Raw genomic sequence first — 56,154 nt, 5'->3', positions numbered from 1 at the left:
TGATTACTAGTATTAAGGTTGTCAATCTTAGATGTAACTCATAGACAAATAAACTAAACCCATAGTTCGTAGGAAAAACCCAAGGGAAGAATCTTGTATGTCTTGATCTTCTATTGAATTCCAAGCTTCAAACTTCAACTATGGTGGTACTGATATATCATGGACTTTTAAATTGCAAAAGATGGACTTTTAAATTGCAAAAGACTTTCGCCTTGTCTACTATGAATATGTAGCTGTGACTGAGGCAAGTAACGATGTGATGTGATTGCGGATTTTCTTGGATGAACATGGGAAATGAGAACAAAAATAACACACTTTACAATGATAGTCAGAATGTCAATTTCTTATCGAAGAATCTAGCATTTCAACATAGGGAAAAAAGCTTGTGGTGTTGAAGTATCAACACTTATTGAAGATGAAGATCTTGCAACTTAAGGAGATACTTGGAAACGAGAATCTAACTGACATATTTACTAAGGTGGTGACCTTAGAGAAGTTTAAGTCATGCATAGCTTCAATTGACTATGAAACTTGAAGAGAAGGTTAGGCAGTTCTAAGTGAATAGAAGGAGAAGATTAAGAAGATAAAATTGTTTGGGAGTTATTAGTCTTCAAGTGAGAGATTGTATTATGGATCCTGAAAAGAAGTAAATTAAACCAAATATGTTTCCTACCATATTTTTCGTTATGATGTACTCACTCCGTTCCATAGTAGTAGAGTTATTTTCTATTTTGGCATGTCATAATAGTAGAGTCATTACCCTTTTTAGTAAAAAGTAACATATTTTTCCACTCTTACTTTTCACCATCTCTTACTTTATTATCTCTACTTTTTCCTCTATTCTATTTTATTATCTTTTTATTTAATACATTACACACTTTTTTCTTAATCTCCGTGCTGGAAAGAAATGCTTCCACTATTATGAAATGGATTGAGTATTTTCTTAGGGATATATGTTTCCTAGTGTGACAAGAATTTGGGCTGCTTGGATTCGAAAATTATATAGTGCTCTAGTATTTTAATCGCCCCCAGACGTAGAGATACGTAGAAATACGTAAACAATTCTTGGCTCATCTATTTTATATTTGTGATCATGTGTATTTATTTCTCAATGTAGAAGCTTATGTCTATTTTATGTGGACATTTTTTCGATATTGTCTATTCCTCTGGGAGTTGTACGGCATCGATTTTAGTTTAATGAATGTCAGATTCAGAATGTGAATTTTTCAACGATATATATATATATATATATATATATATATATATATATATATATATATATATATATATATATATATATATATATAGGATTGTGATCAAGATAGAACCATTCTTAAACGTAGAACAAATGCCAAACGGAGGTCGTTAGATCTTTTAATCCAATGGTGTTGATTTGCACAACAACTTCCCATTACAACCAAAACTATTATTAATGGGTGAATGCAGATAAGTGAAAAAATAAAGCATGCATGGACTCTTCTTCGTTTCATTCATTCTTCCATCAACATGTGAGTTTTTTCACATGTTGAGTCCGGAATGTCGTGAAAACATAGTCTAATATGTATGATTTTTAATCTTGACCGTCATTTTTTCCTCATCCAATGAATAAAATATGTAGAGTTCTAGGTTCTACACTTAAGAATGGTTCTATCTTTAACGCAACCATATATATATATATATATAGGGGAGCACTATTCTCCTTTTCCACTCTAAGATCCTTTTCTCTTCTTAATAATAACCGTTAGATCCTTCCAGTCAACGGACCACGTTAATCCTTATTAATTATTTCCGCGTTGCATTATAGCTCCTTTCGTGGTGCATTACGGGGGTAATATAGTAAACTTGATAAATTGGAACCGCCATTTTTTTGGGAATTGCGAATGTCACGCCATTTGCAATCTTCCACTCTTCAGTTTTCTCCTATTTACTCCAGGCGACTCCTCGACTCCCCCACTCCTTCCCCTCTCTAAACCCTAATTACATCCGCCAAATTTCGATTTCCACAGCCTCCGCCACCGATTTGCGTCGATTCCACTCCACCGCGGTTACAGCTGCCACAAAATCGACCGGCGTTGACGTGTTTGCACGCCATATTCAACAAATCTCGCAGGTATGTAAAGGGAAAACATTCAACTGAGCGTATGCCTAGGCTTTAGGATATCGGAATTACCTAGGTAATCGTTTAGGGTTGTCTCTGATTATGATTGCTCGACATTGTGTTGGGTTTACCACGTCTCGATTCAGGTATCTTATTTCTTTCGGTTTATTCCAGATCAAATATGCCAAAAAGAGGTCGTCCGCGCTCGCAAGCATCACAGGAAGCAGGTAAATTGCACTCGTTGGTTGTGCTTTTCAGTATTATTTTTGTTGAGGATTGCTACTTGCATGTTTCTTTGATGCTCACTATACAGTGTAAAAATGTCTTACAGGACCATTTTAGGTAATTGTTTTGAGGTCAATTGGTTCGAAATAATCTTGTATGTGCTTTCACATTTTATGAATATGAATAGCCTTATTTAGATGTCTAGTTTCATTACTTGCTGTAAAACTAGCATTTTAGGGGTATTTTAATGTGCAGTGCTCAAGAGTATATACATTTATTGTTTGTTCGGATTAGTGCATTATGTATATGTTTGGAGATTCATTGAGGGTTTTGAATTGTGCATTATGTAGAGTATAGGTAGTGTGCTGCAGAATGCATTATGTAAGAATTCCGTGTGCATTTTTTTGGCCAGACAGTGCATTATAGGTAGGTTTGTATTCATTATTTGTTCATTTTGGGTAGGCCAGACGATACACCTCCACAATGTTCATTATTTTCTTTATCTTCTGCATTATGGGTAGGTTTGTATTCATTATTTGTTCCTTATGCATCATGATGTACTCTTATTTAATATGTAGTGCATTATCTAAAAGAATAATAGCATACCTGGCAGTATATGATGCATTTTAGAGGTGGGTGCAGTGTATTGTGTGTTATGCAATGTATTTTGAAGACTTATAGTTATATGCATTATTGAACTTAGCCTGTGCATTATTTACCAAGATGTATGCATTATTGTATTAATATTAAGCATTATTGTATTAATATTAAGCATTATTGTATTAATATTAAGCATTATGTATGTGTTTGGAGATTAGTGCATTATTTAAGTGCTTGGAGATTCATTGTGTGTGTTACATTGTGCATAATGTAGTATAGTGTGCTCCAGAATACAGTATGTAAGAATTCAGTATGCATTTTTTATGCCAGACAGTGCATTATGTATCATTATGTATGCATTATGTTGCTTTTAACATTGGTCATTGGTTGTATTGGTTTGTTGCCACAGATTTTTACAGAGGAATCTGATTGATGATTTGATATAAATTGATTAAACGTGCATCAACAGTGTTCATTTTTTTCTTTATCTTCTACATTATGGGTGGGGTTTTATTCATTATTTGTTCATAGTGCATCAAGTTTGTGTGTTATACAATTTATTTTTAAGACATATAGTTATATGCATTATTGAACTTAGCATGTGCATTATATACAAAGATCTATGCATTATAGTATTAATATTCAGCATTGCTATTGTATTAGCCATGGTGGTTAAGAAAAACACTTAAGTCATTTCTTTTGTGTTAATGCACTGTGTTTGCTATAGGTAGGGTTTTATTCATTCATTATTTAGATGGTGTTGTTTTACTAGCTATAAAGTGCATTATGTAAATTAAAATTGCATATGTTGAAGTATATGGTGCATTTTATAGGTGTATGTAGTGTATCCCGTGTGTTATACACACTGGCTTCAAGAAAAAGTTTAGGGTGCATTATTGAACTTAAATTATGCATTATGTACCATCATGTATGCATTATAGTTGGCATATTAAGCATTAGTAATGGTAATTGTTGTGGTTGTTAAGAAACATACTTAAGTCATTATTTGTTATGACTTAAGCATAATATGTTGTTAAATATGCAGTACTCAGTCTATATAATCTGTTCATGATGTGTTGTTTGTGTCATTTCAGATAAGCTGCTTAGAGTAGACATAGAAGATGCGGTAGATGACATTATTCCAGTTGCGCTTGCAACAAAACTCAGACAAAGATTAGCCGAGATAGCTCCTGGGACTTCTGGTTGTCAGGATGAGCCTAGACCAATTACAGGGCGAAAACATGATCGACTCTACTCCCGTCGAACTCCGTCCGAATTCATAGACAGCCTGAAACGGCTGAATCCCCGACAAAAAAAGGCTGTCACTGATATAGGATTTGGGGCGGTCCTTGATTTTGACGTTAAGGAAATCCCGCCGTATCTTGCTTATTGGGTTCTGAGCGCCTTAAATCTGCCCCGCTGCCAAATTCAACTCACCGGCGGTGAACACCTTACTTTAGACGAGGAGGATGTGCACCTCACGTTGGGGTTCCCTCGAGGGCCAAAATTGATATCAAGGCCGGAGGATAAGCAGTCAAACTTCGGCTTCAACGACCAAGTGGCAGAGAGATGCCAGAAGGGTCGCTTTAAAATGACACCAAAAGACATTGCACATCTTATGATGGCCGAGGTTGATGGTGGAGACGACTTCAAGAAGCTGTTCATGTTCCTCCTTGAAAATGCGTTGATAGAAACTCCTAGTGATGGCCACTGCAAGCCGAAGATTCTCCATTTCATCGACCATGTTGCTGATATCAACAATCTGAATTGGTGTGGCTACGTGTTGTCTGTCCTGGAGGCCACACACCCGAGCTGGTCTAGCGGACAATCTGTGGTTTATCTATACAGTGCATTATGTATACAAACAAAGACATTATTTACAATATATTATGCATCATGAGAGTTCTACTGATTATACGCGTAAGTTGGTTTTCTGTTTTTATGCGTACTTTTGAATTTGGTACATTACTTTAGTGAAGCATCACCGTCCACATCAGCCAAATAAAATTTGAAATTACTTGAAGGATCCTTAATGTATTCCATGTTATGGAAAATAACACAGTATATAATGCACGGTGTAACACAAATAATGCACTTATTCAGACATGTATTATGTGCAGTACGTTTGTTTATGTAGTGCATTACAATTACTTATTACACCATTATTTACAATATATTATGCATTATGAGAGTTATGATGTTTATATGCGTAAGTTGTTTTGTGAAGTCCTTTACAATCGTGTAATTGTTTAGTGTCTTACATACTTTTGTATTTGGTATATTACATTTTTCCTGTTTATATGTGCATTACTTAACTAAAATTGTGCATTATTCATCAACAAATGGTCATTATTTTGCATGCAGTAGGAAACACAAGTATCCATGGCATCATTGAGTTACCTACACACATATACTAGCCGTGCAACTACACCGCTTAGATAACTTCCTACGCTTTATAGTGAAATCAGAACGGGCATTCAACTGGTCATCTTCATCACCCTTCTTCCTTCCTTCCCTATTGCATACAACACGATACCACGTCGGGACATCGTCAACCTTCCTCATAGCTTGTTTGCGCGTATCAAAGCCAACAGCGCGGGCATATACCTCGTAGCAAGCGAAAGCGAAATCCAAGGATTGGAATTTATGACCTACAACAGGCTTCAGATCGGGAGAACATTCATGTACAAGGACCACTGTACATAATTAAAAGAGGGGTTAGCATAAAAGTACAACTTTGCGATGTAGTAAGCAAACAATTAATGCACAAACATATATAAATTGGAGAAGTACGTATTTTATGTATACATAAAATGAACGCTAAAATTAAACGTTGTTTGTAATGTGTACGTACTATACCCTAGCCCCTATGCGTATTAACCCTTAGGGAAAAACAAGAAACGTGTACCAAAGATCAAAAGTATTTGCCGATAACTAATCCCAAGACAAACGAGACCTACTAGTTGTTCTATCTTAATTGGCACAACATAGACATTGGACATAAGATTTTATGCATTATACAGACGATATAATCCATTACGCATATTCAGTTAGTGCATTATTTGTACGACCATTATTCAGCATACAATGTGCATTGGAGACTTACGTGATGAATTTATAGATCAAACACGAACTACTCTAACACGTTGTTAGTAATGTGTACGTACTATACACTAGCCCCCGGGCTTATTAAACCCTTAGGGAAAACAAGTAAGGTGCGACAAATATCAAAACAAGGACACAAAAATAAATGCATTACATAGGTATTATGCATTGCTGGTCAAGAAGTATGCATTATATAGGCAGAAATATTCATTATACGTGATCAATTTGTGCATTACATGCATCGTTTTAACCTACTGCTGTAGCTATACCGCGAGCAAAACCTGGAAGAAGTCGTCAAATTCGTCGCTGATTAATTACTCTATCCTGAACATTGCTGTTCTTAAAAAATCACATCGAGCAATCAAATAATCACAGCAAGCGATCATATAATACCATGAAAACGAACTACACGAAATACTTGGTGATTAACTATCTCATAATCAGCCTGCTGCAACTAGAACCTTGACATCCGAACCAAAAAATAAAAAAACCAAATCAGATTACCTTCTTCCATTATTATTGCTCGAAATCGATTGCTACGACACCAATTAGACAAGCTTGAAAGACCACGTATTGATACACGCCAAAATTGAGAAATGTGAAACTTGAAACCTTGCTGCTAGAAATCAAAATACAAAAAAAGTGCGCTTGACTTCAAGCCCTGCTTCTTCACCGTGAAATATGAAAAAAAGAACGTGAATATCTTCAAGGAGGGAATCATGGATTTTCCATAACCGCAACATAATATTTTACCAAATTTGCCCTTTTTAGATATTAAATTGATTATAATTAAATGTGATCTGCGAATTTTAGCATCCATCGGATTGATGTAATTGACGGTATAGATTAAGAAGGAAAAATGAGGAAATATAGAAAAAGAAAATGAATACATCCCTATCCCTATATATATATATATATATATATATATATATATATATATATATATAGGTGTGATCAAATACAAACTCTTTAAAATACAAACTATACAAACTATGTCACCGGAGTGTACAAATTCTGTCACCGGAGTGTACAAATTATGTCAACGGACTGTACAAATTCTGTCACCGGGGGTCGATGTCAACGGAATGTACAAATTATGTCACCGGGGGATGTACGGAGTGTACAAATTCTGTCGACGGGGGTGTCCAAATTCTGATTTTTCGATGTCAAAATGTTGACATTAGAAAAATCTCTTATATTAACCGTTGATTAATTGTATTAAGTGAGTATGATTAAAGTTTGTATAGTTTGTATTTTAGAGAGTTTGTATTTTATCACACCCCATATAGATATATATATATATATATATAAAGAATTATATTCGAGCCATTTTATTACTATCCCTCTAAGGTTGGTCTAAAATATTTATAAATTATTTTCTCAAAATAAATTTTATTCGAAGACAAAGGCGACCTTTTCGCCTTAGGCAACAACAGACTCCAACAACCTTGTAATCCCACTATTACCAAAACTGATCAACTTTCCCATATATTCAATGTTGATATTTCAAAGACAAATTTCGTCTCTCATATTTCGTATCCCTACTTCTTTATTGTTTTCTTTTGAAACATCGAATAAGGAAGAAACATTAGAAATTAGTTGTTTAAAAATTGAATGAAAAAATAATGGCGGCGGGTTCCCCACGTAAGGAATCTTCGATGCAGGAACATTCTTCATCTTCGGTGGTGGGGCCTACAGATATGGGGATGGATAAAATGTTAGGACTAGTTCGGATTCGTATCAAGAGAGGTCTTAATCTCGCCGTGCGCGATGTCCGAAGCAGCGATCCTTATGTCGTTGTCAGAATGGGCACCCAGGTTCTCATTCTCTTCATAATTTATTCATGCCATTTAATTATACCTTTTTTCTCAATGTTTTAGTTTATGTTTTCATGTATAAAATGTTTGTTGATGGTCTTAATTTATTTAATTTGTTTTTTGGTTTGAGGGATGGTATACACTTATTTTATTTATTTAGTGTTGAGTTTGGATTGACTAATTACTTTGCAAGATTGAAAGGATTGTTTTTGTTGTAAATCTAAAATGTAAAAACCGAATTTTTTTCATTTATTTGTGCAAAAATCTAAAAATTCGGGACAGACAAAATCAATATAGAGGATTTTGATTGAATTATGTGCATGTAAATCAAATGTATGAAAAAATTATATTATTTTTTCAATCATGCAATTCGAATCTATCCAAACACCTCCTAAGTCTGATAAAATTATGGTTCTTTTGCATATTTTAAAATTTGTGTGAAAATTGAAGTGGACGATTATTAAGGAAGTATTTAACAAATTTAATAACATCCGAGGTGGTCAAATCGGATGATGTTTTGTTTCCAAAGGTTATCGTCTTAATTGCATGTGATTAACTCAAACCGATTTAGATAAGTGTTCAGATTTGGTCGTAATCTGACATTTTTGGAGAAATGAAATCAACTCAAATCAAAAGTTCAATCGTTGTACTCCCTCCATCTCATAATAGATGACACACTTGGGAATTATCATGAGATTTTAGGTGATATTGTTTTTTGTGTTAGGTGGAAAGAGAAAACAATATATTTGTACTAATGTGAGAGAAAACTTTTTCCAAAAAAAAAATTATGACATCTTTTGTGGGACAAACTAAAAAGAAGAGTGTGACATCTATCATGGGACGTAGGGAGTATTATTTTTCAATCGACTTCAAAATTAGAATTTTTGGTCAAATTTCCGGAATTTATAATACTCCTTCCGTCCCAAGTTACTTGAGTCGTATTCCTTTTTGGGTTGTCCCAAGTTACTTGAGTCATTTCTCTATTTAGCTAAAAACAAAACATCTAATCACACCTACTTTATTCTTTCTTTTACTTTACTCTCTCTTCGTTCTCTTACTTTATTTCATCCTCTACTTTATTTAACTCAATAAACACAATTTTCTTAAATCATGTGCCGAAAAGAAACGCTTCAAGTAACATGGGACGGATGGAGTATATTATCAATATATTTCTTCCGTTCCACTTAAAATGTCCATCTTTCATTCTTAGTTAGTCCCTCAAGAGTCAAGATATTTACTTTCTTTATTTAGAAATAAATCTCTCTCTTATTAAAATATTCAACTAACTTTTTACCTCTTTAATTACTCCACCTACTCCTAAAATCTCGTGCCACTCAAGAATATGGATATCTTGAGTGGTACCGAGGGATATGGATCCTCTGCTGTGCAATTTTGCACAGCAGCTCCTGCTGTTTCTAATACACAAATAAAATAATATATATTTATTTTATTTATTTATTTAATTTATTTAATTTTTTTATTGCTTTGTGAGCAACAGCAGGAGCTGCTGTGCAAAATTGCACAGCAGAGGATCCATATCCGGTACCGAGGAAGTATTATTTAGTTTCTTATATTGGATGCCTTGTAAATTTGTGAACAGCTGTTTGTGCTACTAGAAAGGATCTAGTGCCTGATATATTCGTACATTACATGTGTTTTTTTATCCTTTTTATTACAAAATTGTAGTTTAACGTGTTGTAGTGCTAAAAGATAGTGCATCAGTGTTGCAAGTGTCTTTTTTTTATCTGTTTTATTACAAAATGTTAGTTTAATGTGTTGTTTACATATTATATAGAGGATGAAGACTCGAGTTATCAGAAAGGATGTAAATCCTGAATGGAATGAGGACTTGACACTTTCTGTTACTAATCCTGAGGAGCCAGTTTTCATCGAAGTATACGACCACGACACGTTCAGCATGGACGACTCGATGGGAAACGCGGAGCTTGACATACAACCATTCGTGGAGGCGTTGAAGATACAACCGAGAGGGCTGCCGAACGGGACAAGAATCAAGACAATACAGCCTTCCCGGAGCAACTGCTTGGTGGAAGAGAGCAGTGTTGTTTGGAGGGATGGAAAGATTATGCAAGACATGTGCCTCAGGCTTAAAAATGTTGAATGTGGAGAGCTCCAAGTTCAACTCCAATGGGTTGATCTTCCTGGCTCTAGAGCTTTGTAGGCATCTTCATGAGTGCTGAAGCTACATTGGTTTATGATTTTTTGTGTCATCTTCCATTCATTATTGTTGTTGTTGCTACTTCAAAAATAAAAATGTCATGTTTTAGTTATTAGAAGAACATTGTGTACGTTATTATTTTGAAACATATCTTGATGATGATTCATTGAAATTTACCACTCTGTCCATATGATTTTGAGTTTGCTCATTTGAGGTCTAGTCCATTTTAACTTTTAAAATATGTTTCCAAACCAAATCACTCAATCAATAGAGGATATTCTGGTATCACTTTGTGGCTATGACACCATACGAATGATCTCCCTTGTCTTTTGCACTTTCATTTATTGCTCTCTTTCTATGTTTTTCATCTATTTTTCTTTCTTTCTTGCTTTTCCTTCATTTTTCTTCGACTTAAGTCATTGTTGTCATCTGATTCTCATACAATATGGATGGGCATGTACTAGGATATTTGTACTCGACCTCTCTTAATTAACTTATAACTTAATTAAATTGAACCCAATGCATTTAAAGTCCATGAACATATTACTATAACATTGATCTACCCATCTCCCACTTATACTCAAAAACATATTCCTAGTCTATTTCTCTCATTTATACTCAAAGAAGGTCTTGATGCATCTAACTCTCATATCTTTCACATGACCATTAAACATCCCACCAGGAAAGCTCTTTATGAAAGTATCAGCAAGAATATCTTTTATTGCAATCTTGATAACCTTAATGTCTTCTGTCGCACTATATCTATAATAATGCGGTACTTCTTCGCTATGTGTTTTCTATCCTTACTAGCTTTTGGTTCCTTGGATCGAGTTAGGCACTAGACTAGATTTATCACAAGAAATCGTAATACCTTTAGGATAACTTGAAATTATGTTCGAATTGATTAAAAAGTTATTGAGCCTCACAACTTCCTTTGCATTTTTTGAAGCAACCAAATATTAAGCTTACATGGTGGAGTCTGCAAGACATTTTTACTTCACACTACTCTATGTCACGGTTTCACCTTCTAAGGTAAATATCTACTCCTTAGTCCTTTTCAAGTCTTAAGGATGTTATATATGATGGTCTATTGTGTTGGACTTGATTGATATCTATATATCATAGTTACAACAAATCAAATATCGGTTCTAGCCGGTGGCAGACGCAGGATTTTGATAGTGGGGGTCCGAACCAGTGTTCTACTACGGTATTTTTTTGTGCCGATGAATTAGAGAATCATTTACAAAAGATAGAGATATGTGTTAGGTGATTGTTGATAGATGCAACGTCAACGTAAAAAAAATAACTTTGTCAAAAAAGAGAGTTTTAAAAAATAAATAAAATAAAACATAAATTATTGAAAGAAAGAAAGACCTGAATTGAATTCTAAATTGTAGCAATGTAAAAATGTTAGAACAAAAAAGTGATAGTACTATAAATAAGAACACATAAAATAAAAAAAATAGAGAAATCAATGTAAATTGTAAGAAAAAATTTAGTAATTGCTCGCTCTTATATTAAATTATAATTTGGTTAGCTGGGAAGTGATCTCTTGCCAATCACTTGGCATGGCTAAGAAGAAGCCAAATGCACTACTGAGTTAATCATCACTATTGTTAGTATAGATAATTATATATCGCTATTTGTAAAATGGTTGGCGGTTCCATGGGTCCCCTATGACCCTCTTTAGGTCCTCCATTGGTTCTAGTATTCATTAAGGTATACATAAGATTTCCAGGAGATGTAGCATATTGTTTAAACTTATGATTCTTGAAGTACAACATTATTTTATTTAGATTGCAGATAACATTAATCTTAAATATGTTCCCTACTTCTATTATATCCTTCACTGCCAAGTTTATTTTATAGACTCAAGGTGTTAATTGATGACTCACGAGGGACATGTGCAAATATGATTCACAAGTATGATTCGTGCGTCTGCCGCCTAAATCGCATGACCCTCTTATGTTTAATTAATTGATGACTCACGAGGGACATGTGTCGCTCCATTAGCAGGAAGCTAAAAAAAAGCTCTATTTTTAAGGAATTTCATTGCTATCCTAGAACAAAAATAGAAAAATCTTCCAAATCACTCAATCACTGTAGGATATTATGGTTTATTTGTAATACTCCCTCCATCCCAAGGTTGTCGAGACATTTCTTTTGAGCACGAGATTCAAGAAATTGATATGCTAAAGATTGAAGTGGAGAGAGTAAAGTAAGAGAGAGAATAAAGGAAGAGAGATGAAGAAAAAGTTAAGTATGAGATAAAAAAAATGATTCTACTACCATGAGACAACTTAAAAAAGAATACGATTCAACTACCTTTGGACAGATGGAGTCTCACTTTTCTCACTATGACACCTGATACGAGTATATCTACAGAATATCCCCATATCTCTATTATTCTGTATATTATTGATTTCCATATCTTTCCTATTTCTTGATCACTAAGTTAGGTTATTAGGGAGTATTATAAATATGAGTCTTTGTTATCTTTTGAAGGAATCATGAAAGAAATATAATTATCTTTATCGTTCCGTCTTTTATTTTTCTGCAATTTACTTTTCCGTCTTTGTTCATCGGTTGCTCGACGGAGACTCCTCCGCGAACGGACCTTCAATATCCGGTGAATTCTCGCCAATTATCATTGATACGGGTTTCTCTGTATCATCTAGTGCTTTCATTGAGATCTCATCCTCCGTATTTCCGCCATCATGTCATACACCTACACTGACTACGTCCATCACCAATTCGACAGACAGTTCACCTTACCACTGTCCATGCCGAGCCCTACATCGTGTTGGTACCCCCAGAGACAAGACGTGCAATTTGGATACCCCTATCCAGATCCGGCGTGCCCAATTCCAGCGCTATCCTTTAGCACGCCAAGGCCCTCTTCGGTGTTCTATCCGTGCCCCGAACCTGACCCTCCTGATGGGAACCCGCTGTACACCCCTGCACAACCACCTTACCAGCTCTTCCAGCCGCCATCGTCTCCATATCAACCGCCTTACAACGGTGTAGGCCATATGGAGCCTCTCGGCATGGCACGTGACCCGGTGACGCCGAATTTGGAACCGAACCTACAGTTGGCTGCCTTGGTTTCACAGCTTGAGCACTTGACCGCAACTGTTAAGCAATTGGCGTCTCAGATGGATGCAAACAAACGCTGCCTGGGCGATCCACACGCCGCAATGAGGCCGACGAGCCATCTCCGCACAGCCGCCCCACTGGCCGCTACAGCTGCTGTCTCCTCCATGAATCTGCCCCCGCCAGCTCCTCCGTGCTGCCCCGATATCAATGGAGATGAGGGCGAATTGTTAGAAGATGACCCACTCCCACTAACCGTGATCTCAGTCGGGCGACTCCAATACCATTCCAACATCGGTCCCTCATTTTGTACTTGTTGTTTTCCCTGGTTCTATAAAATTGGGATTTCAGAGGGTGTGAAACGCGACTGCTTTAGTTCTTCTCTCGGCAAGAGTAGAGTTACAGAGAAATTTCACAATTTCGATGATATAGGTTTTAATGATGACGCGAATCCAATTGATGGTGATGTTGCAAGAATGAATCATCGACCAACATCGCTTGACGGTGATAAACGGTGGATTCCTCCGCGCAAGGACATGTCGTGTTTGACCATTCTGGGACGCGTGGACAAGCTTCCCATTTTAACGATGAATTTTGGCAACCACAATAGTCATCCTTTGATGATTTTTTATGGAGGTGATGAAGGGAGATGCTCTACTGTTCAGTGTGCATTTGATCCGGGAGGAGATACCTCGCCAAAGCTTCGGCTTTTAACTCTCGTTGTAGCTTCATGGTTTCCACCTTGAGGACAAGGTGAATTTTAACCGTGGGGGAGTTGATACGAGTATATCTACAGAATATCCCCATATCTCTATTATTCTGTATATTATTGATTTCCATATCTTTCCTATTTCTTGATCACTAAGTTAGGTTATTAGGGAGTATTATAAATATGAGTCTTTGTTATCTTTTGAAGGAATCATGAAAGAAATATAATTATCTTTATCGTTCCGTCTTTTATTTTTCTACAATTTACTTTTCCGTCTTTGTTCATTGGTTGCTCGACGGAGACTCCTCCGCGAACGGACCTTCTATATCCGGCGAATTCTCGCCAATTATCATTGATACGGGTTTCTCCGTATCATCTACAATTGTTAAGGATGAAGTTCCTTAACTCGTAGATTTTGCGTCGAACGTCGCGGGAGCTTTTGCCCGTCGATCAATCCGACGTCAAAATTAGGGTTTTGTGCATTTTGCACGTTTAAAAGGAAAGAGAGTAAGAGAAAATAAAATAGAAGGATAATTGATATTTCTTGAATGATCAAAATGACTAACAATGTCCACTATTTATAATAGTGGATACTAACTTAATGAGCAAGACAAAAGATATGAAAAAGATATGCAAATCCATAATTAACTAACTAAATAATAATAATAATAATAATAATAATAATAATCGTATCAACTCCCCCACGGTTGAAATCCACATTGTCCTCAAGGTGGGCACCATGAAGCAACAATGAGTGTCGAGGAATCCTCATGGGTCAAACATACACCGAATAGTTGAGCGTCTCCCTGCATCAATGCGTCCATGAATGCTCAAGCATAGAGTGTCATTTTGCGGAGGAATCAACCGGGCATCGGCGTCGAGCGATGTTGATCGATGATTCATACTTGCGACAACCCTGACATGAGATGAATCACTCAATAATTTCAGCGATGCGTTGTCCACAATGGAACTACCCTAACCAATCTGGACTTGGAGAATCTTGAATCGAGAAGCATTCAATTGTCGCGTGCACTGAATCTCGATGCAACCGTGAACCGGTTTCTCTTTACGTGCGGAATCCAGACTGGACTTCTCTATCTTCTCAACCTTTTCAACTCCACCAAAATGAGAAGAAGAATATTGAATCTTCTCTGAAGAATCATCAAATCCTTCCTCGACTCGATCACAGTCAAGAATCACAATCTCTTTCTTATTGCACTCCAAAACATTCCCAACTGAAGTCTTGGACAGAGCATAAGCCAACAAGCGATATTCCACTTGCCAAGGAAGAAGTTCTGGCGGCGGCGGTGGCTCTAGGGCGGTATCGGGAAGCAGCGCAAAGGGTGGTGGTGTTGTACTCGACTGTTGCGGCGGAGCCAATGAGTCGTAGGGGACTAAACCCGACGGCCCCGGCGAAGCCTTGCTATTTCCTGATGGAAGAAGGTGCTGAACGAGGTCCCCAAACCCGAAAATTTGGGAACCGTAGGGCTGCACAGGTTCAGGCAGCTCGGGAGAAAGCATGTTGTCGATTCGTCGATCGGCAGCAACAAGGCGAGACTCCATCTTGTAGCACGCTTCCAACAATTGTTGAAGTTGTGCGAGAGTCGAATGTGCCGTGGTGGTGGCTGGACAAGGTGGCTGTGGCGCGGGTTGATTCCATCCTGAGTTATGGTTGGGGGGCAGCGGATGATCGTATGTCGAGACCTCATGGAAGGGGTGTTGTCCCGTTGTCTCCCAGTAAGCAGGTGGATCCCAGCTAGTGTATTGGAGCGCGGTGTGGTGTGGCTGCTGAGGCGGTTAATAAGGCTGAGAGTATCCCTGCTGCGTGCACAACCTTGGCGGGTCCCAACAAGAGGGCGGTGGTGGCGAGTACAAATCTATCTCGTACGACGATGGTTGCTGACACGCAGTTTCCTGGCGCAGCCATGGCGGGTCCCAGGAAGTGAGTTGACGAGCTTGGTAGGGATGGTGTTGTGGGTGAAGTCTCCCATCCTGTGGATATGGATATGATTGTTGTTGATCTAACGCTCTGATCGGATGGAGCAGGGGTTGAGGTACGGGCTGCCATGGGTGGTAATCCGCCTGCCGGAGTTGATATCCGGTGTAGCCGTACGACATGTAGACATCGATTCGGAGGAAGAGCTCTCAATGAAAGCACCAATTGTTAAGGATGAAGTTCCTTAACTCGTAGATTTTGCATCGAACGTCGCGGGAGCTTTTGCTCGTCGATCAATCCGGCGTCAAAATTAGGGTTTTGTGCGTTTTGCACGTTTAAAAGGAAAGAGAGTAAGTGAAAATAAAATAGAAGGATAATTGATATTTCTTGAATGATCAAAATGACTAACAATATCCACTATTTATAATAGTGGATACTAACTTAAAGAGCAAGACAAAAGATATGAAAAATATATGCAAATCCATAATTAACTAAATAATAATAATAATAATCATTGTATCAACACCGTACAAATGTCTCTCTTTCTCTTTTGCACTCTCATTATTGATATCTCTTTCTAGGTTTTCCATCCATTTTTTTTCTTGCTTCCCCCTTCGTTTTTCTTCGACTTAAGCCATTGTTGTGATGTGATTTTCATTCAGCTACTTCATTTTACCAATTTTACATTAATTCTTTTTCTTTTTGACCATAAAATAAAAACTAAATATACTACTTCGATTATAAATACTCCATTCGTCAGCCATTTATAGTCTCATTTTAACTCGACACGAGTTTTAAAAATTATTCGAGTTTGCGAAGAAAAATGGAGAAATGAGTTAGTGGAATATGAACCCTATTTTTTTATATTGATTTTATTTATAATATGTTGAATTGTACTATGTTAATTTTTTAAAAATGTTGAATTGTACTATGTTAAAAATGGCGAGTTTTATTTTGAATTGAGCTATGTTAATTATTTTTATTTAATAAAATTATTATTGCACTTACTCTTCCGTATTCGTGTTGAATTTTTAATTCCGTATTTATGAATTTGTTTTATTGGCTAGGGCGTCGGCTAGTGCTCGTGCTGTGGTTAGTTCTGATGATGTGGTAGGCTGTGTTGGTTAGTCCTAGTGATGTGGTAGCAGGTGTTTGTGGTTAGTGCTAGTGCTAGGCTATTGGTTAATCCGGCTTATTGTAAGTGTGATAAAGAAGGTTGATTAGATGATGATCCACTTGTATTGTTTGACTACGTACTTTTCCTAGATCCAAAACGCAGCTCTCAGCGGTCATCATAAAAATGTGAAATTTATCTGTGCTAACGTGAGCTTCTCTGAAGGATCTGTGGATGTGATATTCTCAAATTGACTACTGATGTATGTATCTCTCGGATGAAGAGGTAATATTTTTAACCTCTGTTTCCTTGATTCTATTCTACTTGTCACTGTCTGTTGAGCATTTGTCCTGTTTCGTTTCAGGTTCTGGATCTCTCTTCAAGCGAATAGGAAAATGGTAGAACATTTTGGGTATATCTTCTTTAGAGAGTCGTGTTTCCATCAGTCGGGTGATCACAAGCGAAAGTTGAATCCCTCTCATTACCATGAACAGGGCAGTCCCGACAAAATCAGAGGCCCTGTGCAAAAATCTAAAATGAGGCCTACCACTATAGAAAAAAAGACAATACATTTTAAAGTTATATGATAATTAAAGAAATATACCATTTCGAACCTCGATTGCATAGTCTTTACTTGAACAACATCATTCTTTTGGTGTTCTTTGAAATGAAATCTTCGACGATGTTCTCATATGCAATCTTCTCCATCATCTCACTCTCGAGTGCGATTATGGCCAAATCATTCAGTCTATCTTGTGTCATTGTAGAACGCAAATATGACTTCAAAAAATAGTCACGGTGCTAGAAAAAGGCCTGGGCGTTGCTATACAAGAGAAATAGCTTTGTTGGGCTGAAAAAATAGGAATACATGTATATGGGCTGAAATATTTCAGAGGCCCCTGAAAATTGGGGGCCCTGTGCGGTCGCACAGGCCGCACGGGCCAAGGGACGGGCCTGACCATGAACATACCAAGGTTCGACTTATTTTGGTAATTGCAACCTTAGATTTTAAGACTCTACCTCGGGGACTCGAACATGAGAATGAAACGGGGGAATGGAATGACATTCCTACCTCCATTCCATTCCTTTGCTTGATAATTTTTTTTCTTAAGAATCACCATTACATTCCACATGAGAATACTCATTCCATCTATTTAGCTAAGGAATGTCATTCTATTCCATTTCATTTTCCTTTCCTTTTATTTTAACAAAATTATATAAACATTATTTTATATTATATTAAAATTTAATATCATCACAATTTTATAATAAAACTAAAATTTTAAAATTTTTAATAATTGAAAAATCCACACACACACTTCACACACAACACACACTTCACACATTTCACACACTACACACACTACATATACTGCACACATTTCGCACACTACACACATTTCGCACACTACACGGAATTCACACACTACACACACTTTACACAATACACACACTACTTACATTTCACACACTACACACATTTCACACACACACCACACACACTATACGCACTTCACACATTACATACACTATACACAAAATATACACACTACACACACTTACAAATTTTACACGAAATAAACACACTACACACACACTTCACACAAACTAAAATTTCAAATTTAGTTCAGTTCTTCGGTTTGATTCAGTTTAAACTTTTGAAAAATTTTAGTTTTTCGATTCGGTTCTGTTTGAATCGGAAAAAAAAATCTAAAAGCCGAAAAAAAAATTCAAAAATAGGATGCTTGAAATGGGTGAAATGTGAGTAGTGTTCGTGTGTGAATTGTGTGTAGTGTTTAAAGTGCGTAGTGTGTGAAATGTGTAGTGTGTGTAGTGTGTGAAATGTGTGAAGCATGTGTAGTGTATGAACTGTGTGTAGTGTTTGTAATATGTGTAGTGTGTGAAGTGTGTGTAGTGTGTGAAGTGTGTGTAGTGTGTGAAATGTGTGTAGTGTGAACTGGGTGTAGTATGTGAAGTGTGTGAAATGTGTGTAGTGTTTGAAATGTGTGAAGTGTGTGTTGTGTGTGAAATGTGTGTAGTGTGTGAAATATGTGTAGTGTCTGTAGTGTGTGAAATGTGTGAAATGTGTGAAGTGTGTGAATTGTGAGTAGTGTGTGAAGTGTGTGAAGTGTGTATATATTGAAATTTTATGACTATTTGGATTTTGGAATTACAATTTTCTACTTTTGATATAGAATTCAAAATGTGGAATTGGAAGATTTGGAATTGCAAAACAATTCCAAATCCAAATATTTTTTTGATACGAACAACGGATTTGGAATTGGAGGCTCCAATTCCAATTCCAAGCCCTCAATTCCATGGTACCGAACGCATCCTTAAATATTTTTTTTTGTAGAATCAACATATTAATTATTCATATTTCATTCCATTTCATTTCTATATTAATTTGCAGTTATCAAACATAGGAATTGAATCAATCAATGAATAACAATTCCATTCATTTTGCATTCATTGTCATTCTATTCTCATCTCCATTCCATTCCATTCCATTCCATTCCATTCCATTCCCTCCCATTCTATTCCATCGTACCAAGATGCCCTTTAGCCTGAGACGCTAACTACTACTCTATAGCTTCTAGCTGTTCATGTTATTTTCTTGTCATTGTTTCCAAAACTGATAACAGCTTGTTAGTAGACTTTCTCACTGTGAAATGGTCAATGTCAAATATAGCTGATGTTGATTAATTGGGATTAATTTATACTCTATCCTTCTTCAAAAAATAGACAAACTTGTAAATGACACGGATTTTAATGTGCAATTGGTAAAGTAAGAGAGATATGAGAAAAAGTAAGAGAGAGACAGAAAAGGTAGTGGAAGTTACGTTAGTAGATTGTGGGGTTCACGTTATTAGTGGTATGTAATTGGTTAAAAACTTTCCATATTTAGAGTTGGTCTAATTTTTTAGAATGGTAAAAAATGGTAAAATTAGTCTATTTTTTGAGGACGGAAGGAGTACTATAAACTGCTATCAGATTAAAATTTAGTTTTTCTCTGGACATAAAAATAATTAATGCTCCATCTGTACTAACAAAGTTAGACTAGTTTTACCATTTTAGACCGTCTACCAAAATTACACAAAGTCTAAATATAGAAAGTTTTCAACAAATATTAATCCTACACATAATATGCACCCCACAATCCACTAACACTTATTCTACGGACCTTTTCCCCTCTCTCTTACTTTTTCTTATCTCTCTCTTACTTTACTAATTGCACGTTAAGCCCGTGCCATTTACAAATTTGTCTATCTTTTGAGGCTGGTGGGAGTAAAAGTTTTAGACTTTGACTCAATTACTTTGGCAAATGCCCCTTCATCTGCAACTGTTGCAGGTGTTTATAGAGTGTGATTCAGCTGATAATTCTGGGAATTCTTTTGAACTTTATCTCATCGGTTGCAAGTGCATTGGAGCTTATGTGAAAAACAAGAAGAATCAGAATCAGGTGACGATGTTCGACTTTAATCAATATGTTTTACATCTCAAACGAAAAAGTTATGAAACTTAAGATATGAAACCACTTATGTAAGGGTGTGTGTGTTTCAATTTTTTAGTTGTTGAATCTTTATCAGTTTATCCTCAAACTCATGAAATAACGAGTAGAATATGCTGTAATAATTTTTAATCTGTGCAGATTTGCTGGCTTTGGCAAAAAGGTTACTTTAGATAATGACAGGAAATTCCAGAAGTTCTTGGACACTGTCCAATACAAATGCAGTGGAATATTACAGGGATACGTGAGCACTGGAGGACTAGGTATTATCGGAGAAGTAAGTATATGTCATCGACAGACTTTGTTGCACTCATCTTCTGATTATGAACAGAAACAACTAGTGAATTCGGGTGCGGCCTTGGTGGAGGCGATTTCTACATGGCAGAGAAGTACGACGTGTTCACGTTGTTGGCATAGACCTCTCTATAAACATGATTTCTTTTTCTCTAGAGCGCGCCATTGGTCTCAACTGTGCTGTTGAATTTGAAGTCGCCGACTGCACCAAGAAAGAATATTTCATTTGATGTGATCTAGGATTGAGGTTGTCGTCTGATTTGCAAACTGTGGTGTTATTTACAGGACAAGCCTGCGTTGTTCAAATCGTTCTACAAGTTGCTGAAGCCAGAAGGCAAAGTTCTCATCAGCGATTATTGCAGAAACTCTGCTGAATTTGCAGAGTATATTAAGCAAAGGGGATACGATCTACACGATGTCAAGGCTTATGGCCATGTAACCTCTGGCATTAATGAAATATAATGAGTAATGAGCATAGCATAGAAACAAGTATACCCAAAATGAGAGTAGCGCCGATCCAACCAGCAACACCACCTTTCACCTAGAAGAAACCTTTTAAGTCTTTTTTTTTAAATCAAAAGCACCCGGTGTGGGTGAGTGGTTTAGGCAGCCCCCAACTACCCGTGAATAAGATCAAAATGTATCATTCCAACACATGCTCCAAGCCCAAAAGTAACTTGGATTCTACAACATAGCAAGAACTAATAAATTGGAAACCTCACAAGTCAGGTACAACCGTGATATTGAACCTAATCAAAGCAAGAGTGCGTTTATACCTCTCCCCACAAGCACAAGCCGGTGGAGAAGACGCCGGTGTAGAGAGCTGGAATCCATGGAAACTCAAGCATCAAATCCCATGACAAAGATAAGCCATCATCCGATGATCTAATCAAACACCAAAGCGTCGAAAGAATAGCTACCACACCCACCTACATCAAAAGACACATATACAATGTGTGATAGTATGGAAATGTCTAAGGTCAAAAGTCAAATTTACGTTCATTTGCCTATTAAAAGAAGACCGATGCAGAGCTTGCGGTTGAGCTACACGTCTGGCAACCATTTACCTCGTATCCAAGAAGCGCGAAGATATTCTCCTTTCTTGTTGTCCTCGATATCTGCTCTGTTCGGAGCGCATGAATGCCAAAGAATATGGCGCTTACAAAGTTGAACAGATTTCCAATCTAACCACACATACATATTAATAAGATAACAATATGCTCATTTCACAACTACTAATAAGATTATTCATGTTTAATTAGTTGCTTACATAGTTACATTAGGGGGAGATCCACTGCATTCCAGCATAGAGATTCCAACTACAGACATCAGAATCCCAAACTGATACGGTTTGGAGGGTCTACAAACGGGGGAACTAGGTGTGCACAAACCGAACCGGCCCGGCGGTTAACCGCCAGTTCGTGCCCGCCGGTTCATAAACCGGAACCGGGACCGGAACCGGCGGTTTGAACCGTCCGGTGGGTTGCCGGTTCCAACGGGCCGGTTCAGGGTCGAAGGATATTTAAACCGTGAACCGGCAGTTCAACGTGTTGGAATAAGATCGCATAATATCGGGAGAATATTATGTGATTGATTTGGGAATATATCATGCCTAAATTAGAGTAGTAATTATTGTAAATTTACCATATATATAGAATACCTAGTCTATAAAACATGTAACCAATGTACCGTATTATTCATTCAATACAAGAAGTAATCTTCTCCCATCAATCTTAACATGGCCTCAGAGCAGAAAAGATCCCGGCTCAGAAAAATTTCAACATAGCCGATATACCTTTACCCGACCTGTTATCAGCCAAAACCAGCCCAGAAAAACACCAAAAAAATGTCAGATTCAGAGGACGAGAAGAAACCCAACCAAGAACAGACGAAAAGCTTAAGGAATAGCAAGAGCATCACTATAGCATTCAAGTTGAATGGAAAGAACTACCCTTTATGGTCGAGACTGATCAAAGTAAAGATCTGCGGCCGAGGGGCGTATTCTTACATCAAAAACGATCCCCCAGAACCGGGGAGCAAGGGATTCGACGAGTGGGAGGAGAACGACCTAGTGGTGTTCTCATGGATCGTGGACAACATCGAGAATGACATCATCTCGGATTTTGCCCATCACCAAACATCGAAGGCGCTGTGGGAGAGCCTCGCTGTGACTTTCGAAAACATGGCGGATAAATACCTTATCTACGATCTGGAAGAAAAGGTAATCGCAATTAAACAGGGAAATCTCGATTTAGAAACGTATTACCGAAAGCTCCACGGATTGTGGGTGGACATTGATCGTTCCCAAAAGCAGCCCGTGACTTGCTGCGACAAAGGAGTCGGCCAATACAGAGTGCACTCAAATGAGAAGCGATTAATCAAGTTCCTTACGGGACTGAACCAAGAGTACGACTCTGTCCGGAGAGAGATCTTGAAAGAAGACCCATACCCATCAGTAGCGGCAGCCTATTGGTGGGTGAAGACGGAGGCGGCTCGACGTCGAATCATGCCACCGACATCGCCGACACCCACTGGAGAAGCCAACGGCAGCGCCGATTCGTCATTTGGGGGAGAAATCGGACATGGATTCGCGGCCATCGGACAGAACTCAATCGGACAGAGTCAGCGACCACCAAACCGCGGCGCACCACCGAATCGCGGCGCACCACCGCGTTCCCCTGCCACCAACCGATCGGGAGGCCAACGACCCGACACTTCAAAATTGTGGTGCTCCCACTGTGGGAAACAGAAGCATACATGGGAGAATTGCTTCAAAAGATTGGGATACCCGGAGTGGTGGGAAGAGCGACAAAAGGCGAGGGCCGCTCAGGCCAAGCTCGCCGTCGCAATAAACAGAGATGGAGCACAGTGGCGGAATGACACCGGAAATCATGGGGATCGGACTAGAATCGGGATGGGTACGCATCAGGAGAACCCCCTGAACGGTGGCAACGTGAGGGAAGCGGGCAATTTCGCCGGAAGAGTGAAATCGCCAGAGGAGACGGCGGGAGGAGGTAACGGGTTTGGCACAATGCCAAACCCTAACTCACTTTCCTTTTTTAATTCTGTGATGATACCCCCAAAATTAAGAAATATCAACACAAACCCCACCCCATTATTTTTCGAACCCCTGATCCCCTGAAAATTGAGATTCGGCCCCCTGATCCTCTGGAAATTAAAATTAGACCCCATACAGTTCAGAAATTTCCCAATTACCCCAATTTTGTGTCAAATAATCGGTTTGCACCCCTACTAGAAACTTCCGCTGCATTTCACATATATGATATATTTGATAAACACTCAAAGGGCTGGATATTTGATTGTGGGGCAACTGATACCATGACTCCGGATAGACGTGATTTTATTATTTTTGATGGGAGCACTAAATCCTTTATTAGAACTGCCAATGGGGAATTAATTACGGTTGAAGGATCGGGCACAATTGAAATATCTCCTACACTCAGACTTAGGAATTGTTTATATGTTCCTACTTTATCTCAACGATTGATGTCTATTAGCCATGTGACCAAGGAATTGAACTGCACACTTATGATGAATCCCGACTTTTGTATTTTACAGGATATTCAGACGAGGAGGATTCTTGGGCGTGGCACTGAAAAACAAGGGCTTTACTATGTGGACGAGATAGCTCAACATGGCAGTGCGATGCTGGCTCACGGATCCACAAAACAGGAAACTTGGCTCTGGCACCGAAGACTAGGACACCCTTCTCCTGGTTACTTTAAACTACTTTACCCAAAACTTTCAATTTCTTCTGATTTTTCGTGTGACACTTGTGTTTTGGCCAAGAGCCGTAGACAGTCTTTTAAGCCTACAAATACTCGTGTGAAATCTATGTTTTCTTTAGTACACTCTGATGTTTGGGGTCCTACACCCACTGTTGGCAATGGATTTCGATATTTTGTGCTTTTTATTGATGATTGCACGAGAATGACGTGGATTTATTTTTTAAAACACAAGTCTGAAGTCTTTGATAGATTTACCTCTTTCTTTAAACTAGTACAAACACAATTCCGAACCACCATCCAAACCCTTAGGTCAGACAATGGGAGGGAATTCGTAAATAGTGCTATGACCCAATTCTGTAAAGATAAGGGCGTGATCCACCAAACTTCCTGTGCATATACACCCGAGCAAAATGGGGTAGCTGAAAGAAAGAATCGAACAATCCTAGAAATGACCCGAGCCCTCATGATTGAATCCAAAGTCCCTAACTTTTTTGGCCCGAGGCAATTGCTACGTCTGTTTACCTGATCAATCGCCTCCCGACTAAAATCCTGAACATGAAAACCCCGCTTGATACTCTCTCCAAACAAGCCAAAATACCCGTACACCTAAATCTTCAGCCAAAGATCTTTGGATGTACTGTATACACTCATGTCCCAAAACACGAGCGGAACAAACTATCTCCTTGCGCAACCAAATGTGTTTTTGTGGGGTATGGGGTGAATCAAAAGGGCTACCGTTGCTATGACCCTTCCACTAGAAAAATCACCACCACCATGAACTGCAATTTCCTGGAAACCGAATTCTTTTACCATACCCACCTTAGTAGTCAGGGGGAGAGTGGTCCAACTACACATGAGGACTATCTAAGTTGGGTTGTGCCATTGCCAAGCTCCTCGACTGAGGAACCACCAGAACCAGCGATGGTCACTGCCGCCGAGCAAATCTCACCACAAGAACCCTCTCATCCGCCCCCGAGTAATCCTCCTCCGACGATATCCGAGGTAACTCCTGAACCAAATATTGTTGAACCTTCAGTTACTACTGACCCCGCTGATACATAACCCCAAGAGGAGAATAACACCGTGGATGGAGATACAGGGAAATACGTGCTTCCTCACCGAAGTACAAGGGGAATCCCGGCCAAACGATACTCCCCTGAGAGAATAGGGAAGAAAACCCGCTATGGAGTGGCAAACTTCGTACAAGGAAACCTAACAAAGATGGCCCGGGCATTTGAGGCTGCGCTATACGAAGAAGAAGAAATCCCACAGACAGCCGAAGAGGCAATGAAGCATAAGAAGTGGAGGGAAGCAATGCTTGTTGAAATGAAAGCCCTAATGAAGAATAGTACGTGGATAAAATCGAAACTACCTGAAGAAGCTAGAACTGTTGGGTGTAGATGGGTATTTACGATAAAGAGAAGACCAGACGGGACGATAGAGAGATACAAGGCACGACTCGTGGTGAAAGGATACACCTAGACGTATGGGGTGGACTATGCAGAAACATTCTCCCCAGTGGCTAAGATTAATACCGTGTGGGTGTTGTTCTCGATTGCTGCTCATAAAGACTGGCCACTCCACCAGTTTGATGTAACAAATGCATTTCTGCACGGAGAATTATCTAAGCCAGTATTCATGGAACCACCACCTGGTTTCACGGGAGAATTTGCAGATGGGGAGGTGTGTCAGCTGAAGAAGACACTATACGGGTTGAAGCAGTCACCACGTGCATGGTTTGGGAGATTTACAGAAGTGATGAAGAAGTACGAGTATGAACAGAGTAATTCAGATCATACCTTATTTATCAAGAAAAAAGGGGGAAAGATCACATGCTTAATCATATATGTAGACGACATGATCATTACTGGAGATGATGAGGAGGAGATAGCCGAACTAAGGAAGAATTTATTCCATGAGTTTGAGATGAAGGATCTCGGTCCTCTTAAGTACTTCTTAGGGATAGAGGTGCTAAGGTCAAAGAAGGGAATCTTCATAAATCAGAGAAAGTATATACTTGACTTGTTGGCCGAAATAGGGATGATTGACTGCAAACCCGCGGATACGCCGATGGTGCAGAACCATGGGTTACAGATGAAGGAAGGTGCGAAGCTGACCGATAAGGGAAGATATCAGAGGCTAGTTGGTAAGCTTATCTATCTATCCCGTACACGACCTGATATTGCATATGCAGTTGGAGTAGTGAGTCAGTTTATGCATTCACCACAAGAAGAACATTGGGAAGCTGTGCTAAGACTTGTCAGATACTTGAAGGGAACAGCCGAGCATGGGCTTGTATTCGAGAAACATGGTCACATGGAAATACACGGCTTTACTGATGCAGATTGGGCGGGAAATCCGAATGATCGAAGGTCTACCGCTGGCTATTTTACCTTTGTAGGAGGTAACCTTGTAACATGGAGAAGTAAGAAGCAGAAGGTAGTTGCACTCTCTAGTGCAGAGGCAGAATTCCGGGGAATCAAGAGTGGACTGACGGAGATACTATGGCTACGGAGACTTATGACCGAATTGGATCTTCGGTCTGCGCTACCTTGTAGATTGTTCTGTGACAACAAGGCGGCAATCAGTATTTCAGAAAACCCGGTACAACACGATAGAACAAAACATGTGTAAGTAGATAGGCACTTTATAAAAGAGAATCTCGATGCAAAGGTGGTGGAGATGCCTTATGTCAAGACCGAAGATCAATTGGCAGACATCTTGACAAAGGCACTGAGTTCGAAGTCGTTCCGTGAAGTACTGGGCAAGCTAAGGATTGGGAACCCCATCACTTAGCTTGAGGGGGAGTGTTGGAATAAGATCGCATAATATCGGGAGAATATTATGTGATTGATTTGGGAATATATCATGCCTAAATTAGAGTAGTAATTATTGTAAATTTACCATATATATAGAATACCTAGTCTATAAAACATGTAACCAATGTACCGTGTTATTCATTCAATACAAGAAGTAATCTTCTCCCATCAATCTTAACACAACGGTTCAAACCGCCGGTTCAACCGAATTTAAAAAAAAATTATTTATAAAAATTGATTTTATTATTTAAAATCAATTTTTACAAACATATGAATACAAGAAATTCGTAATAGCCCATATATATTTGATGTGCTTGCGAATTTATGAAACCATTCTTGGTTGTTTCTCTTTTATAGAGACATCCTTGAATGTTTTATGTTCCACTTTCGATGTGGGACAAACTCATTCTTGGTTGTTTCTCTTTTATAGAGACATCCTTGAATTTTTTATGTTTCAATTTCGATGTGGGACAAAATCATTCTTGGTTGTTTCTCTTTTATAGAGACATCCTTGAATGTTTTTGTCCCACATCGAAAGTGAAACATAAAACATTCAAGGATGTCTCTATAAAAGAGAAACAACCAAGAATGATTTTGTTCCACATCGAAAGTGAAACATAAAACATTCAAGGATGTCTCTATAAAAGAGAAACAACTAAGAATGATTTTGTCCCACATCGAAAGTGAAACATAAAACATTCAACGATGTTTCTATAAAAGAGAAACAACCAAGAATGGTTTCATAAATTCACAAGCCCATCAAATATCTATGGGCTATTATGAATTTCTTGTATTCATTTATTTGTAAAAATTGTTTTTAAGTATAAAAATAAATTTTTATAAAGAAAAAGTATTTTTTTTTAAATTTTTGGTTGAACCGGCGGTTCATGCCAAAAACCGGCGGTTTTGAACCGCCTCGTGAACCGGCGGTTTTTTGAATCGGAACCGCCGGGACCCTTGGCGGGCCGGTTCCGGTTCATGCATATGATGAACCGTGAACCGCCGGTTCATGAACCGGAACCGGCGGTTCGGAACCGTTGTGCATGCCTAGGGGGAACCGCAAAGTCACATGGCCAGCGAATTCGGAGGAAACAGAGGAGGAGTAGGCGCGGTCAAAAGGGAGGCGCAGATATCTCGGCTAGTAGTTAGTTTGTTGCAGCTTCTTTAGTTATAATTTGAATTTGAATTTAGTTTGTTAGTTGTTGCTGAATTCTCTCATTGTAAGTCTATATATTGAATCTCCACAATGATGAAAATCATCTTGGGAAATCAGTATTTTGGGCGCTTAGTCGCAGGCTTCCTTGGTGAGGATTGTTCTCTCAATTCATCTCAATTCCAGTATTTAATCAATAAAGCCGAGTTCTTATTTCCCGTACTCATTAGTTCTATCTGTGTTCAACATTTAGTGTGTCTCTTAAACCGATAATCTTGAGCACTCCTTGTGCTCGCGTACTCCGGTGGCCTTAACTCTATCACAAACCATGTTCTTGCAGGCACCATCTCTGCTTCTTGCTGTCGTCTGCTGGTTTTTTAAGCAACTGAGTGAGGGGTGCCGCGATCTTGCCATAGTCGCGAATGAACCGACGGTAGTAACCCGTTAAGCCAAGGAAACCACGGACAGTTTTGAGAGACGTCGGCGTTGGCCAACGCAGCACGGCCGAGACCTTGGAGGGGTCCATGCTTACTCCTGCACTGGACACCACGTTCCTCAGGTACTCCACCTGGCGACGAGCAAGGAGACACTTCTTCGGGTTCACGACGAGCGAGTGAGCTTCTAGGACCCTGAAAACCTGCCGAAGATGCTCCAAATGTGCATCCCAAGAGGCACTGTAGACTAATATGTTGTCGAAGAAAACTAGGACAAACTTACGAAGGGAGGGTCGGAATATGTCGTTCATGAGGCTTTGAAATGTGGCGGGTGCATTGGTCAACCCGAACGGCATAACGAGGAACTCGTAATGGCCGGAATGTGTGCGAAAAGCAGTTTTGTGCACATCCGGGGCTGCCACTCTGATCTGATGGTACCCGTCTTTGAGATCCAACTTGCTGAACCAAATAGAGCCATGGAGCTCATCAAGCAGCTCCTGAATTACCGGAATTGGGTATTTGTCCGGCACGGTGCGCTTATTCAGGTCACGATAATCCACGCAAAATCGCCATGAGCCGTCTTTCTTGCGGACCAGGAGCACCTGGCTGGAGTAGGGACTAGTACTTGGCTGTATGACCCCAGAAGCGAGCATTTCCTCCACTAAACGCTCCATCTCGTCCTTCTGCATATGATTATATCGGTATGGCCGGACCGATACTGGTTGGGAGTTGGGTTTAAGTGTGATCCGGTGGTCAGTGTGGCGAGCAGGGGGCAGCATCGTCGACTACTGGATGACCAAGGGGAATCCCTCCACCAACGCCTGTAGCTGGGACCGTGCGGCTGGTGGCAAGGAGGGATCAAACCCGAATTCCGTGGGCGTGTCGCCACCCATCATCGAATGCAGCACCCAACAATAATCGCCGTTGTCAAGTGTGTTGATGTCGTGGGAGGAACAAGCCCTGCGAGTAAGAGTAGGATCGCCCTCAATAGTCACCAAGCGATCTTGGACCGAAAATATCATGGAGGATCGCTGCCAGTTGGCTGTAACATCGCCGAGGGAGGCTAGCTATGTGACTCCCAAAATGATGTCTATGTTTCGTAGGGGAAACACATAGCAAGATATGGAAAATAACTCCGAAGCGAGCTGGAGGGGCACCGCGTGACAGATTCCCAAGGTGCGGACCCTGGATCCGTCCCCCAGCATGACTGCATAAGAAGCGGTGAAGGTGCACATAACACGTTGTGTGTTTGTGTATTACGGAGTAAGCAAGTGTGCACAGAGAAAACTAATGCAAGTGTTTGGTCAAGACACCACGCTCCTTAAATCCACTAGATCACCAGGTCCAGGAACTCAAGAGAACACGGAGTATTTTTGTCGTTGGACACACTCGACTCCCCTTCAACAAAATATTAAATCCCTCAACCCGATTACTATAAATTAGTATAGGGAAGCGGGGTCGATCCCACGAAGATGGATTCGTGAAGAAGTGCTTAGAGACTCTGGAAACAAGCGGCTGCTGCCACGCAAAAGGGTTGAGAATTTTAACTACTTCTAGACCTAGACACGAAATATAAATGCTAGACCTAGGACACAGAACATGTAATAGAATCAGACTTCAATACTTAGAGTCACATTTTGCTTCCTGGATGGAGTAGACGACTAACTAATTAAGACTAGACAGGGAGAATAAAACAGCGGGGACCATGACTCCAATTATAGCAAGTACGGCTAAAGCTGCAAATAACAAACTCATGCTCCAACTAACAACGACATGCAATTTCCTTACCGATTCAAGCACGCAAATGGAGAAAACAGAGCATATATCTAGATTCGAACATAATATAAAGATTTGGATGCCGGAAACTTGCTATGAACCGGAAATACATCAGATCTACGTAAACTAGGTGAAATGAAATGAAAACACGTAAACTAGGCATGAAATTAAATCAATCTTGCTCAGATTCACGTCGGATGCTTAATCTTCTCCGGATCTAAGCGATCCGAACCCAACAACAGACACAACCGACTCCATAACTCCGGTTTTCACAGATCTGCTCCGATCAACTCCGAATTCAAACAACCACAAACAACTCCACAACTCCAGCGAACTCAACCCTCCAATTTATCCACAAACAGACTCCGATCACCCAGATCCAACTACAAACCTGCATAAATTCAGAAAACAACTGCGAAACGCATCCAACTCGAACAATCTAACTCCAAAATTCCAAAAATCAATGTAACAGAAAATCAAACTTGCATTAAAATTAGAGAATATTCGGCAAAACAAACAAATAGAGCTCCGAGCTTCGAACAGCGAAGCTCGGCGAAATCAGGAAGAATGAAAGTAGAAATTAAATAGTTTCTTCGCCCCACAGAAGGACGGTGTTACCACTCACAATAGCTTCAAAGAAAACAAAACATGAACTCCGGTGCGAACCCTGAATCTCCCCACGAAAAGAACCCAAGTGTGTGAAAAGTGAACCAAGCTACATGCTGTTAGCGAGGCCTCCAACCGAGAAGATCCCTCTAGCGTGCATGCTTCTCCCTTTTATAGATGCGGACATAGCCTTCTAGAGTCTTCGTAGAAATCTCTATTCTACCCTTCAACTCCGAGGTTTTCTCCGTCAAGCAATTTTCCGCATAATGTCCACTCATGCGCCTATTTCCTAGGTCCACGCAACTGTCCTCCTCCTTTCCCGGACTTGGCGAAAAATCTTCACACACCTGGCTTAAAACGTGCGTTAGACCCAGAAATTTCACGAATTAAAGCCCTAGACCTATGCATGAAATTAGCCTTATAAACTGCTCACACTGAAACCATGCTTGTCCTCAAGGATGAAAGACAAGAAAAAGAAATAATGCAAATTTCAGTGCACGGTTCCCAAGAACAACTCTACAAACAAGACACTAACACAGAAACAGACTCCTAAACCTAGACACATACAGACTCAGAAAAGAAAATAACACAAAAAGAACACAAAACACAACAAATAAGCATGCACTAGTTTCAATTTTAGGCGACTGTCCCCACAAGCTTAAGTACTCTCTGATCGTCTACAGTCTTCAAATCCTCCCTCTTCCTTTGTTCGACCTAAACGGTCCGTCAGTTTGTCAAGATAGCCTATTGATTCCCAGCCATTAGGTTCGCTCGATCACTCATTCCTCACCAGGGATGTTAGGATCAAAACGCTCCAAAGTTAAAGTTACACCACTGATGCGTTGGGTTATAAGAGTTTCTCCTTTCTATCATCTCCTCCCCCTTTTTTTTCCTGGGTCAGGTAATTTTTTTTTCTTCCTGCCCTTAGGTAATTAATCTTCTTTTTCCTCTTTTTATTTTCCCCCTGGACTTCGTCCAGCTTATACCTCCGTTTTTTTCTTTTTTCCTTTCAATATATATATTTTTTAATTTACTCATCCCTTGGACTTCGTCCAGCTTATACCTCCATAACCCATTTTTTCTCCTTTATACTCTACCCCTTAAGCATCAAATGGTTGCCCATTTTTTACATGTTAGCTCAAAGTGTTTAGGCTTATAACTCACTTTATAGTAGGGCTGCACGGCTAGGTTATCTAAGGCATTTTCCATCGTCCTTACTTCATTCAGACCGCTTTTAGTTTATTAAGGAAAAGGGCATCAAAGTTGACGTGTATCCTTTTTTCAATTGCTCTTACTAAGGAAATTTTTGCCTTATTGTATCCACTAGCTCATGCAACACGCAACACACAAACAAAACTGAAAACTCTAAGACTCTTATTCACAGAAAAAGAAAAACAAAGCAAAAACTTGCACCTATTCCCTCCCCCTCCCACTTCACTCAAGCTTGTCCCCAAGCTATCCTAGTGAAAGGGGGAAATAAGGAAGTATAAAAGACATAAAACAGACCATAAACAAACAAACAACATGCTAGAAATAAAATAAACTTCTCACACTTAGACCGTACACCGGGCTAAGTGGGAGAATGCTCAACAAACAAAACCAAACATGCAAAATGAACGCAACCCCTTCTCACACTTAGACCAAAGATTGGGCTAAGTGTGGGAAGTTGCAACACATATGTACAAAACAAAGCATGCTGGCACGGATAAACATAATGGAAAGCAAAATAAAAAAAGGATGAAAAGCAAAAGTTACTTGGGTTAGGGGGGTTCAATTCGGGGTCTGGCCCCCTCGGGAGCCAGACTTGGGCAGCACGACCTGTTGGGTCACTTTAGCTTTCTTTCTCGCCGGCGATTCCGGCTTCTCTGTTGTCTCTGCTGTCTGTATGGGTACGGTCGTCTTCAGGGTCACAGATTTGGGGATTGATTTCACAGTTACGGGCTTGCTGGCAGACGGGGCGGTTAGAGGTTTTGTCGGTTGGGAAAGCTTTTGAAGAGATAAACTTCCCTGCCCCGGTGATTCCGAAGTGCTCCCAGGCCCAGGAAGCAACTCTGGTGCGTCTGGGAACTTCCTTCAAAACCATTTTGCCATCGTCATCATCAGGGCGACGGCCTCCGTCATCTTCTCAGTAGACTTGGCTGATGTAGCCACTAGATCGGAAACACGCCCTTTAAGGGCCACGATCTCTTTCCTAACTTGCCCAACTTCCATTCGCATGTTGCGTGCTTCCGTTCTTACTCTCGTGACCTCCTTCCGTACTCTCTCACTTTCAGCACTGTCCTTTCCTTTGCCCTGTAGGGCCACGATCTCTTCTCTCACCATTTTTATTTCAGATCTCATCCATCCGACTTCTTTCCTCATTTCTTCAACTTCCACGACTGATCTTCTGGCTTCATCCACATCAGTAATTTCCTTCACACCCGCCACCTCTTGCTCCTGTTTGATCTGGGCTTCCGACTTACCAACTTCATAGAAATAGACGTCATTCCCGTGCGTGATTAGCTACCCCTTGTTGAAAAAGTAATCCATGTTGAAAACCTCTGGGGGTAGACACATCTTCACTTCGCGGCAGGACTTGTGGATCTTCATAATCACGTTCTGCTGTAGATACGCCCCAAGAAGATGGCATGTGCATAGATGTCGGGAAGGGTTGGCAGTTACTTGGTGGCAGGCTTGAGCTAACCAGTAACCCAAGTGGACACGTACACCCGTGGCCATGCACCAGGTAAAGTATAAGTCGGGAGTCGTCAATGCGTTGTTGGCTGTGCCCATCAGATTGTAGCTAATGAAGGTTTGGGCGAACCTCAGGATCCTGTTCTCGATATGGTGGGCCTTCGAAAAACTAGTTTTAAATTGACCCACCCTCTGGTGAGTCAAGAACTCCCATGCACTCTGCGCTTTGAAACCTGGTGTGAACTTCGGTGGGCCGACCATTCTCTCGTTCCATAATCCTTCCTCATCTTCTGTACACGTCAGCAGACCCATCCGTAAAGTCCACTCACGGATGCTCATCACACGCTCTTCATTGAAGAGCCGGAAGCTAACGGAATCGGCCTCCAAGTCTGTGGTGGATTTAAACCGAAAAGTCAAGAAAAATTCCCGTTCCAAGTCTATCGGAACCTCAAGGGTGCTATGCTTTAGCAACCAGTCAAAGCCGATTGCATCTATATACCCCCGAAACTCGTCATTAGACGCTATCTCCTTGAGTTCCGCTGAGTCATACATCTTCCCGGACTTAGCAACCTTTCCCAAACGACTCTTATCTTTGTGTATGGCGGCGCATTTTGGGTCCGCAAACTTCCTCATCTCGTTCAGCAGTTCTTTGGTGATCCAGATTTCTTTGGCTCGAAGTTGAGCTCCTCTTCTTGTTCTTCTTCGGAGTCGCCGGACCCATCAGGGCTTTCGGACTCAGCAGCGTACGGAACCTTAGTAGGTGAAGAGAGAGAGGGTTCAACGGACTTCCCTTTTACTTTCTTGGTCGAGGAAGGAGCAATCTGTTTTCCTTTTCTCTTCCTTTCGATCGTGTGGCGGCGCTCCTCCTCGTCGTTCTCCCCATCGCTAGGTCTAGGAGAGATACCTGCTCAGGTGCTGCGGTCTCTAGACCCAACGACCTTTCTTCTGTTTGTGGAACGTGTTCCTCGATTTCATCACGTAAACTCCGACGAGCTAGCCTTATTGCGTCCCTTGAGTCGATCGGTAAATTCGTCCCCTCTGGGACATCCGTCAGATCCACAATCAATTTAACCCTGTCCTCAACAGGGTCTTGTTCAGCATCAGTAACGAGGGCTTCTCCCTCTTCAGACATAAAAGGGGCCGTCCCCTTGAGATAAACAGGGGATTCTACCCCAACCAACTCTTGTTCAACGTGGGCTTCAATACCCACAAACTTCTCAGGGGTTTCCCCCTCTTTGACATCTTCCTCAACAATTTGGGATTCGGTGCCCCCAACGACTTCTGGGGTTTCCCCCGCTAAGTTTCTTTCAGAATTTAGGGCTTCGTCGCCCTCTGGATCATCATTACCAACAACAGGGGTTTCCCCCTCAACAAACTCCTCCAAAACACCAGGGGTTTCCCCCTCAACAAAATCCACAGCGGCGATAATAGGACCTACCCCCTCGGAAACACCAGGGGTTTCTTCCTCAGTGGCAGAATCTAACCTGGGTTCACTCACAGCCAACAACTCCAACCCTGCTGCCAGATCTGCTTCTTCTTCATGAGTTTCTGCGGCGGTCGTTTCTGGAACAGTAGTGTCGGGCTCTGTGACGGCTTCTGGTATATCGGGTACTGGCTCCGCGACGGCCTCCGGTTGGGATGTTGAAACCCCCGAAAGATCCGGTGGTGGTACGGCAGATGTTGAAACTGCCGGTACAGATTTCCCCATCACAGCCGCGAACATAGCAAACGCCTCCATCGCCTTTTCTGGTCCCCCAAATTTTTGTAGTATGTCGGCCATAAACACTGCCGCGCTTGAATCGGCGGTTCCCGACGTGTTTCCGGTCCCCTGTTTGTTATACATGAGGAATTCTGTAGAAAGATTTGGAGAAACTTGGGCGAAACTTGTATATTGATTAGGGTTAGAGAAAGAAAACACGAGAGAGAATTTGGGAATTTTTTTTTTGAATGTAGAGAGAGAATGAGTAAAAAAAACAAACACGGTTATAGCGTAGGTATGGGAAAGGACGTTTTGCAGGCTGTTGCAGGTATGACGCTAGCTACCGTACGCTTCCCCATAAAAGTGCCTTTTGAAATCCGAACAGGTGCCAACTCTCTCCAAATTTTGTACACCGCAACTCCCTGCCCCAGTAGATACTCTCTGCAAAACTGCACATAAAAAGATATCAAACTAAAAAATGAAACGCCAGACCCCCCAGGTCCAGGATATGACAATAAAAAAACATCCCTCAGGAGTCTGGTATTTCGAAATTATTTTTGGAAGATTATTTTTTTTTGTTTTTTTTTTATTTAAAGAAAGCAATTAAATATTTACAAATTTTGTTTCCAAGTGTTCTCAAGATTCCCTGGGTCAAGGTATATATAAAGAAATCTAAGTCACCTGACCCAGGAATTTTCTAAGAACACTTCCTTCCCAGACCAGTCAGGCGATCTCAAGGAGTGTGCGTAGCGGCACTTCGTCCACTACACATATCTCCGAGTTATCCCTAAATATCTTCACTCTATGACCATTAACCAGAAAAGGAGTAGAGTTTGAAGCACTTCCCAGGATCTCTACTGCCCCATTTGCACGAAGACTCACAACAGTGTATGGTCCAATCCATTTGGACTTAAGCTTACCAGGCATCAACTTGAGCCGGGATTGGAACAGGAGAACTTTCTGCCCTACTTGCAGTTCCTTGGTCAGGAGATTCTTATCATGCCAAAGCTTGGTCTTTTCCTTGTACCACATCGCTGATTAGTAAGACTCAAGCCTCAATTCTTCCAACTCCTGGAGCTGCAGTTTCCTCTCTCCCGCACAAGCTTGAGGATTCATATTAATCTCCTTGATCGCCCAGTACGCCCTATGCTCAATTCCCACCGGCAAGTGACACATCTTGCCGAATACTAACCTGTAAGGGGACATTCCAATAGGTGTTTTATACGCTGTTCTGTATGCCCACAATGCGTCATCAAGTCTCTTACTCCAGTCCTTCCTTGACGGATTAACCGTCTTCTCCAATATCGACTTTATCTCCCTGTTGGAGATCTCTGCTTGCCCATTTGATTGAGGATGATACGGTGTGGAAAGACGGTGGTGAACTTCGTACTTTCTCATTAGAGCTTCAATAGTCCGGTTACGGAAATGCGTCCCATTGTTAGATATTATAGCTCTGGGCACTCCGTACCTGTTAAAGATGTTAGTTCTAAGAAATTTCGCTACCTCTTTAGCTTCACAAGAAGTGGTCGCCTTGGCCTCTATCCATTTCGAAACATAATCAACCGCCACAAGTATGTATTTGTTCCCGTATGAAAACGGAAATGGACCCATGAAGTCCATTCCCCATACGTCGAAGATTTCGCAAACGATCACATGGACTTGCGGCATTTCATCTCTCCTGGAGATTCCACCAGTCTGCTGACACCTCCCACAGTTCTGGCAAAATTCGAATGAATCCTTGTGCAACGTAGGCCAGTAAAAACCACTATCTAACACCTTCCTTGCAGTCTTCCTAGGTCCAAAGTGACCTCCACAGGCTAGGGCGTGGAAATGGTTCAGCACATCCATTTGTTCCCATTCTGGTATACATCTTCTAATCACCTGGTCAGCTCCTATTTTCCACAAATACGGGTCGTCCCAGAAATAATACTTGGCTTCGCTTTTAAGCTTCATTCACTGGGCCCGGGAGATTTCCTGCAAACTGGGCACCTCTCCAGTGACCAAGTAGTTTGCCAGGTCTGCGAACCATGGCTCATCGTTTAGATGACATTTACCCTTTTCAGAATTTCCTGGACCTGTTAATGCCATAATCTCTTCCCAATTGATAGGTCAAGGAAATTCCCCTATATAATACAAATGTTCCTCGGGGAATGCATCCGGTATTGCTTCCTCGGTCTCCCCTTGAAAAATACGACTCAGATGGTCAGCCACCTTGTTCTCAGTTCCCTTTTTATCCTTAACCTCCCAATCAAATTCTTGTAAAAGTAGCACCCAACGGATTAATCTCGGTTTGGACTCCTTCTTCGCCAGCAGGTACTTAATAGCTGCGTGGTTTGTGAAAACGATCACCTTCGACCCCAGCAAGTATGGTCGAAACTTCTCAAATGAGTATACAACAGCCAGCATCTCTTTTTCAGTGGTGTCGTAGTTCTTCTGGGCTTGATTTAGCATTTTCGAAGCATAGAAAATCACGTAGCTTTTTCCATCAACTCTTTGACCCAGCACCGCCCCAACTGCATAATCGCTGGCGTCGCACATGATTTCAAAGGGTAGATTCCAATCAGGTGCTCTGATAATGGGAGCGGATACTAATCTGTCCTTCAACAGCTGAAAAGTTTTTTTACACTCCTCATCGAAAACAAACTCCACATCGTTATGCAATAAATGAGTGAGTGGTTGAGCAATTCTTATGAAATCCTTTATAAACCTCCTATAAAATCCTGCGTGCCCTAGGAATCCTCTCACATCTTTTTCATTCGTCGGGTAAGGCAGTTTCGAGATAACATCGATTTTTGCTTGATCTACCTGTATGCCTCTTTTCGATACCACATGCCCTAGGACAATTCCCTCAGGGACCATAAAGTGGCATTTCTCGAAATTTAAAACCAAATGCTTCTCCTGGCATCTTCTCAGCACTAAGTCCAAGCTCGCCAAACATGAGTCAAATGAATTCCCGTACACAGTGAAATCATCCATAAAAATCTCGATGCAATCCTCCAGAAGATCGGAGAAGATACTCATCATACACCGCTGAAAAGTGCCTGGCGCATTGCACAGACCAAACGTCATCCTTCTATAAGCGTACGTTCTAAAGGGACACGTGAAAGTTGTCTTCTCCTGGCCTTCGGGATCCACATAGATTTGAAAATACCCACTATATCCATCCAGGAAACAGAAATATTGCTTTCCCGCCAATCTTTCCAACATCTGGTCAATGAAAGGTAACGGGAAGTGATCCTTCCTAGTAGCCTCGTTGAGCTTCCGGTAGTCAATACACATCCTCCACCCAGTAACAAGTCGAGTGGGGACCAACTCATTTCTATCGTTCTTGACCACCTGTATTCCTGACTTCTTTGGTACCATATGTACTGGACTAACCCATTCACTGTCTGGTATGGAATATATGATTCCTAGGGATAGCAACTTCAATACTTCCTTCAGCATTTCTTCCCTCATGTTCGGATTCAATTTGCGTTGCGGGTCCCTACAGGCTTTTGCTCCTTCTTCTAGGTGAATGTGATGCATGCACATATCTGGACTGATTCCAACTAAGTCAGAGAGTGTCCACCCAATAGCCTTCTTGTTCCTCCAGATTACCTTCAGCAATTCCTCTTCTAGTCCCTCGGTCAAGCTGCTGTTAATAATCACCGGGAAATTTTCATTCCCCTCCAGATACGCATACTTGAGCCCAGATGGAAGCGTCTTCAATTCTTTCTTGGGAACATCTTTTTCCTGGGGCAAGGGATTTTTCTCTGTCGACTCAATTGCTATTCCCTTCTTAGACTCAGTAGAACTGTCCATGCTCGCCACATAAGATGTCTTCCTTGATCGAGCTAGCTCCGAGTTCATACAGAATTCTAGAATCGCTTCAGCTAGCTCATCGTCTGATAACTCACTCATGTTCATTTCTTGACTCCAACTAGCTACTTCTCTATCAATGGCATGACTCATCTCGTAATTCTCGATCTGTTCCTGCATTAACTCTGTCTTAAGTTATTCCTGGACCAAGGGGTTAATAACATCTACAGCATGCAAATTTTCAACGTCAAGAGGTTTTTTCATTGCCTCACCTATGCTGAATGTATACTTTTCCCCATTATAATCAAGGCAGATGGTACCATCAAAAACATCAATGATAGTCTTAGCGGTACGCAGGAAGGGTCTCCCTAGTAGTACGCCGCCAGACTCTGCAGACTCATTATCACTCATTCTAATCACATGGAAATCAGCAGGGTACAAGAAGTCATGTACCTTTACTATTACATTCTCAAGCACTCCTTCAGGACAAATGCATGACCTGTCTGCCAATTGGAGCACAACTTTGGTGTCTACCATGCCTACACCTACTAACTTCTTGTATATAGACAGTGGTAACACATTTATGGATGCACCTAAATCACACATAGCATGCTCGATTTTTACATCACCAATAGAGATGGGTAAGGTAAACATACCTGGATCATTGCATTTCGAAGGCATCCTCCGCTTTTGAATCACTGCAGAGACGTTCTCGCCTATCAAAATTTTCCCACTGTGTCTAGCCTTCCCAGCTATAAATTCCTTGATGAACTTGCTAAACACCGGCAATTTCAAAGCCTGTAAGAATGGTAGATTAATCTCCAATTTCCCAAAAATATCCATGAAATCCACTGGCTCTTCCTTCTTCTTCTTGGCTTCCCCCCGGCTTGGGAAAGGCTTCAGTCACTTCCCTGCTCCGATAGAGCTTTCAGCTGAGAATTCTCCAATTTCTTCCCCTACTGCCTTACTTCTCAATGCTGGCTCTGGATCGAGGAAGAATGGTTCAGTTGACCCAGGCAGAGGTTTCTCCAAATCTCCTGTCTTAAGGTCATCCTTGACTAAGGAATTTTCTCCCTCCAAGTTCCTAGACCTAGGAATTGTATCCTCTTCCTTTTTGCCTTCCTTGGGGTCTGTCGCTTCCTTCATTCTTACCAATGGCCCATCATACCCCCTCCCGGATCTCAAAGTAATCTGACTTATATTCGCTCTATCCGGTGGCCTTACCGAGGTGGGAATATTTCCTTCATTTCCCCTCATATCACTCATAGAAGTGGCTATCTGGGATAATTGCTTGGCCAGTGTATCCATTGCTGCCTTCTGCTCCTGTTGAGTGTCTCGAAGCTTGTGCACGACGTCATTGTTCGATTGCAGGTTGTTTTGCATATGTTGTTGAGAACTGACGAGATCGTGCGCCATATCATCGATACTCCGTGCACCATATCATTGATACTCTTTGGTGGCTTTGGTGGCTGGCTGGGCCATAGCCCTATACTCAGAGTCGGTCCACTCATTTGACCCTGACGAGCGTTTCCTTGACCTCCTGAAGAGTTGTTGCATTGATTTCCTTGACCCTGGTAATTGTTTTGAAAATTCCTTTGGTGCGGTGGAACATAAGAGTTCCTTTGATTGTTCTGATTTCTGTTTCCCTTGTTCGAGTGGTCTCCTTGGTTCCGATTGATCCAGCTGCCCTGCCCCTCGTGATTCCTTCCTGATCAGTTACCTTGTCTCTCGGGCTGAGGTGCAAACTGCTGACTTTGTTGTGGTGCTGGCTGATTCTGCTCATTGTCAGTCCATCTGAAATTTGGATGGTTTCTCTAGGGCGCATCTCTCTGTCTCCCTGGATTCCAGCTCCCATCGAGATTCCAACTTCCTATTGCATTGACCTGGGCCTGATAATCTCCTTCCTGGGTCCCGTAATATTGCTGAATTTGATTATCTCCTTGACCAGGAGATTTATCATTCCCTTGTGAAGCTTGTGGAATTGTCTTTTCAATCGCGTTCAAAAGAGCCCTCTCGAGCCTGTCAATCCTCGCTTCTACTTTATCATCTTCTTGTTCTCTTATGGCATGCACCGATCCTCTTCTCACTGCATTCCTAGAGTTATCGTACGCCTTCTTAGCGTCGATCAACTTCCCCAGGATCTCTTGCTTCACTTCCCCTTTTTCTTGTGAAATTCCCCCCACTCGAGGAATTCATTAAGTCCTTTGACTCAGGAGTTGCCCCTTCGTAAAACAGAGAGTAGGTTTATGCCTCTATCATTCGGTGGTTCGGGCATGCATCCAACAACCCCTTGAATCTTGACCAATACTGACTCAGAGATTCATCGTAATCCTGCTTACACTCTAGTATTTCTTTTTTCAGTGCATTCGTCTTGTTAGATGGGAAGAAATAATCTAAGAATTCCAACTTGAAGTCCCTCCATGTGCGGATAGAATCCGGGGGCAACCTCAATAACCACATATTAGCTTCCCCTTTCAAGGTAAATGGAATTTCCCATAGGTGATAATCCTCCTCTGTTGTTTCATTCGGCCTCTTCTGAATTCCACACAACTTACTGAATTCATTTAAGAACTCATACGGACACTCATTTCTGCGCCCAGAGAACGTTGGCAAGATGCCGAGTACGTTTGTCTTGATCTCAACAGACCTCTGGCGCTGGTTCATTACTATGGCTTGGGTTGGTTCTCCATCTAAATGGGCAGTGAGCGAGCCGATCTCTGGATCTAGATCTACTACGTGCGCCATGACTACTTCCTCTGCTTCCCCTGTTTCTGACTTCGTTTCTGATTCGGGTGGTGACTCTGGATCTTCGCGTCCTGACGACGTCCAAGATTCGTCGCTAGTAAATTCACTCGGAAACCGATCTCCCGTGGTCACAGTAGAGACTGTATCCTTAACCCGCCAATTTAACTGGCCGTGCTTCCACCCAGATGAGTTGCTCCAGTAGGTAGATCTTAAGTCTCCGCTCATAAACTACAAATAAAAGAGAAAGAAAATAAATCAAAACTATTTACACCACAGACTCTGAACACTTAACACAAAGCACGCCATCCATCCCCGGCAACGGCGCCATTTGAAGGTGCACATAACACGTTGTGTGTTTGTGTATTACAGAGTAAGCAAGTGTGCACAGAGAAAACTAATGCAAGTGCTTGGTCAAGACACCACGCTCCTTAAATCCACTGGATCACCAGGTCCAGGAACTCAAGAGAACACGGAGTATTTTTGTTGTTGGACACACTCGACTCCCCTTCAACAAAATATTAAATCCATCAACCCGATTACTATAAATTAGTATAGGGAAGCGGGGTCGATCCCACGAAGATGGATTCGTGAAGAAGTGCTTAGAGACTCTGGAAACAAGCGGCTGCTGCCACGCAAAAGGGTTGAGAATTTTAACTACTTCTAGACATAGACACGAAATGTAAATGCTAGACCTAGGACACAGAACATGTAATAGAATCAGACTTCAATACTTAGAGACACATTTTGCTTCCTGGATGGAGTAGACGACTAACTAATTAAGACTAGACAGTGAGAATAAAACAGCGGGGACCATGACTCCAATTATAGCAAGTACGGCTAAAGCTGCAAATAACAAACTCATGCTCCAACTAACAACGACATGCAATTTCCTTACCGATTCAAGCACGCAAATGGAGAAAACTGAGCATATATCTAGATTCGAACAGAATATAAAGATTTGGATGCCGAAAACTTGCTATGAACCGGAAATACATCAGATCTACGTAAACTAGGCGAAATGAAATGAAAACACGTAAACTAGGCTTGAAATTAAATCAATCTTGCTCAGATTCACGTCGGATGCTTAATCCACTCCGGATCTAAGCGATCCGAACCCAACAACAGACACAACCGACTCCATAACTACGGTTTTCACAGATCTGCTCCGATTAACTCCGAATTCAAACAACCACAAACAACTCCACAACTCCAGCGAACTCAACCCTCCGATTTATCCACAAACAGACTCCGATCACCCAGATCCAACTACAAACCTGCATAAATTCAGAAAACAACTCCGAAACGCATCCAACTCGAACAATCCAACTCCAAAATTCCGAAAATCAACGTAACAGAAAATCAAACTTGCATTAAAATTAGAGAATATTCTGCAAAACAAACAAATAGAGCTCCGAGCTTCGAACAGCGAAGCTCGGCGAAATCAGGAAGTATGAAAGAAGAAATTAAATTGTTTCTTCGCCCCACAGAAGGACGGTGTTACCACCCACAATAGCTTCAAAGAAAACTAAACATGAACTCCGGTGCGAACCCTGAATCTCCCCACGAAAAGAACCCAAGTGTGTGAAAAGTGAACTAAGCTACAGGCTGTTAGCGAGGCCTCCAACCGAGAAGATCCCTCCAGCGTGCATGCTTCTCCCTTTTATAGATGCGGACATAGCCTTCTAGAGTCTTCGTAGAACTCTCTATTCTACCCTTCAAATCTGAGGTTTTCTCTGTCAAGCAATTTTCCGCATAATGTCCACTCATGCGCCTATTTCCTAGGTCCACGCAACTGTCCTCCTCCTTTCCCGGACCTGGCGAAAAATCTTCACACACCTGGCTTAAAACGTGCGTTAGACCCAGAAATTTCATGAATTAAAGCCCTAGACCTATGCATGAAATTAGCCTTATCAAGCGGTCGGGGTGATAGGCAGTTGGAGACGACTGGCCAGCTGATCTGAAATAAAACAATGGCTAGCTTCGCCATCCACCATTGGCGACCGTATCTGCTTGGGCGTCGGTTTGTGGTGCATACCGATTAGCGGAGCTTGAGGCAACTCTTGGCACAACCTCTTTCCACGCCTGCACAGCAAAATTGGGCGGCAAAATTGCTCGGTTACGATTTCTCTATCATTTACAAAGATGGCAAGCTAAACAAAGCAGCCGATGCTTTATCCCTGAGGGACGAAGAGTGCGTCGAGTTATCGGCTCTGTCCCGACCTACCTGGCCTGAATGGTCAACTGTCCAGGCTGCTCTGTCCGACGACCCCAACCTCGGCTCGATCAAGGCTGATCTGGAGGAAGGGCGGCAGTCCAAACCTCACTTTCAGTTAGTTCACGACATTCTTTTCTACAAAGGTCGCATTGTAATACCTGCAAATTCACCTTGGATTCAAAAGCTCATGGCGGAATATCACATTACCCCCTCGGGCGGTCACACTGGGGCATACCGCACTTATAGGCGATTGGCGTCGAATGTCTATTGGCCCGGGATGATGAAACATGTCACCAAATTTGTTGCTGCCTGTGCAACATGCCAGAGAAGCAAAGCCGATACTAAGGCGCCGGCGGGTCTGCTTGTGCCGTTACCCATCCCGGAGCGGGTTTGGGAGGATCTAAGTATGGATTTTCTCTCGGGGTTGCCCAAATCCGGGGGCGTTGATTGTGTGCTTGTGGTGGTGGATCGACTATCAAAATATGCTCATTTCATTGCCCTCCGCCACCCCTTCTCCGCCAAGCAAGTCGCCGAACTTTTTAACAAAGAAGTGGTTCGGTTGCACGGAATTCCGAGCTCCATCGTTTCTGATCGGGACCTGATTTTCCTGAGCCCTTTTTGGCGAGAACTATTCCGTGCCACGGGTACAAAACTCCGCATGAGCTCCGCCTACCATCCGGAAACAGACGGCCAAACAGAGGTGCTCAACCGTTGCCTCCAAACATACTTGCGTTGCTTACAAGAAAAAAAAAAAAAAAAAAAAACATACTTGCGTTGCTTCTCTTCCGAGCGCCCTAAGCAATGGCACAAATGGCTCGCGTGGGCAGAATACTGTTAAAATATGAGTACACATTCTGCCTCGGGGACCACCCCCTTCAAGATAGTGTATGGTCGCCCACCGCCAACAATTCACAGTTACTTGTCGGGTGAGGTTCGAGCCCAGGCTGTTGTAGAGTCCCTTCAGTCTCGCGATGCAGCGCTGGGCCTCCTCCGCCAACATCTGCTTCTCGCCCATCAAAGGATGGTTTGTGCGGCCAATAAGCATCGCATGGATGTGGAATATGCCGTCGGCGACTTAGTTTATCTCAAGTTCCGGCCATACCGAAAGTCGATGTTATTCACAGCAACAAATAGAAAGCTTGCTCCCCGATTCTTTGGGCCGTTTCGGGTCGAGGAACGCATTGGTACAGCGGCATACCGATTGAAGCTTCCAGTCGGCTCCCGTATTCACCCGGTATTCCACGTTTCTCTGCTGAAACGGGCAATTGACGAAACCACCCCGGAGACAGATCTGCCTGAGGCTCTGTTCGGTGCTGAACCACCTATCTTACTGGAGGAAATTTTGCAGCGAAGGATGGTCACGCGGGACGGTGCCCAGGTTGAACAGGTTTTGGTCAAATGGTCGAACCTCCCTCTTGACGAGGCCACGTGGATGGACACGGCAGATTTGCGGGGTTAGTTCCCTTACTTCCGCCTTGAGGACTAGGATGTTTCGTCCGACGGGGCAGTTGATACGGTTTGGAGGGTCTACAAACGGGGGAACCGCCAAGTCACATGGCCAGTGAATTTGGAGGAAACAGAGGAGGAGTAGGCGCGGTCAAAAGGGAGGCGCAGATATCTCGGCTAGTAGTTAGTTTGTTGCAGCTTCTTTAGTTATAATTTGAATTTGAATTTAGTTTGTTAGTTGTTGCTGAATTCTCTCATTGTAAGTCTATATATTGAATCTCCACAATGATGAAAATCATCTTGGGAAATCAGTATTTTGGGCGCTTAGTCGCAGGCCTCCTTGGTGAGGATTGTTCTCTCAATTCATCTCAATTCCAGTATTTAATCAGTAAAGCCGAGTTCTTATTTCCCTTACTCATTAGTTCTATCTATGTTCAACATTTAGTGTGTCTCTTAAACCGATAATCTTGAGCACTCCTTGTGCTCGCGTACTCCGGTGGCCTTAACTCTATCACAAACCATGTTCTTGCAGGCACCATTCTCCTAACATGCTTTCAAGGAGTGGAATCACAATAACCTATACACATATACATATAGGTTCATGTTAGAATGCTAACTATCTTAAATTGCTAACTGCTAACTATGTCAACAGCCTATGTTAGATGAAGTTGTTGACGTACAAATGTCTTCGTTGTCAACAAAATTTAGTTGACATACAAATTTCTTCGTGTTAACATCTGTAACACAACTGTTGACATCAATAGCAATTAGCAACTGATCGCATCCCTATACATACATTTCGCTTTGTTTAATTAATTTATACATATATGTCAGCTTCAAACAATCTTACATCATTAACAAATTAGAAAGTGTACAAGCAATATACAAATGCAACCCATCCTTCATTAGTACGAAGCATTTTTGGAAGTCTCATTGACATATAAACTTACCGTAAATAAGGAGATAAACGAAGCACGGCCAGCATCGGACGTGACAAGACCAAGCGCCTCGCTTAGGTAGCCTAGGCTAACCCACAAGCCTAACTCCAAGCCGCAGCTTCGCACCTCGGCATCGTTCCTTGCCTTGGAACACAAAAGGCAGGAACGGAACCGTCGAAACAGCGAACCTGACAGCCGAGAAGTAGGAGAAGAAGAAGAAGAGGAGGAGGAGAAAATGATGAGCTTCTTGTTACTGCAAGAATCGAAGCAAGAAGCTGCAGCAGAGTAACTGGAATTCAAACTATATGTATAAATCATCTTTCAATAAATTTTAGCCATCTGAATACTCTTCACAAAATTTATACCAATAATTGTGAAATAGTTCCATGCATCATTATTATTGGATAAAAATCACATGTTTTTTTTTTTCTGGAACTAATTTACAGATATTTTTCCACATGATAAAGGAGCATGGTCTTTTAATTTATTTGGACCATAAAATTTGGTAAATAAAGACGAGACATTCTTGATTTTTTCTCTTGTGGAAGACATGTGGAAAGGGGACCACTTCTATCAATACTCATGTTTTATATTTTTGCTTACACCGAGAAAGGGATGTCAATCGGGTTGGCCCAACGGGTTTTGGGCCAACCCTACTCGGGTTGCGGGTTAATCTTTTACGGGCTAATCGAGTTTTGATTTTTTCAGGTTATAAAAGTTCAATCATAACCCTAAAAACTCGGGTTCCATGCTAGCCCGACGGATTAACCGGTAAAATTAACACGCGATCAATCCAATAAATAATGATGAAAATTAGTTATATTCATAAAATAGACATTTAATTATGATATATTTGAGATATATGTTAAAGCTCAAACATAAACATGATAAAATACTAATATTTGAGATTTGTGCAAAATAAAACATATTTCGAGAAATTTTTAAGCATGTTTTAGAAATTTAAAAATATTTTTTAGTGTATTTATTTATATGTAGTTATATTAATAAAAATTTAATATATAATTTGTATATTTAATATAAAACTGAAAGTTATTTTTTAAGTTATTTATATTACATATAATCAATGAAGTGTTAAATTAGGAGTCAAACAAATAGACTAATAAAAATTTTATTAGGTTTTGGGTCTGACCCTAACGGGTTGCAGGTTAATCGGGTGCGGGTTAATCTGGTTGTAATTTTATCGGGCTAGAAATTTTCAACCCTAACCCTATAAATTTGGCGTATTCAGATCAGCTTACGAATTACGGGCTGCACTGACATTCCAACATAGAATGTGAAACGCACCATCTCTAGCTCCATCGATGGGTACCTTTGCACCGTGTTAGATGTTTATTTGTATCTATTGATTCGTTGTATATTTATAGTAACATTATAATTCAAAGTGAAGCGCAAATTATAACAACTCCATTTAATGCTTCAAGAATAAAGACTATAGTTTTCAGTTTGATCAGTTTAATAATATTTTAAAAACAGAGTCACTTTACAAATAACTGATATAATGCAATATGTTTTGAACCATAAATACTTTTTCAATAAACTTATTTGCAATATAAGTCAATGAAATTATTTTTTTCTCCCTCCCTTCGTCATTAAATGTCCATTTTTAATTTCTCATTAGTCTGCCAATAAATGTTCTGTTTCATATTTACTATATTTGGGAAGTGGACCCTACATTCCACTAACTTATTCCTCTCAAATTTTATTATAAAATCAATAAATAAAAGTAGGCCACACGTTCCACTAACTTTCTCTTCCCACTTTACTTTATAAAGTCAAATAATTTTTTAAAATCCATGCCAATCAAATATGAGACATTTAATCATGGACGGAGTAAGTATGTTATTTATGTTTCTTTCGCCTTTGCACAGGGCACTTTATGCATGTAAATTATTATTCCATTTATTATACGCGTATGTAAATTATTATTCTATTCATTATACGCATATGTAAATTATTATTTCATTCATTTTATGCATAACAAATATGTGTTGTGTTCATACTTCATACAACATACCTCAAATGTTTATCGTATTTAATGCGAACAAGACAACAAGTCTGTTGCAGAATATATAAAAAGTTAGGGTCGGACTGTGTGAGCTAATATCAGTGACGAACCCAAGTGGGGTCGACCGACTCGACTCGACTCGACTCGCGCTCAAGATTTTTATGGATGAAAAATTAAAGATGATGTTTTGTGCCTCTTGGGCTCATTAATTAATGAAGGATGGATTAGATCAATGGAGTTGGGCTTAATGAAGTTTATTAATTTTCCAGTGACGTGAATCACATTTGCATGGTTTTTACACTTGGGTTTTATGCACTTTTATGTCTTTTATATTGTTGTGTCGTAAGTTTGATATCCAATTACTCTAATAAGACTACTAATATCTTTATCTTCGCGTAGCTACCTTGCACATTTCAATCAGAGTCCGATAGAGAAAGTTATGATCGTTTTACGAAAGTTATGCATTACACTCAAGACATGACAGGATTTTGGCGAAAATTCTTAATTTAGAGATATACTTGCCTTTTGAAGCCCGGTCTTTTTCATACTTAATATAGAATTCAAGAATTCAAATCCTATCAGCCTTTTTGTTGGGTCGTGATACCGCCGATCTCACACACGCACGAACGAGGAAATAAAGCACGCAAACGATATAACGTGGTTCGGTGATAATCCACCTACGTCCACGGAGAAGATGACCGGAATCTTATTGATGGAACTCTCAATACAAGAACTTCACACTCACAATCTATCACTCTAAGCAAACGCTAGCTAGTGCAAGAATTCTCTTCTAATTGTGTGTGTAATCTGTGTTCTGCGTCTCTCACTACTGAGCTCTATCGAGCTATTTATACAAGATGCAATCAAGAAATAAAATCCAACTAACTCTATTTCCCAAAGTTAGTTATAACCGCTGCTCGGCTAAAACCGAACTGCCATTCTTGGTTAGCAACCGAACTGCATTTCTCGGCTATCAACCGAACTGCCATTCTTGGTTGGCAACCGAACTGCATTTCTCGGCTATCAACCGAACTGCCTTTCTCGGTTATCTCAAAGCCGAGCTTTATTTCTTGATCTCTTCTCGGAGCTGCCGAGGCTCCACCACTCGATCACAACCGGACTCAAAGCCGAGCTTCATTTCCGAGCTCAGAAGCCGAGCTCCAGTAGTTTGCATGGACACACTTTCACAAATCTCCACCTTGTCCTTGCAAAACTCCATCAATATCTGGATTCCCTTCTCAATCCTTGTTACAAGCTTCAACACTCCACAATCTCAACCAACTTCAAACAATGTTTGAATTTCGAAGTTGGCAGAGATTTTGTCAACATGTCTGATGCATTTTCTTCGGTAGGAACTTTCACCACATTGATCTTTCCACTTTGAATCTCATCTCTGATGAAGTGTCTCCTCACATCTATATGCTTCGACCTCTCATGGAACATTTGATGTTTTGCTAAACATATAGCCGAGTTGCTGTCACAGTTAATCTTCACTGCTCCCAGCTTCATTCCTAAATCTTCCAAGATTCCTTGCAACCATTTTCCTTCCTTTGCAGCCTCAGTCAGAGAAATATACTCAGCTTCGGTTGTGGACAGTGCAACCACAGACTGCAAATTTGATTTCCAGCTGATTGCTGTGCCATATAGTGTGAAGATGTAACCACTCTGAGACTTTCTGTTGTCTAAGTTAGCCGCATAATCCGAGTCACAGAATCCTTCTAGGACTTCCCTCTCCTCAGACCAAACTCCACCACCAAACTTCAAGCCAACCATGACAGACCCTTTCAGATATTTCAGAATCCACTTTAGTGCTGCCCAGTGATCCCTACCTGGATCAGCCATATATCTGCTTGCAACGCTTATGGCATGAGCCACATCCGGCCTTGTACATATCATCAAGTACATCACACTTCCCACTATATTTGCATAGGGTATCCTGCTCATCTCTTCTCTATCTTCAGCTGTCTTTGGCATCTGTTCTTTACTGAGTTTGAAGCAGCTAGCCAATGGAGTGGATACTGACTTTTCACTCCTTACCTGGTATTTTTCTACCACCTTTCTGATATAATCAGCCTGAACCAATTTCAGTTCTTTCTTCTTTCTGTTCCTGACAATATCCATACCCAAGATTCTCTTGGCTTCCCCAAGATCTTTCATATCAAATCTCTGCTTCAACTCCTCCTTGACAGACAGCAGCTCACTTTTGCTTGATCCTGCCAGCAGAATATCATCCACATACAGCAGTAGATAGGCCAGTATTAGATTTCCACTTCTCTTGACATACACGCAGCTATCAAAACTGGATCTCTCAAATGCCATCAATTCCATCTGCTCATGAAACTTCTTGTTCCACTGCCGGCTGCTTTGCTTGAGCCCATATAGGCTTTTCTTTAACAAGCAAACTTTCTTTTCTTCTCCCGGCTTCTCAAAACCCTTAGGCTGCATCATATAGATCGTTTCCTCTAGATCTCCATGCAAAAATGCTGTCTTCACATCAAGTTGATGCAGCTCCCAGTTGAAATGAGCAGTCATGGCCAATAAGATCCGAATGGAAGTGTGCTTCACCACTGGAGAGAACACCTCTGTGTAGTCAATACCCTCTACTTGTGTGAATCCTCTAGCAACCAGCCTTGCCTTAAACCGTATGCTTTCAACTTCCCCCACCTCTACTTTCTTCTTAAACAGCCATTTGCAACTGATCAGCTTCTGAGTCCCTGGATCAGTCACCAAAATCCAAGTCCCATTTTTCAGCAAGGACTCTATTTCTTCTTCCATGGCCTTGATCCATTTCTGACTTTCCTTGCAACTCATGGCTTCTTCATAGGTTGAGGGTTCTGAAAACATGAGTACTTCTGCTACACATAGAGCAAAGAAGCTCATGTCATAATCTGAGAATCTGCTAGGTAGGCCTGCATTTCTTCTTGGATTTCTTCTGGCCCCTTGAGCTGCAGCAGCCTGCTGCACTGGTGACTCCTGCTCACCTGTGTTCTGAGTATGTTGAGAGCTAGTTGCTCCACCTTCTTCTTGATTTCCTGTGATCACAACATCCTCATCAGTGTCTGTTCCAGCAGATTCTCCACCAAACTCAAGGTTTTGCATTTCAGAGCTACTGCCACCACCAGAGGGCTTCCCATCATCTTTAAATGGCATCTCCTCTTCATTGAATGTCACATCTCTGCTCACAATGATATTTCTGCCTTCTCTATCCAAATTCCACAATCTGTATCCTTTTACCCCATCTTGGTATCCCAACAACACACATTTCTTTGCCCTTGGCTCCAATTTACTCTGCTTAATGTGTGCATAAGCAGCACACCCAAACACCTTCAAGGCTGAGTAATCACCTAGGCTTCCATACCATCTTTGATCTGGGGTCTCATTGGATATAGCAGATGATGGACACTTATTGATCAGATTAGCTGCAGTAGAGACAGCCTCTGCCCAGAATCTCTTTGGCATTCCAGAGTAGAATAGCATGCACCTCACCCTTTCTAGCAATGTCCTATTCATTCTTTCTGCCAGCCCGTTCTGTTGAGGATTTCTTGGCACGGTCCTATGCCTTCTTATCCCTTTCACCTTACAGAAACTATCAAACTCCGCAGACAGAAACTCCATGCCATTATCAGTCCTTAGATATTTAAGCACTGAGCCCTTTTCATTCTCATATCTAGCATGCCATTCTCTAAATTTTTCAAAAGCTTGGGACTTCTCTCTCAGAATGTAAATCCACACTTTTCTTGAGTAATCATCTATGATGGAGATGAAATACTTACCTCCACCTATGGATTCAGTTTGGGATGGCCCCCACAAGTCACTGTGGGCATACACAAATGGGGCTGATGAAGTGTGTTTCCCACCAGAAAATGGCAGCTTCTTTGCCTTTCCTAGAATGCAAGATTCACATTTCTTTAGGCTGTCTGATGCACTTAACTTCATCACTCCTTGTTTAGCCAGCTCTCTTATGCCTTTCTCACCCACATGTCCAAGCCTGGCATGCCATAGATGCAGGTCTTCTGTCTGGGCAAGATTCACAGCATCAACCACGGTTTCACCCAGCAAATAGTATAGGCTGTTCTTTCTCTGGGCCTCCATCACAATTCTGGTGCCTTTTGTTACTGTGAGGATCCCATCACCAGAGTTGAATCTGCACCCTTTTGACTCTAGCATTCCAAGAGATATTAAATTTCTCTTGATTTGAGGAATGAATCTGACTTCTGTGAGAGTCTTCATACTCCCATCCTTCATCCTCAATCTGATGTTCCCAATGCCCTTGACATTGCACACTTGATCATTTCCTAGCATCACTGATCCTTCCCAAGCTGATAATTCTTGGAACCAAGATTTGTGTGAGCAAATGTGGAAGGAGCACCCTGAATCCATGATCCAGCATTCTTCAATCTTGGCCCCTGAGTGGATATTCAAAGCTTCATTATCTTCAACATCCTGAGCCAGATCAGCAGTCTCTATGTTCCCAGCCTTTTCTTGCTCTTGTTTCCTCTTCCAAGCAAAACAATGCTTCTTTAAATGGCCCGGTTTCTTACAGTAGTGACAGCTTCTCTTCTCCTTCCATACTCCACCTTCTTCCTTCTTCTGGAACTTCTTCTTGGAACCCCTTTTATTCTGATTATTTTTCACATGCAGACTCTCAGCTACTGGATCAGTTTGTTTGTTATTAGCCTTCTGCGATTCCTTCATCTTCAATGCAGAATGAATCTCTTCATAGGTGACCTTGGTTTCTCTTCCAAGAAGCACTGCATCCTTGAAGTGCTCATAACTTTTAGGCAGGGAATTGAGCAACATCAATGCCTTATCCTCATCTTTAATGACCTCATCGATATTCTCAAGATCATCTATGCATTTCCCAAACTCCTCGAGCTGTTCAGAAATGCTCTTCCCATCTGAAAACTTGAAAGCAAGAAGCCTTTGCTTCAAATGTAACCGGTTCGCCAGAGACTTGGTCATGTACAATGACTCAAGTTTCCCCCATACTCCTGCAGCCGTCTCCTCCTTGGAAACTTCCCTTAGCACCCTGTCCGTGAGGTTCAAGATCAGGGTGCTATAAGCCTTATACTGCATATCTTGAAGCCTTTGCTTCTCCTTTTCATCAGCATCAGGTTTGCCTTCTTTAGCGTCACCTTCATTCTTCAAGATATCCCATAGGCCTTGCTGCATCAAGATGGCCTTCATCTTCAGCCTCCACAGCCCAAAATCGTTTCTCCCGGTGAACTTTTCCACCTCGAACTTGGCTGTAGACATTTCTCAAAACGAGCGGTGGGCAATCGCCAAGATCAGCTTATACAACGGAACCTCTAGACACGAACTCACCCAGAAACCAATCAATCGGCAAATCGTGGAAGTCTTCCCACAGACGGCGCCACTTGTTGGGTCGTGATACCGCCGATCTCACACACGCACGAACGAGGAAATAAAGCACGCAAACGATATAACGTGGTTCGGTGATAATCCACCTACGTCCACGGAGAAGATGACCGGAATCTTATTGATGGAACTCTCAATACAAGAACTTCACACTCACAATCTATCACTCTAAGCAAACGCTAGCTAGTGCAAGAATTCTCTTCTAATTGTGTGTGTAATCTGTGTTCTGCGTCTCTCACTACTGAGCTCTATCGAGCTATTTATACAAGATGCAATCAAGAAATAAAATCCAACTAACTCTATTTCCCAAAGTTAGTTATAACCGCTGCTCGGCTAAAACCGAACTGCCATTCTTGGTTAGCAACCGAACTGCATTTCTCGGCTATCAACCGAACTGCCATTCTTGGTTGGCAACCGAACTGCATTTCTCGGCTATCAACCGAACTGCCTTTCTCGGTTATCTCAAAGCCGAGCTTTATTTCTTGATCTCTTCTCGGAGCTGCCGAGGCTCCACCACTCGATCACAACCGGACTCAAAGCCGAGCTTCATTTCCGAGCTCAGAAGCCGAGCTCCAGTAGTTTGCATGGACACACTTTCACACTTTTCCGCATCTGTAAAAGGATTTCTTGGGTTTATAATTCTTATCTTTTCCTATCTTTATTCCATCTCTCATTCCATCATCTTTTTTCTTTTATTTTTCTTGTATGCCGCTAGACAGAGAACCCTAGGGATCAACACAAGAGAGGATTGAAGACAGTCATATCTTATCCAGCAGAAGATTCGTCCATCGCGGTATTTATATTTAGATTTTCTTTATCAAGCCACGGGTGACTAATTTTTTTGTAGTAGGAATAGAATTGAACAATATTTCTCTAGACAATGAATTTCCTATTAAAGCAATTAAATACCTATCTGTAGTGCTTGTTTTTATACGTATGAATTAGCATGGGTTTTTGAATATAACGGTGACCTTATATAAGATGTCCCTTTAACCTTGAGTAAGGAGCACATAGTTAATAATACTCTACGCTTAAGGGTGGATATTTACCTAGGTTAGAAATTAATTCGTAGCATACCGCTTTACCTACAAGGGTAAGGGTGAAAGGTTAGTGAATAGAGACTCTGATACATGTTAAGCGTATCTTAGTCATACAATTCTCGTACAAGTATTCAACTGTGGGCGAGCGTAAAATAAACACGAATCTTAATTAACTAGATTACATTAGGAATGAGTCTAGTGAAATAGGTTGTAACAAAATTAATTTGTGAAGAGTAATGCACTATTTTTAAGCATTACAACTACTTGCAAGTGTCACATCCCAACCCTTCTGACGCATATACTTATAATAAATAAATACAAATTAAGATTAATAAATCACATATCAATTACATAACCATCCAAATACTATAAATACAAAATCTATCATTTATTAGCTTATTTACAAAAATAAGCTAAATCAACACACATAACCATATATTCATTAAATATCATAAACAGTTTCATATTCATATGCATATGTCTTTCTGTTCAATTTATTATTCTGTGACAAATCAAGTCTGATATCTGTCTGGGATTCCATTGTATATGACCCGAAGGTCCCATTGCCTTTGTACGTACATATATGACCCGAAGGTCCATTGTCATTGTATAATATGACTTGTAGGTCCATTGCCATTGTATATGACCGACCCGTAGGTCCATTGCCATTGTATATATGATCCGTAGGTCCATTGCCATTGTATATCAGACCCAGAGCAAGACTGTCACAGATCCTCTTTAATCCAATGATTCATATACATGTGTAACTATATCAATTGCATCACTTACATATTTCCATCATATTTAGCTAAATAATTCATTTACCATATATTCATTGCACCAATCATATATTAACTGCATCAATCACATATCATATCATACTTCACAATTAATATCAAATAACATATAATTATATCACGTTCATATCATATAATCCAAATATTTACTCTAAATCAACACATAATAATTAATCTTAT

The 56,154-nt window shown here is 40.9% G+C and overlaps 2 protein-coding genes and 1 pseudogene across 6 annotated transcripts; 2 read left to right on the top strand and 1 right to left on the bottom strand.

The window, feature by feature from the left end:
- The first annotated feature begins 7,734 nt into the window (after positions 1–7,734).
- LOC121803365 (protein C2-DOMAIN ABA-RELATED 4-like) lies at positions 7,735–10,132 on the top strand. The gene is made up of 2 exons (XM_042203041.1): positions 7,735–7,845; positions 9,641–10,132. The coding sequence occupies exons 1-2, from the start codon at positions 7,735–7,737 to the stop codon at positions 10,025–10,027; spliced, it is 498 nt and encodes a 165-aa protein (XP_042058975.1). The 3' UTR covers positions 10,028–10,132.
- A 5,586-nt stretch (positions 10,133–15,718) lies between these two features.
- Positions 15,719–21,143, top strand: LOC121804069 (annotated as a pseudogene).
- On the bottom strand, positions 20,535–47,139 carry LOC121805306. Of its 5 annotated transcripts, XM_042205113.1 has the most exons (5): positions 46,745–47,139; positions 21,749–21,865; positions 21,458–21,610; positions 21,177–21,365; positions 20,535–20,883 (listed from the first exon to the last, which is right to left on the bottom strand). In XM_042205113.1, exons 1-4 carry the CDS (start codon positions 47,048–47,050, stop codon positions 21,315–21,317), a joined length of 627 nt encoding a protein of 208 aa, XP_042061047.1. In that variant the 5' UTR covers positions 47,051–47,139; the 3' UTR covers positions 20,535–20,883; positions 21,177–21,314. The 5 variants fall into 5 exon arrangements, 4 of the variants coding, with proteins under 4 accessions (XP_042061047.1, XP_042061046.1, XP_042061044.1 ...); XM_042205112.1 differs by having other exon boundaries at positions 20,535–21,365; XM_042205110.1 differs by lacking the exons at positions 20,535–20,883; positions 21,177–21,365; positions 21,458–21,610; positions 21,749–21,865 and adding exons at positions 31,405–31,565; positions 32,974–36,039.
- Positions 47,140–56,154: the final 9,015 nt, after the last annotated feature.

The sequence above is a fragment of the Salvia splendens genome, chromosome 5 (genome assembly GCF_004379255.2).
Source record: "Salvia splendens isolate huo1 chromosome 5, SspV2, whole genome shotgun sequence".
Classification (NCBI taxonomy): domain Eukaryota; kingdom Viridiplantae; phylum Streptophyta; class Magnoliopsida; order Lamiales; family Lamiaceae; genus Salvia; species Salvia splendens.
The sequence above is the reverse complement of the archived record's forward strand: the minus strand, read 5'-3'. Positions and strand labels throughout refer to the sequence as shown.

Coding starts and splice junctions, on each gene's coding strand:
- LOC121805306 (XM_042205110.1), bottom strand. CDS start 35,734: ATGTATAACAAACAGGGGACCGGAAACACGTCGGGAACCGCCGATTCA.
- LOC121803365 (XM_042203041.1), top strand. CDS start 7,735: ATGGATAAAATGTTAGGACTAGTTCGGATTCGTATCAAGAGAGGTCTT. Junction 7,846..9,640: donor TTGTCAGAATGGGCACCCAG/GTTCTCATTCTC, acceptor CATATTATATAG/AGGATGAAGACTCGAGTTAT.